Genomic DNA, 69,099 nt, shown 5'->3' on the forward strand with positions numbered 1-69,099 from the left:
GTGATGGCCAGCAGAGACACGGTCCAGTATTTCTCCTGTGTTAGCCTGGAGCAACTCCACGGTGCTCACTGATTTGTCCCACTGCAGAGGGAAACCTCAGTCTGTCAATCTTAAACACCAAATTTTAGCTGTTAAAATCCTGTGACACTAGGTTTAAAATATTCAAGTCCTGATGATGTGGGCAGAGCTGTTCGCCTGCATAATTGTCTCCCTGATACCCGGTTCCCCTATGCTGCTAAGAAAACGCATTCAAATCCCCAGGAAGAAGCACATTAATACAGCTGCATCCCTCTTGATCAAACTTTCCAGACAGCTCAGCGTTTTCTAAGTAAAAACAGGCTTTTGGGAAGGTTTCACGCAAGTGACCTAAAAGCGAGGGCACACTGACCTCTCCTGGGCATTTCCAGAAGTGGCAACAAGGTAGAAAAGAGCCTACGCAGCTTTTTGTGCTTGGTTATACATAGCCATCCAGGGGCAGCAAGGCAATAGTCATATTTTCCTGTATTCAGCGCGTAGTAAAGTCTTCTCATCCAGTTATTTTTATCTTGACGAGAATGTTCCCTTAACCACACACATTTACTGCAAAACTTTCTGTCAAGCTTCTCACCAGCTAACTAGTATTAGGGCTCCTATTCTATCCACCTCTCTTTCTGCCCATGTTTTCTGGAATCCAAGGATTTCTTTTAAGTGTATTGTCATGGCCCACAAACCGACCGGAAAACCCATCAGTTTTCTTTACCACCCTCAAAAAAAGGTCAACTCTCAAGCACATTATCATCTAGCTAGCAATTTGGCTAGGTTCAGAGTTCTGCAGAGGAACAAAAAGATGACTCAAACTCATATCTATATTTTACCTGTTTAAGAACCAAAAGTTTCCACATCTTCCATACATCCTGTTTGCCCTTACACACTCACTTCCTGGAAGCAGAAGCCAACATCTTCCATCAATAGCAATGGCACTCATGGCCTATATAGAGTAGACACACGTGGAAATAATTGAGGTGATTGAGCTCTGTAGGTTCATGCATGTTTGATGTAATACTATGCGTAGCCTGGATCGATACTGCGTAATGGGACTGACCACCAAGTCAAAAAGAGCCATGCTTCTCAAGAGCATGACTTCATACTACTAATATATGCTATTGTTTAAAGCTTTAATTTCTTTTCTTCATTAAGAGAAATTTGCAGATTGGGTTCTCACTGAGAAAGGATTTATCATCAGCTGTGTTTCGAGTGTCAGGGTCCTGAGCATACTTTCATTGCCCCAAGCAGTCTCACCTGGGCACACTTTGCTCATTGACTGTGACCTCCATTTAAGCACAGGCCCAGGAGACTCACTCTTCCTTTGAGGCAGGTGTAGGGCAGTCCTGGCTGTGGTTCTAGGTTTTGGCTTTGCTGGGCAAGCTCTGACTTGTGTTTTAAGTAGAGATGTTTCTTAGTGCTTCTAACTTGGTTTCTTAGGTAGGTTGTGGTCTTGCTTCCTTGCTTTGCCCTGTGATCACCATGGTGGTGGTTGATGAAGCTGGTTACTGTCCCAACTATCTTTAGGCATGGCAGGACTGGGTCCTGTTGGCATCCTTTGCTCCTAACCTGTTTTCTTGTGTGGAGCAGCCCTGCTCTTGCTGCTTTTTAGCACCAGATATGTCATGCTAAGATGCTTAACATGTTTTCCCTACTCCAAGCACTGCATCAGCCAGTTTCTATCATATTTCTGTGAAGGACTGAATGCATGTGGGCCTTAGAAGCCACCCTTAGCTGGGCAGTCAGCTCTGTTTCCATCCCCTAGAGCTGGGTTATAGCCAAAACACAGAGCAGCTAAGTCAGATAAAGCTACATAGAGGCAGATATTAATTAAGAAGAGAAAAAAAAATGAAAGCCCTTCATTTCCTCTTCAGAACTATATGTATGCTAATTGAAGTAAACATTCATTAAGCCCATTAAATGAAATTTAGGCTTGATAAGACATTTAAGGCTGCTGGAAGCAATGGTGTAGCAGTTTATAGCCTGCAGCTTTGGGGAAGGAGGGTTGAGGTTGTGCCACAACTAATACATGGCTTCCACAGGGGCATTAGGAGTTTCCCTGGCTGAATGTTTCTCCATGGAGCTGGCAAATGCCGTAAGGCCTGAGGATAATGTCATATCAATTAGTCTTAGTAGTGGGGGTTTGTTTGAGACAAAGTTGTTATATTTGTACAAACTGTAATGTGAATGCAATTATAGTGGTCTAGCCCATCTCTTGAGCTTAATTTAAATAGGCTATACCACGACAAGCAGTGTAATTATGATTGCACTGCATCCATGCCAGGTGATGTCTTCCTAGCAATGGCTTATGAAGGCCGGGCAACCCTCGACCATGTGAAGGCTCCTGAGCATCTTCTGACAGAGCCTGTGCCCTCAGCTCTGCTGGGGATGTTAAAGCAGACCTGTTTTCCCTGGTTCCTTTTGTACAATGGAAGGTGAAACAACACAAGCAACTAGGATCAAGAGCAAGCGACAACTCGTATGACTGCAAGGGGCTCTTTAAAAGGTAAAGTGTCACCCCACAAGTGCCTAACCATCTTCACAGCCCCACTGTAGAGGCGCTTGCTGACTCCAGTCCCCCTTTGGATGGTATCCATTAGCACAGGCAGCCGACGAAGCTGTCAACCAACCAATGGCCCAGGACTGTTTGCCTTCCCTGCTGTTTATAGCTTTACTTAATAAAACAGTAGACTGGGCTCATGGCCAAGTGCAGCCTTAAGTTTCTCTGTAAGAGAAAGGCAGAGCGTGTGGGTATTTCTGCGATGGAGTCAACACAGCATATGCTGTGGGACAGCAGTCTGGAAAGCACTGAGTATGGTGGCATCTGAGACACTGTTATAGCTGTCACTGTTATAAATTGTAATAGCATCCAGGATGTCTTCTTGTGTGCGTGCCTGCAGAACATGCAAGCATCCCCATCTTAAAAATCTTATAATTGAATCATGCTTGAAATTGGGTGTTTGACTCCTGACTTTTTCATACAGCTGCTTGTTGCTGTCTCCCCTTACAATTTGTTTTCTAAGGCTTGTAGACCACCGCATCTTAGTGGTCTCTTGTTTTAAAGGCACTTTAGGTTAGAGGGATTTTCTCAAACCAGTTCTGCTCCCCTGTTGGTTCTTGGCCTTGTGTGACACATATGTTTATGCAATCAACCCAGGTCCATCCAGAGAGCCCTTGAACTTGCAGAGCAGTACTGATACGCTGTGCTCAGGGCTTTGTAAGTCCTGTCTGGATTGCTAAGCGGTGGAGTGCTGCACATTCCCCTGGTAATACTGACTGTGCACAACAGCATTTCTAATGGTTATGGTAGGTAATGAAGAGCGAAGAACTCTCATTTCTTATGTGAATTGGGATATTTCAGTCTTCCCACCTCAAATAAACACTGCTTACCTATTTCTGGGAGTGTGTGTGTTACCTTCCTTCCTCTCTTTGTGTTAAAAGGACTCCGCTCAAATTATAGAACAAAAGCTTCAGGCTGGCTCTTCCTAGGATCATCCCCAAAACACCACTGTTTCTGCACCAAGGCTACCTCTGACCTATGGAAATGGACATTTCATCCTATACAGCGCTGAGCTGGAGGTAAGGAGCCATTCTTGCTCTAAGCGTCAAAAGTACCCCTACGTCCCTGCAGCGAGTCCTTGTATCTGCAGGTAACTTTGTGATTAAGCTGATATTCATCTGCAGAATGTGAGAATTCTTTACCCTCTTACATGCATATGAAAACTGGTGCTTTAGAAAAGCAAGCACTGGCTTTGGCCTCCACCCTAACCTCAGCTGCGCGCTGCTATGGAGACAGTAGTCTGAGCTACAGCATTGCAACACAGCTCTGACAGCACTTGTGCAACAGTTGAATAACCCCATTTTCCGGGGCTGCCGACTGCAAACTGCTGGTGCTGAGGTATAAAAATGAGCATTCCCTTATGAACTTCCTGAAAACACTGGCATAATCCCCAAGGGCTCAAATTCTGGCCCTCACTTAAATCTGTGGGAGATTGGCTAATGACCTTGTTAGGGCCTCGGTGAATGAGGTGAGGCTATTTCTCCAAAGCTAAAGGCAGGTACCTGCTAATCAAATGATACATTGAAAATCTCTCCTTCCAGCACCAGGTTCCTCTACTCTTTGAGGTGCAAATTTAAAAAGCCAGGTCCTTAGGGCAAAAACATAAATGCTGCCGTTTTCCAAGAGGTTCAGCTCTGTTTTTATTGTGGGACCTAGATTAAATACCTCCTGCTTAACAGGCTAGCTGCTTGAGCATATTTATTTACTTAATGCACACAGCCCTGTCTTTGTGATCTTTGATTGTTATTATGTCTCTTGCAGAGATGGGAGAACAGCAGGATGGAGTGGGAATACAGAGCAGGTATGCAACCAGGTAAAGTCCAGGTATTTGGAGAGCTTTATAATGAGGGGTGTGTTAAAATTATTGATGGGACAAACAGGAAATATCAGTGAAAAGCAATGTACTTTGGCACTTACTACACTGATAGGAACTGTGGGTTTGTCCATTACTGTCCCTCTTTTGATGTGAGGACAGCAAAGCTATGCTAGGTGGTGCCTCAGGCTGGAGATATTAAAGGATAGCCATAGCCTTTCCATCCTTTAAGACATGAAAGCTGAGCAGACCCTAGACAAAAGGCTCCTGGGGAGACAAAGCTTTGTCCCCTGAACTTTACATGGGAAACTTCTCCTACAGCAACAACCCCTTGCCTTCCTGAAGGGAGCAGCCCTTGCAGCACAAGGTACAACAGGGTGCAGTCCACCATTGCCCTAAATCCCTTGTCCTTCCATCCACTTTCCAGAAAAGCTTGGCTAACTCTGAGCACGGTCAGAAGCTTTTGTACCTTGGTGGTATTTTTTTTTCCTTTCTGGTCCAAACAATCGTGATTGTCTGAAATGGATGGCTGCAGAGCCAGCATCCGTAACCAGCCAAGATTATAGGGAACTCAGCTGTGTGTTGGGTCAGGACCTGGCTTCCAAAGGGGCTACACTTCCATAACGAATCCTGGATGGCCAAAAACATCCACACAAACACTTTGCATCTTCAAGTATTCCTCCCTATTTAGAGCCTCTCCCAGGGGGAAAGAAAAGATTAAATTATGTGAATCATGAATGGCAGGATTGGTGCAATATTTAAAGGATAAAAAACTTCCAGAGAAGATGAATAACTTGCAGTCTAGAATAATTACTGTTGCATATATCATTGAGTTCAGTGTCAGAGCCTCTCAGTCCTTGGGGCTGAAGAGGCTTGAAAGCAAGCAGAAGAATGAAGCTTTTGAAAATACACAGGCTAAAAAAAAAATATCAGAGGCAACCTAAGATGGAGAAACACAGCAGTTCTGCTGGTGGATTAAAATGAGCGGGTATGGGCCCAGAGCTGCAGCCAGCTGATGTGAGAGGAAGGGATGAGAATGGAAACTTTAACAGATGTAGGAAAGAGAAGAGATTCTCCTTAGTGACTGTTGATAATACGTACTAGTCCACGCTGGATCCTGGTTGGGGTAAAGTGCCAGATTTTGCAAGGAAAGAGACTCTGCAATGGAAAAGGAGAGTGCTTGTGGCTCGAACCCTGTTTTTCTGTTACCTTCTGTTCACAATGTCCCCCCGCATCAGCAGGGAGCGAGTAGGTGCTGGCTGGGCTCCGTGGGGCTGGTTTTGGGCGGCTGAGCTGCAGCCGGAGCTGTAATAAGCCAGCTGCACAGGCACGCTCACTGAAGCACAGCCTGCATTCATCTGAGCTGCTAAATTTAGGTCTCTTCCAGCAAAAGAGCATGTGCAAAGAGGCACAGGGATGAGATATAACTGTCGTATGAGCTGGAAAAAGGAACCTGAGAGGGTTGATTTACCCGTTATAATAACTGTACTTTTGGCATCAGAGGAGACCAAAGTCCCTGAGGATAAACACAGGGAAGACAAGATATGTATTATTGCAAGATTGATTACCCTCTGTCAGCCTCATGATCTTGTCCAAGAGTGACCCTGCCAGTGTCACATCGGGGTAAAACTGAAATCCTTTTGCCTGAAGTGCTTTGACTTTAGGGTGGTGCCATTTATTGGGGAAAAAATAATCATCGTTATGAAAAAAATTGTTCTTACAGAAATCATGGCTGTTTGTGAGGCAAAGTTCTCAGACAAGGGGGAAGGATGCTGAAGACCTGGAGAGGTGCTGTGGGAGCAAAGGAGACTCAATACAGGTAAGAAATCCCCACAGACAGCACGGGGGGGAGGAACAGGACTTCTTGCTCGAGGCTGTCGCTGACTGTGTACTCCACGCCGTCGTTCGCCTCGCTCCCCCCTTGGTACGCCCTTTTGTACACCAGCTAGAGACCTCGGGCGCTGGCTGCAGTCAGAGAGACCCTCAGAAGCCATCCGAGCCTGCCAGGGCACTTTTACTCCCAAGGGCCTCTGCGTAACCCCAAATGTGTGTTTCCTAAATGTGCATGAGGCTGCCTGGGGAATCTCTCCCTGCTCTGGATTCCACCCAACTGTTTACGGAAGGGCAGAGGAGGGGAGCAGGGCTGGATTGCCTTCCTGTCAGGCATGCAGAAAAGCTGTTTTGCGCCAGCGAGTCCCTCCCTGCTCCAGGGCGGGGACTTTGCCATCCAGGACAAGCTGAGCAAAGCTCTCCCCATTCCTGCCAAGGCACCCCCTTAGGACAGCAGGTGAGTGCCACGCTAACTGGGAGGGGGGTCCCCTTTGGCATGGGGAAGGGGTTGCACGGCTAGAGGTGCCTGGGAAGATGCCAAGCACTGTCCCCCGCTCGCCAGACCGCAGCGGCTGGTAGTGTGGCTGTGCGGGAGCGGGACGGCCCTTGGCTGGGTGGATGCCTCGTTGGGAGCCGCGACGCCAAGGCATTGGGGCACTGGGGCAGCCCTGGAGGGCGCAGGCCTGGGGTGAGGGAGGACGGGGAGGTGGGTTGTGGGAAGGAGGAAGATGGCTGACTCTTCCCAGGCACAGGGAGTGTGGGTTGTAATTCCTGCGTCTGCTGTGCCCCGTGGCCAAGCTGGCACGTCCTCCGCGCTGGGTGCTGGAGTGTGGAGGGCATGGCAGGGGGCTTGTGAAGTGGCTTCGGGTGGGCACGCAGGCTGAAGTGAGGAGTACCCGGCTCTGCTAATTCAGTATTTTTATTCCTTTTGAGGGCAGTAGCCAGATAAATGTCATCGTGTGGGAGGTGCTGGGGTATTTCAGCTGGCTGGGGGCTCACCAGCAGAAGGGAGATCCTTTCCTGAGCTGCAAATCGGGCTGGGAGCAGGGTCAGTCACCTTGCTAGGAGCCCCAGACCTGCACCAGCGCTCTGTGTCTCCTGAAGCACAGCCAGCTGTGGAGGGAGCAGGCTGTATCCAGCGCACTGGAAACAGCTGGCGCTGGCAGAGCCATGGAAAAGCTGATCTGGCGCAGGGTGTGGGTTTGTGTTCGAGTAAACGTGCACCGAATGAAAGAACTAGTCAAACTAGTCCAGTGTTTGCTTTGCAAGGGCATGGGTCGCAAAACACTGGTTTCCCACTCCAGATCCTAGATCCTAGACTGGCAACATGTGTACGAGCTCAAACTTGGGGGGGAAAGACCTGTTTATTTCCTGTTAAGCTGTTGGGAGCTTTGCTTGCCGGGAGCTGCGTGCACTCTGTGCACAGTCAGGGAACCTTGATTCGGAGCAAGTCTGAATTTGAATTGGCCAGCACACACAATAGTTTCAGCTGTTTTCTGATAAATGAAGTTTATTCTGGATTCAGCTTTTAGAGGACATTGATGTGAGCTTATAATGGCCTGATTAGCTGATAAAGCCTGGCAGGAAATGGTCATCTATGGAAAAAAATTTAAATAATGGGAGGGATGCCTCATACACCTGCACTCTGTCATCTGGCCGCAGTATTTTGAGCCTATTCTGAGCCAGGTTTACTGTATCAGCAATCTCAGGCCTTTATTCTGGGGTGAAGCAAATAACATCAGGATGGGGATTAGCCAGGGCACCCTTAGCACTTGTTAGCTGACTCTTTGCATGCAGAGTTTAATTCTTCAAAACATGGAGTTGTTGCTCCTGTCCTGAAGCTGTTTTTCCCCATTTGAGCTGTAGGCCAAGACTTGCATTAAGCTGCTGAGCGCTGGCAAATCTGAGCAATCCCTTTCCCTCTGTAGTAGCAAAGGGAGTGGCTAGGAGAGTTTTATTCATCTAATGCCCCAGCCTGAGCAGTTCATGGAGACACCTTCACCTCTGAAAGGGAGCAAGGTGGTTACAGGGGCAGGGACCATTGCTGGAGAACCTGGCTGAACTGCCGAGCGCTTTCCACCTGTAACTTCAGTGGCTCGGTTCTCATGGCACCGCACACAGAAATATACTGGGACCAAACCAGCACTTGCAGATTGCACAGTGGGGTTAGCACCGCTGCCTTTTGCAGTGCTCTACTCTTTGTATTCCCAGTGACGTTTAAGATGGATGAAGAAATCGGAATCTTAGTCAATATTCAATGTGGCATTTCTGTTATAATTTGATATTGCAGGAGCACTTGCCCTGAATCCAGTGCACACAGCCTTTCCTCGTGTTTTTGTTCCTTTCTGCCAGCTCATTTGCACTCGGTATTTTTCTGCCTCCCACCCCCTTTTCCTTGTTTAGTGACCTTTCTTTTGCCCTCTCATCGACTTGCTAAACCAGCCTGTCTAATATTCCTGCTTCGATGTACAAACCAAAGGAATGGTAAAACTGCATCAGAAAAAAACATCTATGAAATTCGAAGCCATTATTTAGTGTCTGGCTAAAGCAAAATAAAAGTTGGCTTTATATTTCTAGAAAAGATTAAAGAACAAAGATGACTTTTCTGAGGTGTAGGTCATAATTTGACCACTGAACTATATCATCATATGAAAGAAAGCAAACTCCACACTAATAATTTTCCATACGTTTCCTGATTGCCCAGGATGCAATAACGTACAGATGACCTGGAGAGCGCTCAGGAGCGCTGGTGTGTGACACATCTGTGGTGAATGTCACACTGAGAGTTAACTTGCCTGAACAGCATCCTCCGATGATATTCTGGATTTGTAAGGGTCATGTGAAGCATGAGCAAAGACGCTCCTGTTCTTGCACAACTGTCTGGGCTCATTGATAGCAGCTATTAAGCACCATGAGCAGGATTAGGGAGAGATGCCGTCAGCTGCTGGCATCACTGCTTCTACTTAAGGGCTTAATGCGAGAACCTTGGCTCATGCTGTGTTGAACTTGAGCTGCAGGGAAGTGAACCTTGTCCTAGAACTTGACATCCTGTCCACCTACCAGGGATACGGGAAAATACTTTCATGTATAGGCCCTATGCATGAAAACAAAATTATAAGCAGAAAAAAATAAACCCTGAGGAGATGGCAAATAAGTTGTTTGTGTTTTTTTTTTTTTTGAGGGCTTTAACAGTCAGTTAAAACTGCCGTCCTACAAGGAATTACACATTGCACCAAATGGAGATGTTGAATACAGCAGATTTTAAGAAAGAGGGAAAATAATCCTCCTGTCCCAGTCTTCCAGTGAGGTTATCCTTAGCATGCTCATCCACACCTCGATGTTGTCTCTGCCTCCCAGGGAGGCTCCCTGTGAAGGCTGTTAGGACTGTGCAGGCACCCTCAGGCTCTCACCTGGCAAGGTCAAACCCACGTCTTTTGAAGGGCATGGGAATCAAGACTATTTTCTTTGCTCCCAGGGCAACGTTGTCTGCTTCTCCTCGTAGCCTCACCCAGGCTGTCAAGCTAGCCATAGAAAAGAAATTTCTTAAATTACTAGTGCTAATCATCTACTTGTGCACCACATCCCTCTTTCAGACAGGGCGAACGCCCTTGCCCTGTGCTGTTGCAAGCCAGCCTTCGTTCGTTCAGTACGACACAGGACTGGAATCTCCAGGATGCTGCTACGGGCGTTCAGTAGGGCTGTTCAAAAGCTGCTTTTAGGCCTCAGAGAAATTAGATGGTTGCTTAACCAGCCCCAATAATTGGCAAGGGTAGGTATATTCTATTAATTATTTGCTAGAAAACTAACACTTCCTCTGTTTTTCATTACAGTTGTCTAACTGCCTGGGGACTCAGACAATAGCAGATTGACCAAAGACAAGAGCGATGGTGAGTGTGCATGTTTTCTGTACCATGCTGTGCCAAGCATTTGATCAGATAAACATGGGGAGTGTATCTCAGATAAGGACACAGCAGGAAGAGCACCATCACTGTCTGCCCCTTTATGCGGGGTGAGTTTATCGCTTCTCTCTGCATCCTCATGCTAGAGGTGAATAACTCATGCATACGGGCTTTTCCATTTGGGGAGCTAATGGAAAATCCGGTCAGATATTAGTTCAAAGAGCATGAATTTCTCCAGATAAACTTCCTGGGCATATTATTCTTTTCAGGTTCAACCTGCAAGGTAGCCATCTATATGGTAGTTATTCCTGTGCCTAACCTATGTGATTGTTAAGCAGTGTTTTGCTGATGATTTTCATGGGAACAGGAAATTGGAAACCAGATACTCCATGGGCAGCTATACGATGATATTTTCTTCTTTTAGTTATGTCCCTGTGGCTTATATCTTATGTGGCTGGGAAGTCCCTCTAGAATAAACTGTTTCTCTTTAGGGTAGGATGGAAGCCTGATATAAAATCACTCATGTTTGGTGGGGGGACTTTACTTGATTTTTTTTTTTTTTTTAATTCACCTCTACTGTATGTATGCATCACTTCGAGTCTGTCTTTCATAACTCCTCTTCTGTGGGTTTAGGCAACAATCAAGGGGGTCTCGAGTTTCAGTGCTGAGCAAGAAGCACAGGCACTAAGGAAGGCTATGAAGGGATTTGGTAAGTTGGTCTCCTTCCACTGTTAAACCCTCTTTTTTTTCTCCCCCCCGCCCCCGAGCATTGGGAATGTTTTGTCTGGCGGTTTGTTAGAGGGGAAGTCTAGCCATTTGCATTGCTCCCCTGCCCTGTGAGGGCACTGAAAGGAATCAAGCAACTCGATCAGGCTGAGACTTGAACCCAACTTGAAATCCAAGTCTTGGCCACAAAAACATCCTTGGTCAGGCCCTGTTTTCTCTCTCCTGTGGTGTGGTACTGCCATGCCACTGGCTGAGTTGAGGCACTTCTGTATGTTGATCTAGTCCCCAGTGCTGTTGAGAACCAGGTTGTGTAAGGAGCAGAAGATGGCTAATGGCACGCTCTGGACAAGACCAGAGCATGCTTCTGGTGCTTGTGCAAGCAGCCTGACTGATTTCCATTGGTTTCTTCCAGGCACAGATGAAGATGCCATCATCGAGATTTTGACCAAACTAAATGTTTCCCAACGTCAGCAGGTTCTGATCACCTATAAAAGCAGTATTGGCAGGGTAGGTGGTCTTCAGAGATTTAGCGACTGTGGCTTTATCCGGGAGATGCAGACAATTTTGGGGTTCTGTCACTTGGGTGAAATGTGAACAACATCCTAGTCTCCACAACAGTAAGGTTAGCACAAGCTTTCCCTGGCCAAGTTTGTTTTGGTCTTGTTCACTTCTGAGCAACGGTTCATCCAAGGAGAGTTGGAGCATGAAGAAAAGTGGTGAACGAGTTCTTTCTGTTCTCGAAGGCTCTATCTTCTCCCAACGCCTTTCTTCTCTCTCTGTCTTCTAGGATTTGATTGATGACTTGAAGTCTGAACTGAGTGGGAATTTTGAAAGGGTGATCATTGGCATGATGACTCCTACCACCATGTACGATGTACATGAACTGAGGAGGGCTTTGAAGGTTCGGAAATCTTCCTTTTATGTTGCTTAGGTTCTGGTCAATTTAGTATGATATGGCATAATTATAAATTTATTATTTTTTTTATTATTAACTAATAATTTAAAAAATCCTAATTGCACATCAAAACAGTCCTCATTATAATCTTGGATCTTGTCTTTGCAATTCCTTAGGGTGCAGGAACAGATGAAGGTTGCCTGATTGAAATTCTGGCTTCTCGCACAAACGAAGAGATTCGGCGCATTAATGAGAACTACAAACTTCGTATGTAGTGCAAGCTGCAAGCCATACCATACTGAAAAGTGACTTATGTGTATGCATGGACAAGTGAAGAGGAAAGAGAGGGGTCTGTTAGCCTTTAAATGTGACACATCAGCCAATACAACTATTGCCATTCGTCCAGAGAGAACCTCTGAGTTAGAGGTGTCAGGACTGCTAACAGCCTCAAGGGCTAGAATTTCACCCAGAAATTGAATCGGTCTAAATAAAATGGGATGGGGTGGTTATGTCTATCAGTTGCATGTTTGTCCACGTGTGGATCTATTGCCAGTTTTATACTGGCTCTGCTTCTTAATTTTGCCCTGTAGCACTAAATGTGATGGCTGGGTTGCTCCGATGATGTTTAGAGCCCTGAGCACAGTTCTATACTTACCCAGCTAACGGCTGGCAAATGTTGTGGACCAACAGTCCTAACAGATGTTGTGTGTGTGTGTGCTCTTGCTAGAATACGGCTGTACCCTTGAGGAGGACATTGTCTCTGACACATCTTCCATGTTTCGAAGAGTCCTCGTGTCCCTCGCAACGGTAAGTCCAGGCTAAGGGAAATGGGGGTGAGTCCTCCTGTTGCTGATGGACATGCCTCTCACTTCAGCGATGAGGTGTTTCGGGCTGGCTTTTATTTCACTTACCTTGCGTTTCACCTCGCTTGCATTTCACACCCGGCTTCTGCAGGGAGAGGAGTCTGACTCTGGGTATGCGTTAATGCCGTGTGCTCTTTTTAAAATGGCCCAGTTAAAGTGGATTGCTGCTCATTTCAAAAGGAAGTACAAATCCCATCTGAGCCATATTTTGCTGTATTTGTAAGCTACTATTCAATTTGAAGGATTCCATTATGCATCTCCAGTAACTTGTTTTGAATGGGGGATTTGCTGGGCTTGCATTAGTTGCTCTGATGAAAAGCGTTTTTCATCCTTGTATCTCTGCAGGGAAACAGAGATGAGGGAATGTATGTGGATGATGCCCTTGCTCAGCAAGATGCTCAGGTGCGTAGCAGGTTTTTTCCTTTGCAAGAATTGTCTGCTCTTGTACCTGTGATGCGTGGTGAATCCCTGCTTTCTCTAGACCTCATTTTTTTTCCAAGGTAGAACAGTAAGCCTGAAGCTATGCTAGACAGCAGCACCCTAGGTGGAGGCCTGGGCTCTGTACTCAGTTTTGACCCTTAAAGAAGCCTCTTTGCTGTTCTGACTCAGCCGGTGACATGGGGGTAACAGTTCTTTGCAACTCTGTGGTGAGGGGTCTCTAGACAGGCTGGGCATTTGGGAGGGGAGAAGACATTTCAGTTGAGAGTTGCTGTGCTTGGTTAGTATTTGTTGGAAAATATCTGTGATCTAGACAAGCCACAGGCCAGCAGTGCTCAAGCACCAAGAAAGTAAAAATCTCATGTGTAGGTACACCTGGGCTTCTCAATTAGCCTTACTTTGTCTATTGTAATGTCTTCAAGTGCCTGTATGAAGCTGGGGAGAAGAAATGGGGAACAGATGAGGTACAATTTATGGCAATCCTCTGTACACGGAACAGATGCCACCTACTAAGAGGTAGGACCATCCGTGATGCCCTGGACTTTTTCTCTTTTTTTGAGGATGATACTTTTGTAGGAACTTTGTACTTGTTCATTAACTAATTGCAAACTCTTCCTGAGGCAGCAGGTATCCTAGAGCCCAGTCACATTGTATTCTTTAAGACCATTTTATTCCCCCCTGAGACAAAAAGGGACTTGATCAGTACAACTTGTAAATTGGAGATAATGAAGTGTGACTCCTATTGGGGCAGGGATGGAAAGAAGCTAAACATTTAAACTGCCATCATTAACTAGCAGTTCTTGAAAGTGCTAGCAGCAGTGGTGGGCCAATTAGCAAGACAGTTGATAATTGAAATGAATTCTTTCTGTGGGGGAGCCCTGATTTAGCTTACAATGTTCATGCAGAGTATGAGGAGCTTGATCTTGCCAAGCGATCCTTGGTGGTTTACGCACTGTATGCCCTGAAGCATCTCACTCGCTCTTTTTATCGCTGACTCTTCCTCCTAGTTTTTGATGCGTACAGAGGGATTGCTAATAAGGACATAGCAGACAGCATTAAATCTGAGATGTCGGGAGACCTCGAAGATGCTTTGTTAGCTGTGGGTGAGTTCCCTGCTTTTAAACTTTGTAGACAAAGTAATTAAATAATTAGAGATACCGTATCTTGCCCCGGCTGGCTGTTTACACAGCTTCAGGAGGCAGATACTGTTTGTCTTTTTCGCAAGCCACAGTGTTACACTCTTTGCAGATATAATCGGAGGAGAAAGCTCTGTGCTTTATGATAGTTTGCTTTCTCAAGCAATGCTTTGGGAGCTGACATTTGCTGTCAGGAGGTATTAAAGCCTTAAAGAAAATATTACTGGGCACAGAGACATCCGTTTACAGCAGGTGACTGGCTGTGGATGTCTGCTTTGTACCCGCTGTTCGTTGGCCCTGGACTGCATCGTTACGGAATAAACACCTCCACTGCGAAAGTGCCGTAGAGGTTTGGAAGACCTCCTTCGGTTTTTATTGACCTTAATTCTCTTGTTCTTGTCTCCCTTACAGTAAAGTGTATGCGAAACAAACCTGCGTATTTTGCTGAAAGACTCTATAAATCCATGAAGGTAAAGAGCTTTTGGTGTGAGATTGCTTTTTTGGTTTTGTTTTTTTTTTCCCCTTGCCTCTCCATACTCGCGTCAGTAGCATGACAGCAATCATTAGGTAAAGAGAAACTCTGCTATTAACTGAGGAGAAGAAAAAAAGTCTGAGCTTTTATATGGCCCTCTTTTCCCTCAGGAAGCTCAGAGCAATATTCTTGCTGCTAGTGGATCACTCCACTAATGCAAAACTGCTCTGATGAAGGACAGATCCCACAGAAGACCAAGTGCTAAAACCTTTGTGTCCCTCACTGATTTATCCAGAAGGCTTTGTTGTTGTACACGGTTGGTTTATTTCTTTAGGGCTTGGGAACAGATGACAGCACGCTGATCCGAGTGATGGTGTCTCGCTCCGAAATAGATATGCTGGATATCAGAAGGGAATTCCTGACCATGTATGGGAAATCGCTCCACTCCTTCATTAAGGTGAGCTTTTCAGTGTTAGAAACAAAGAGCTGGATTTGTTAAGCAGCTCAAAGGAGACAGAACCGCACTTGACACCTATTGGGTATTTTAGAGGAGCTGAAATTAAGGAGGCTTTACATCTGTGTACTGAAAATGGTCCTGAATGTTCTCGGTTCTTAAATTGTCAAAGAGGATACGAGCCCTACAACAAAGTGTACGCGCTGGAAAGAATCCAGCTTTGTATGGAGCTGTAAAACTAATTGTATTCCTTTTTTCTTTCTAGGGAGACTGCTCAGGAGACTATAGGAAAGTTCTGCTCAGACTCTGTGGTGGGGAGGATTAAAGAGGCCTGGTGTACTGCCTGGGTGATGGGAAGCAGTTGATCATAAGGAATTCTTTCTTTTTAATTTTTCCCAAATACCTTATTAATTGCTAAGAGCATCAACTTAGGTTAGTTAATGCTCTGGTTAGATAATGGCTGTTCTGGTTGACCCTTTTGATATGCTTTTACGTTTGGAACACCCATTTGTCTACTAACTGGGTGAGCAAAGCCTGTCTTAAACAGAATGCTGTAACCAAATATCTAAAAGCTAAATTGTTTCCTGACAAGTTGTCCCTTTGCCATTGCATTCACCAGCCAAACTTATCAACTGAAGCAAACTGGGATGCAGAATAGGAGAGGCTGCGCAGGGAAAAACTAACCTCATCGATACATGGAGGATGCAGAATGCAGGCTTGCTTCAGTTGTTGCAAGATAATTAAAACAGAGCAATCAATCATCTAAAATACGAGTACGTTTAGGTCTTAACTTGCCCTCTGTTAGTGTGGAGCATTAACAGCCTTGCTGCACTTTATGTATATGTTGCCTATAGATCTGTAGGTAGGGAAGATGTCACTGGTGACATCAGAAAAAACCTTTTGCTGCCCTGGTTACAGGTCAGCCCTGTGTTCTTGGTCTGTTTTCCTTGACTTGTGGGAGTATAAATCATCATAAACCATTCCTCTGGATAAAGTGATGTCATTAGAATGGTGCCTTTTAAGGAATGGCCCATCCCCAAAAACACACCTCATCAGCACTCCCTGATGCCTTAGACTGGGGTGCCTCGTACCAGGGCAGCTCACCCAATCTCCGCAGTGCCGGCTGGTCAGAGCCCTGGCTCACACTACCGCTCCAGGGTCCGGATTTTGTGCCTGTGCCTGACTGGGACTTCCACATCGACCGCTGGAAGGGACTTTTCCCCAGACCCTACACAACTGCCTGTTAAGCTGAGTGTTGTTTTCACTACAAAAATGTGGTTCTTATTTGGTTTAGCAATTATTTTTTTTAAAGCTGTTGGTATATAATCCTGCTTTGAAGGCATCAGGCTGAGGTTAGAATTTGAAGGCACAAATACCGATATGGCCTACACCCAATTCTGTCACTCATTTTCTTCTAAATTATGCTACTGTTGGCTTGAATAGGAGATACTTCTGTGGCCTCAAATAAAATGATTTCCTTTCTTGCTCTCTGTGCTGTAGTTGGAGAAACATTCCTAAGTTTTGGTGGGAGAGGAGGCAGAACTTCAGTTCTACTGAAGCCTTCTGCTCAGTGGAAGAAAAATTCTCTTACCCGGTACAACAGGCTAACAGACGCACTCAGGCTTGGTTTTGCGTTTAAATGCCTTGCGTTATGTTGCTGACTTTTTAAAAATGAATAAAGAATTTTATGATCATGTATTCTGGGTGAGGTAATGGTGAAATAACTGCGCCCTTGGTTTTTTTCACCACCTTCTGTGCTCCGCAGGTGCTTTATCTCCTATGCAGGGACCTGCATACACCAGCTGAGCGGGGAGAGGCTGCAGGGGGGTGCCCTTCAGCCCGGGGGGGTGCCCTTCAGCCCGACGGTGCCCTTCAGCCCGGGGGGTGCCCTTCAGCCCGGGCAGGGGGTGGAACACCACTATGGGGGGACACATCTCCTGCTCCTTAGGCGAATCCTGTGGGCCCAGCATGTGGCAATGCTGTAACTCCCTCTCCAGCAGCGCTTCGGGAAATGGTTTATAAAAATCCCGTGTCCGTGCGGTGTCGGGGGGCAGAGCCGGGGGTGCAGCCCTGCGCCCCACTGCAGCTGCATTGCTGTTGCTGCTCCCACTTGCAACTCAACAACCTGGACAGCTCCTCTCGCTCATCCACCGCTAAGCAAGAGCTGTGATGACGCTGGGGCGCTCCATCGCGTGGCGTCACGGCTTTTTGCACCGTTGCTTTTCCCGGGGACACCCCAAGGGTGCGCCCCGAAGCCCACGTGGCGCAGCGCACCGGCGCATGCGCAGAGTGTAGGAGCCGCTGCGCGTGCGCCCTGGCTCCCCTGCCGGCGCAGGCGCAGAGGCGCGGTAGCAATGGCCGCCGCCGGCCGTTACTGAGGCGCCGCGGGCGCCGTCTCCGCTCCGGCCCCGCTCCGCTCCGGGCGGCCCCATGAGGAGACGGCGGCGACGGCGGAGCGGCGATGGGCTCGCTGAGCAGCCGGGTGCTGAGGCGGCGGGTGGGCCTCCCGCGCGGCGATGGGGCGGCCGGGGACGGTGGCGGCCGGGGCGGCAAGAGGAAGCGCGGTGGGGCCGAGGGGCCCGGTGACAGCGACAGCGATGGCGAGGCCGAGCGGGAAGAGCGGCTCCTCAACACCCCCCGCAGGTCCGGGCTGCACCGCGGCCAGCTGAGGGGGAACTGGTGGTTGCCGCCTCTGAGGGGGCTGCGGGCCTCAGTCATGGCTGTGGGTCTGTCAGGGCGGTAGGAAGGGGCTGCAGGGCCGGGGGCTGTGGGGCCGGCGGCCGTCGCGTTGGCCCTGGGGTGGTCGGGCAAGAAGAAGGGGCTGTGTAGGGCTGAGGGGCCCGGCAAGGTCGGGGGTGGGTTATGGGGACAGGGGTTGGGACACTCGAGGACTGAGCCCGGTGTTTAGGGGCCTGTCGTGTGGGAAGGAGCCGGGGGGGGGAGATGGAGGGAAAAGGGATTTGGTGTAAGGTTGGTTGTGGGCTTGGGGCAGGGGTTTAGTGTCTTGTTTGCTTTGGAAAGGTCCCAGCAGCAGCCGCAGTAAACAAGAGCGGGGAAGTCATGGGGACGTGGCAAGGGGGGCAGTCAGTCCCTTATGGGGAGAAAAATAATGCTGTCCAGTGCTTTATACTTGGTGTGGCTTCTGTAACGGAAAAATTTAAAGGAGCGTGCCTCTGTTTGCCTTTTTGTATAGGAAAAAATTGAAAAGCACTTCTAAGTATATTTATCAGACTCTGTTTTTGAATGGGGAGAACAGTGATATCAAAATTTGTGCTCTGGGAGAGGAGTGGAACCTGCATAAGATATATTTGTGTCAGGTAAGTGGCTTCTTTCTTACTTGCAACAGATACTGTATTTTAATAAAAGAGAATCTGGTAAATGTTAAGTGTGAATTCTTTTCTTTTTTTTTTTCTTCCCTTATATTTCTGATTTACCACTCTTTCCGTGGATGCAAACAATTAAACAATTCGTGTTGTGCTTTTGACAGTAACATGAGGAAGTATAGCTCTACTTGAAAAGTTTCTTCACTTGTATCTCTTGCTATTGAATTTTTTTAATCTACTCGTCTTAATCTTGGCACATCCTTTGTGAAAACAGTCCTGAAAACTGTCTTTTGACATCCTGAGAGCACATTCTGTTTGCAAAACAATTGGCTGAGAGTGTCCTATGATGTTAAGACTATTGCAGAGCAAAGAAAGCGCTTCCAGAATGGATTTGTAAAGCACATGTAACCCAGTTCAATTTTGCTGTTTGTTGGGAATCAGGTATAGGGAAACTGCTGGAGCTGGTCTCTCTATTTGTTATGCTTTCTTGCCGCTTTTTTTCTGCGGCATAAGGAGGATACGCACAGAAGCTCTCTAAAAAGGAATAAATCTTAGTCCTTTCCTACAAAAAAGATGCTATTTCTACAAGCATTTTATTGTGGGCTTGTGTTAAGGTAAAGCTCTTTGTGTTACTCTTTGTGTTATGGGAGTGAAGAGGTACTGTTGTCTTTACTGTCTGTTCTCTTTATTACTTTTCCTGTGATAGAAGTGAGGAGGAACCATGGCTTTGTCTTGAAATCTCTAATTCAGTTGTGCCCTTAACTTTAAAGGGGGAGGCTAACCTTGGAAGCAATTTGTTTGACATGAGAAGAGAAAATAACATCAGGTACTATACCTGAAAACGTACATACTTCTTTGTTAGCTGTAGTCAAACACAAAGCAGTTTTATGTGTTAGAAGGTGAAGGTGTCACTGTGAGATGCTCAGCAGGTTGAATGCAGTTTCTCTGGTGTAACAAGTGGTGGTAGAAGCAAATTCTTGATTTATTTTTTCTCATGTTGTGTTAATGCCACGATTCCAGTGCAGGTACAGCAACTACTTGCATCAGCAACAGCGAGGGAAATTTCGTTGCTTTCTTGTAGGAAAGTATCTTTTATTTTACATGCGTTAGAACCTTTTAAAGAGAATAAAATGAGAGCAAGAAAGGTTGTTTGTGTATAGGCAAGGATTGGCCAGTGGCAGCCATCTCTGGATAGAACAGTGGTGTGTTTGACTGGGGAGGACAGTTGGCAGACACAGCTTTAATCGTCCCCTCACTTTTGACTCTGTAACACAGGGAGGATATAAGTGGGTTGTACAGTCAGACTTACGTTGTACAGCATGAACAGGGTGGGCATGTTGTTGGTTCGTCCTTAGACTGTTGTTGGCGGTGATGTTTTTAATTGTCATGATTCTGTTGTGGCTGTGTCTCAAGTTTGTGAAGCTAGTCCTTCAAACTTAGTGTGGATTGGTGACTAAAACTGAATATTAATCGCTTAACAAAATTTGAAAATTGCGATTTTGTTCTGTAGGGGCCTTGTGCAAGTGATGTTCTTGTGAGATGAAATTTTGTGGTTAACCATGCTCATAAGTCAGGTTTCTATTTCAATTCAAACTCTACCATTGGAATTATTTTACTATAGGTAAATTACTTTTGGAGGTTAAAAATAACTCCTTTAATGAAATTATGACTCCTCCTCTGCCTTGTTGAGCGGACTATCTCAGTCAGAATGTTTCTATTTCCCTAGTCTCTCAAGTTATTGCACTTAGTTTGATAAATGACAGTAAGGTGCTGCTCTACTTGCGAATGGCAGATCTGAGAAATGGACAGTTTCCTTTTTCTGATACTGTTTACTAAAATGATAAATTCTCATGAAATTGAGGAGTTGATCTGCATGGCAAAGCTAAGGTAGCCTCATGAAGATTGGTAAAATGAATAAGGTCCTGGCTTTGAGAGTAGTGTGGTGTATGTCATCATAGTTAGGGCATATGCCGAAGGATATTTATGTAATCAAATCAAAATTGGATTTTATGTTATTTGCTGCCCTGGGTTGAAATGCTGAGTTAAGAGGTCAGGGAATACGGTACTGTACAAATAGACTTTATTTTTTTGATCTCTCAGGTAAACTTCAGTGAGTGATAGCATCTCATAATGGGCACATCTGCTGCTGAGAAGGAAAATCATGAATCCTAGTAGAGCAGTATATTTCACTCCATTTGGATGGAAACCTATCAAATTCTAGTTTTATATGCCTTACACTTTATAATAAAAGGTATATTTACATAAATGGTATATGTGTATGTGTCCTTGGTATGAGACTACAACCTTGTACATTAATTTGTATGTCTTGCATGCTCTTATTTGTTCTGTTGATTTTTATTCCCGTCCCCATCCTGTCCCGCCCCAATACCCAAACTGGCATTCCCTAATGCCTGCAGGATTTGTTCTCCACTGGTAACATTAAGGACTTAATTCTTGGACTATTTATATCCCTATTGGTGGTGTGGTTTGTAGGAAAAGAGCTTATATGGCTTTTCTGGCCCTTTAAAGCTCTTTACTTTGATTAGACATGTAGTCCAAATTTTCTATACACGCTTTCACTTGCAGAAATAGAGCAACTACAATTAGCCCTTTCTCAAGTATGTCAGAATGTTTTAGCTTGTGAAGAGTTCCCTTAATACATTTTGTTCTGCATAAAGGTAAATATTAACGATTTTTCATTCCATGTGCTGCTTTTGACAGTTTTCATTTGAATGGAATATCTTACTTGAGTTCTTTTTCTCTCATCTTCCCTTATATAGTCAGGCTACTTTTCCAGTATGTTCAGCGGATCATGGAAAGAATCTAGCATGAGCACTATAGAGTTGGAGATTCCTGACCAAAATATTGATATAGAAGGTAAGTGGAAACCTTTTATTTTAACATAAACTCTGAGGGTAGAGGTTTCGTTGAACCTTACAGAAAATAACTGATTTTTTTAAAAAACAATTTTCAAAGTAGTAAATAAGAAACTTGAGAGAATGAGTTCTGTCCTCATTCAGTTTTGAGCCTAACTTGAGTCACCACTAGAGTTGAATTCATTTTTGTACCTCTGAGTTGGGAAGCTGAAAAGAAACCACATGTCCTGTTGTTTCGGCATTGGGACTCTTGAGATCAGCATATGCAACTCTTGTGGAGACCCAAGTGTCAGATGGTGAATCACGCCTTCATCTGTCTGGTCTTGAAAAGCCACCAAGTGGAGTGCTCGCAGGGGACTGATATGAGTTGACAGAGCGTTTTGCCGTGGTTCCAAGCACCATGGAGAGAAGAAGCAGTGTTTTTCAGAAGAATTGCAGAGAAATTTGTAATATCATGGCAATATCTCAACGTTATGCTAGTGATTGATGGCAGAGAAGGATCGTGAGGTTTAGCTTCTTTTTATTTAGTTATACTGCTCTTCAAAGTTAGTTAGTTATATTGCTCAGTGGTGTGACCTGGTGGCTGTTTTAAGATGAGTATTTTGTTTAAATACTGAAAATAACTGTATTTTGCTGGTTAATGCCATGTTTTGTATTCTGTTTATGTGTGTGTGCTTGGGCTGGTAAATACTAGCTTTTTATCCAGAGCAAATACGATTGTAGAGAATGTGTGCACTCAAGTGGTTTGGTTATATTTCAGGATTCTTTTAGTTATCCGTGCTCAATGTCCTATCTTTTGTTTGACACTTGTACTCTTTTCAGCTCTACAGGTGGCTTTTGGCTCCCTATATAGAGATGATGTGTTAATAAAACCCAGTCGAGTAGTTGCACTTTTAGCAGCAGCCTGCATGCTGCAGCTTGTAAGTAATAAACATGCAATATTTTAATGCTTTCTTTTCAGATAAAGATAACAGTTCATAATACACTCACACGCGTGTACTTTTCACCCAGAGAAATGAATCATCTTTTCAGACTAAGTGGGGAAAAACCCAAGCATGATGCAGTGGTTTTATTTAAAAACGCTATGACTAAGACTCAGTTGTAATATTAAGTGCCGCTTTGAGAATCATATCTAGAAGTAGATTAAAATATGTTTTAACAGCTCATTTGTTCTACCCTGAAGGTATTCATTAAGGTTTTCTTTCATGTGATATATTCTTAAGAAAAATCTATTTTTCTGAGGAGCGTTGGTTTAAATTTTCTAGTTAGCATAGCGTGGATCACTGCAACGTGTGTGACTTTGGTAATTGTTCAGGCATGAAAATTTGTATGAACTGCACAATCTTTGACACTTCCTATTGGGAAATTAAAACTTTGAATATTTGTGGGTTTTTTCCTCCCCACAGGATGGCTTAATCCAGCAATGTGGTGAAACAATGAAGGAAACCATTAATGCAAAAACTGTGTGTGGTTATTATAATTCAGCGGGGACATATGGGTTAGACTCTGTGAAGAAAAAGTAAGACTTACTTTCTCCAAGCTGCTTTGTACATTGCTAATTAAAACTGTGAATTTACAAACAGTAAAATAATGCCCAAGCTAATTATTTTTAAAGCTATCTGACTTGGGCTCTGCTTGTCATATTTAGTTTTCCAGTTTCTACTATAATCAGTTACCTTAAAATTAGAATAGATTATAGTAGACTGATTGTCCTGTGCTGTGAATGAATTAATTACTAAAGTACTTTAATAAAGACAATAGGTTTGGTCTTCAGTATGACAATGAAATAATTCTTGTGCTCATGGACTGTTTTATTGCAAAGCTGCTTTAATATTCTGAACTTAAGCTTAACTTTATCTTAATGTGGAGAGATAATTACACATTTGGGAGCAGAATGCTGAGGTTAGTGCGAACTGCTTCCTCCTGCTGTGAATTAGTGTGTTCTGAGAGCTTTTTGTGGCATTGATGGTACTTTGAATTTAGCTTTCACTGTACCCTGAGAGAAACTAAATGCAAGTTTGAGCTACAGAGAAGTTTGAAAAAAAATTATGGTAAACTTCATGGTTTTGAAATAACTCTTTTTCATATTTTTATGTATTCATGTCTCGGGTTAAAGCAGTATTTCAAAATCATGCGGTACCTAATCAGGCTTTGTGAGCCTGAGCACCTGCTGCAGGAATGTTGACATATATAAGAAAAAAATGAAGGTACTAATTCCTTGCTTTTAATCTAGGTGCCTTGAATGGCTCTTGAATAACCTGATGACTCACCAGAGTGTTGAACTCTTCAAAGAACTCAGGTATTCAGGCTTCAGTTAACTTTGAATGACGAAGTACAATTTCTTCCAAAGTGTATAGCTCACTACAAGTAACTTTCTAGGCTATTGATGTTGCTTGTTACCTAGCTTGCTCTTTTGGTTTTGTCTATGCTCTCTCATAGAACTCCTATGATTTATTTTTTTCCAGCATAAACCTCATGAAACAGCTGATTAGCTCTTCGAACCTATTTGTAATGCAAGTGGAAATGGACGTGTATACTGCTCTCAAAAAGGTACTTAGCCCCAGCCCGACCCTTTGCTTTATGAAGTTGAACTCCTGAGTAGCAGTTGATTTGTAACGCAATCAGAATTTTGGCCTTTTTTGATATTTACTGAAAGTATTTAATAGAGTATCAGACTCTTTGTAGGAATCAATGCATTATGAAAATGTTCCTTTAATAATGCATGTATTACTTGTTTGCAAGCTTCTTCAATTAACTCACTGGTTTGTTTGTTTTACCTAGTGGATGTTCCTTCAGCTAGTGCCTTCTTGGAATGGGTCTTTGAAACAACTCTTAACTGAAGCTGATGCCTGGTTTGCCAAGCGTAGGAAAGGTAGGGTTAATTGGCATGCCCTTGGATTGGGGAAGACGCAGGTTAGAAGTAAAATATGATAGTCTTCCTCTGCTTCCAAACTTTCTCCCATTTTCCCTGGGAAGGCTTGCCTCTGCCAACAGTCCCCAGCATCAGATTCTCAGCACTGATGGCTTTTTCACTGTTTTGTGCATGTGTTTTCAAGTGAGCAGACATGGTCACTGCTTTTGCTTTGTTGCTTTTGCTATTGTTCAATTAGGATAAGCTTCTGTTGCCTTCTCACTAGAAGGCACTAGTGTATTTCAAAAGAGGAACAGTTTGGTCTAATGTTTAGCTGAAAGGATTTGAATGTAAGTAATTTCTTAATTTTAGCTGCAAAAGATGATTTGCCTGTCCATAATAACTTCCTCTAATCAGTAAGTTAAAACTCAATCTCAAATATAGGGTCTAGAAAAAACTTAGGAAAATAAATTGTAATACAGGTGCTCTGTCTTGCAGATTTTGAGGATGACACTGCATTCCTGGAATCAGAACAGGGGAACGCGTTCCTGTCGGTGTTCACACACTTGAGATTACAGTATATCATCAGTGACTTGGCATCAGCCAGAATTATTGAGAGAGATTCCCTAATACCCTCAGGTGAGTGAGTGCTCAGCTTTTTTTTTTTTTTTGGTGTGCCTTTTGTTTTGAGTGCCTTTCCTAGCCTGTCCTACACTAGAGTAATTGGGAAGATCTCAGTGCATTTACTGGTCTTCTCGCTCATGTGTTTATCTCCAGCGTCTGAATTGTGGCTGAAGGTCCAGCAAAAGTTGAATATTCAATTTACATGCATATAAGTCTTAATAGGCACACGCATAGGTGTGTTAAGCATTTCGTTGATCAGTCAGTTTATCAAAATACTCTATAATCAATGCATAGTACATAATTAGTGTTTAAGTGACCCCAGAGCCCCAGGCATGCAAAAAACCTTTTCCTTTTAGGAGAGCAAAACTTGCTGTGGCTCATCTGTTTTCTAGCCATTGTCTTCCTAAAAAGAGCTGGGTAGTTTTTAATAGGATTTGGAATAATCCCTGAAAATGAAAACCAAAAGTGCAAGATGCTGTGAACTCTTCTCCCATCTTCAGAGACAAGTATGTTATTTACAGACATTTAGGATGTTTTTGGAGGAGATAGGATATTTACCTATTCTACTCTTTTTTTTATTTGCATTTTGACTTGTATAAAATACATCTTCATTCTAGGTCCTGGTGCTTTTTGAAGCCCAGAGAGTGAAATGCCATTTGATGTTGTTATAGATTACTGCTATTCATATTACGTTATCACTGAAAAATAAAAAGCTCCATTCTCATCTTGCTGCTGAAGTTTGAGTTCACAGACAGACTTTGTTCTTTGCTTGGAAACTGTAAACCTGGTTGCTGATAGATGTGTAAGACTGGAAGTGAGTTATCAAGCTGGACTCTCACTTGAAAATGTTTTTCCACTCTTATTCATATCTTTTATCACATGAAACACCTGCCCCTCCTTCCTCCTCTTTTTTTTTAAATGTGTTTTTATTTTCCCCTCCCCAGAGTTAGTTGTGCTCCTTCTAACAGTGTTTGGACTTCTCATGCTCTGCCTTTGAATTTGGCTCCTGGTATCCTTGCTCCATATTTCACTCTGTTCAGTGTCCTTTATCATAGTTGAATCTTAGCATTGAATTTTGCATCTTAACTCTGACAGGTTTTTTTTCCCTAGCTCTCATGTGCACAGCTTTGATTTTTATTTTTAATATCCGTCCACAGTATAACTATCCATTTGTCTGTGCATCTGTGATGTCTAATTGTGATTTGTAATTCCAAATGTCAGTTAAGACTGCTTTTATTGAGCTGTTTATTACTCTTATTTGTAAGTTTTTGACATCTGTGTTCTTGTCATCTGCCCATACTTGTAGCCTTGGGGGTTGTTTTGGACTCTTGCCATACATAAATATTTAACCTGTCCTTGAGTTACACCGATACCTTCCTCTAAAATTAAAATTATTTTTTTCATCTCATATTGGCTTTTTCTTTCACGCCACCATAGATGTCAATAATGCAAAAACACACTCATCAGGGTATTTCTTCTGAAGCCTACTAGCCTGATCAAATTGTTAGATTTTAGCTTTTAAAACACTTTCCTTGCCATTAAGATTAAGATGATGCAGTTAGCATCACTTTACTCAATTTGTCTGTCTTGTACTGCTGTATCCTGTCTCTGCCAGAAATAATGGTTTAGTTGCTCTTTGTAGCTGAATGTCTGAATAACTTTGAGCACCTCTTTCTCCCACTTTGAAATGTTCAAAGCATGCAGCTGTCAGAAGCAGAATTATGAGACTCTATGATAGGGAGTACCTGTGGGGAGGGGGTAGGGTCCTTTCCTCCTGAGAAATCTTTTGGTCTCGAGTGAAAGTGGACAACTACTACTGCTTAAATGTACTGGCTTTCCCTACACCCAGTTCTAGTTTAAATTAATGCCTTAATAGGTGGAGAAGAGACTGTCTTCTACACTAGTTCTGACAAAGTGAAATACAAATGAAGTCTGTTACCGTGTGCTCAAAATGTCTATTTAAAAGGGCTCTGCGAACAGCAGGTGGAGGCAGTGCGTTATAGACACTGTGTGGAGCCGAGCTGCGGTTTGGGTGAACGGTCTGGTCGGTTATGTCCAGTAGATGGGGCAGTTTTTGACCTTGAGCAAGTGATAAAACTTTATATTATGTATAAAAATCCCGGAAGAACATACCTGATGTTTGGTATGTGATATTTTATATACTCAAGTGATGTACAAAGTAAATATAATCCATCTTAATTAAGATTGATATTGGTGCAGATTATCATCAAAGTGCAAAGGCATCTTCATTTTGTAATAAAAAATAAGGTAACTTTGGGTGAATGACCCTTTAGCTCGTTAATTTAACAATGACACAGGAGAAATGTGAATTATTTCCTTGTGAAGTGGCTTTGTCAGCATGTGGATAAGATGTTGCAAACCACTACACTTGATTTCCTTCTCTTAATGTTGCTGTTGTTACCACTTACCAGAACTGTGATGGACAGCCTTGTCTTAGTGTTCTTCACTGGATAAATTTTGTGCCTATACTCAAACCCAGAAGCCTTCTATCTACGTTCGTCAGAGAAAGAACGTTTCTTAAATTGTTACAAGATTAATTGTAACTTTGAGGCTGATTTGCTTGTGCTTATTGAAAAAGAATGTGTAATTTTCGCATAGTTCACGAGGTTTTAGAGAGCAAAGTGTTTACTCTTTCGTAGTTAACCAGTTCATAAGCTGTGATAAATACTGAAATAAGCTTGATCGCTTTGTAGTCGTACAGTGGGAAAGGTAGGGTGATGACAATGACTGTGTGGTTAGTGCAGGAAGTTTATGCTCTACCACTGATTATTAATTACAATTCTTTAAAAAAGCTTGAATTCCAAGAGAACTGGGAGGAAAGAAGAGCATAAAGTGGAGACCTTAGTGTGTGTAATGAGGTGGTGTTAGAGTTTAATGTTTGATAGCCCTTGTAATCTGTTGATACCAGTTTCTAGCTAAAAGCTGCATTAAGATCAGGAACTTTTGCTCATCATTTAAAAGGAGGCTTAGATAAATATTAGTGGTGCACTTTTGAACAGATTATTGGCTGCCAGCATCCAATATTTGAGGTGATTGCATCGTACCTGAGAGAGTCTACAACTGTGGAAATTGCTGGGTAGTTTGTATTACAGTGTAAGACCTTGAGAGTAGTCTAGAGGAAATTGTTCTCAAGGAAGTAAAGAAGGAAATAGTCTCAAATAGTTGAAAGAAATGGTGTAACTTTTTTTTTTGTACCCTGTGTATGCGTAGGACCTGCAAGAGAAAACTGAAATACTGTGGTAGGAGTTCACAACAGAGAGTCTGTTCTTGTTTGCATTGAAAAGATCTAAGAGACAGAAATACATGTGTCTGTGTGTAAGCAAAGTGTTCGTTGTTCTGTTTTACCTGTTAACTTCTGAACGTTTCCTAAGTAGTATTTTCCCTCCTAGTGTTTACAAATTTTCCCTCCTAGTGTTTACAAATTAACAGATGAACTACAGTTTAAATATGGTGTGTGAACTAGAGCATCTTCTCAATTTTTGTATGTGTATGTGTCTACCTCCTGATTTTTTTAAAATTCTTTTTTTTCTTCTAGCACATCCATTTTCTGTTTCTCACCTGTGTAGTTTTCCTTAATTAGTTTTTATACTTTCTGTTGTACTTTGGTTAATCTGAATCTCAACTCTACAGTTAGTAGGGCAAGGGCTCGTTTTAATTTTTGCATCTGGCACTTCTGAGGCGATCTCAGCACTATGATCTCACTTTTCCCTTCTATCATATTCATCAACTACCTGTTCTGTTTTCGTAGTAACAGTGGTTCTCACTGTTCCTGTCGTCCCAGTCCATTCCTCCGTAGAGTTTGTTCTTGTACATGACCTTGCATACTTGCCTCAGTTATCTTGACTAAGACCTTACATATTGTGCTTTTGCGTGCCTGTGATGCCTTTTATGTAACTGACTTACCAGCTATTAGTTTTTGTTCTGTTTTCTCTCTTGGTTGCAACTGTTAAATTAATACAGCCGATAAAATCTTTATGGTATTCTCAGAGGAAGACATGATTTATGATTATTCTTAGTAGGGAACAATTTCTGTTTGTTTTTGCCATATCCGTGATAAGTTACTGTTTCCTTTATCCTTTGATTCTGTTTTCTTCTTGTTTAACTTGTGTAGAATCCCATAGGGGATTCAGAAAACAGCATCTTCTCCCAAGAGCTTGTTAACAAGTTCCTTGGCTTAACAGAACTTGCACACCGAAAAAACGTGTTGAGTTGCATCACTTCTGGCAATTGCGAATGCTTGCTAAGATGAATATAGTTCTGAGTTACTTAGTGTTAGCTGTTGATTTTTATCTGTACTGCTGCTTCTGTAGTTGAGACATGGAAATGAATAACACAAGTACATTACCAGGTGGTGGGTTTGCATAGGCCGTCCAGTTAATAAGTGTAACCTTACTATTTCAATGTCATTTAATTTCTATATTTCAAATGTTTATGAACATCCCCATTCCCAGCTCCAAAGACAACACCAAGCTTTTTTTTTTTTTTTTTTTAATTTTAGAATGGCTGTCCTCTGTTTACAAACAGCAGTGGTTTGCCATGCTCAGAGCAGAACAAGACAATGATATTGGGTAGGTATATTACAGGCTTTCCTTTATTTCTTTCTTAAATTAGAACCCTTCCTCTCATATAAATTCTGACATGATTAACCTTTGGAGTTTACATTAAGAGCAGCAAGGGGGGAAGCATACTTCAGTGGTTTTAAACTCTGTTATTCTCTGTGGAGCTGTCTGTTCCCTTGAGCTGGCCAATCTCTTATCCTTTAAGTAGTAGAACTCTAGAAAACTTGTATAATGCCACCAGAGGTAAATGCTGGGGAGGGATGTTCTGTATTTCCTTTTACATTGCTTAATGCTTCTCACCGGTACTTTGCCTTGAAAGATGTGCTAAGGCTGCGAAAGAGTAACTTACTAGCCTTCCATTTTAAGGATGACTTTACAAAAAGTACTGCAGATGGAGAAGAAGCCTTTTGTGTCCTGCTTCCATCCTCCCTGGGCTAGGTGGGCAAGAGGTCGTGGTGCAATGTAACCAACTGTATTGGTGTAGAAGGCAATTTGTCATTTTTTGTTTATGCAGGGATAACTCCACGCTAACCTTTGTCCCTGCCTCTCCCATCCTAGCCTCCCAGGCAGCAAGCGAGGGCCCAGCACCCAGCAGGGCTTGGCATCCTGTGACCTGTTTGCCTCATTCCCTTCTAATTTCACAGCCTTTTCCCCATCCAGTGTTTATGTTTGATAACTCTCTCCACTGCCAGCACCCCCAGCTTTTCACAGGCAGTGCATCCTTCTCCACTGCTAAGACCCTGTTCTTTCCGTAATTCTCCTATTTTATATCCTATCTTTTCTCCTTCCTAGACCACGTGCTGCACTGTGTTGGCACTGCATTGCCACTGAGGAAATCCCATGACAGCTACCGGCATGCATGTGTTGTTTCTGTGCCCTTTCAAAGATTCGCATGTAGCTGTACTTTGTGTAACACCCCGACTGGTGTCTGTGTGTGTGAAATGCATAGCTGGGTTTATTGAGCCTGCGCCTAAAAAAGGTTGTCGGTGGTGATGGCTTGGGCAGCGAGGCATGTTGATTTAATGTATGTTACATGTATGCATGTGATTGCAAACTATTTCCCTTCCTTCTGCTTGCTTTTTGCGATATTGCATTGAGCCAGGTCCCGTGATCTCTTTCTAAATACCAAAACCATGGCAAAGTGCAAGTGGGGGAGTGGTTCCTGCCTTTGTCTTCTCCCCTAGTGCACTTTGTGGAGAATAAATGTCAGGTCAGGAAGCTGCAAATTGTTTGTTACCTTTCAAAAACCAGCAAACCAACTTTATTTTCTTCCATCAGTTCTGTTAGCCCAGCATTTGCCGTTCTGAAGATGAGCGTGTTCAATTGCAATGGTAGGCTTCACTTATTAATTGCAGTCTGAAAAGCCTGAGGACCACTGTCCTGATGTGAACCAAAGCCATGCAGTCTGTGGCAGCATTCAGCAGTACAGTTACAAATCTCCCACCTTCCTTTAAAGTGAAGACTAAGTGTTCTCTGGGTGTACTTCTCTGGCAGTGAGTAGTTAAGGGTTTTCCAGGTGGAGGTTTTGGCTGGATCGTTACTGAATGACCAACCACCAACAGATCAGTTCTTAAATATGTACAGTTCTGTTCTGAAACAGCTTCTGCTTTAGGCCCAACATCCCCTGGGCAGTAGCTTCCATGGTTTAATTGCATATTATATAGGAAATATTTCCTTAATTACTTCCTTTTGATGTTAACATGTAATAGCGTAAAAATCCCCAAAACTCAGACTTTGGCCTTAAGAATAATCAAGACCTTTAAGAAGTGGTTCTCTTTGTCAACAGCAGTGCTTTACAAAATGGTAAAGTACATAATTGTGAATCTCATCATCTCAGCTCCTAAAGATTAATGTTGTGTGGTCATAGCTTGTTTCTAATACTGTTGTTTTCTTGGGAAGACTTTTCTTGTAATGCTGTCATTGATGTGTCTAATAGTAGACGATCATGCTTTGTGCGTTACTTTCTAGCTCGTATGGGAACCATAGTTAATATGAAAGTGAGTATTCACATAGTCATTAAAATTCTGTCATAAGATAAGACTGTATATTTGCTTATTTTTGATGTCTTTTGGTGGTTCACTGTAATGTAGTGAGAGTAATTGTCAGCCATCAGATATACATGCTTCTGAAAAAGTAAGCTCTCATACAAAACTGAAGATGATGGGATACATACGAGCTTTTAAAAAGAGCAACTTTCATGTTCAGCTACAGTGCTGATCATTTCAATGACTCTTGGAATGAACAGAGTATTTTTCCACATTTTTCTTGCTTGTCTAGTTTTCTATTTTGCAATGTGGGATTTTTTTTTAATTTATCTGTTTTTTATAAGACAGCTAAAACTGAAAATCTCAGGCAGAGAAAGTTTTACTTAACAATAGACTTCTGTTTGCCTGGACCTCTTATTCTGGTGTTTGTTGCCAAAGTCTTTCATTAATGGCAATGGTGAGAGGTGGGTGACATGTAGCATTTCTTCTCAATGTGTCTTAGCTTCTGACTTTAGTAGTTTACAAACTTAATGGTTCAAGGTGGCATCCAGGTTACCGTTTGTTTAATAATCAATAATGGACTAATTGTCTTTGAACAGGCTGTTCTCTGGAGTTGTGGGAGGGAGGTGGTGAGGAGGTGTGCGCACGTGTGCATGGAGTGCTTCCCTGTAGTTATACACAGCTCAGTTGTAATGTCACTAGTCCATAGCATGCAATTTCTGAGAAGGTAAATGTTATTTGAAGTCCTGAGACCACTTTTCTGTCTTCTACTGGCAAGCTGTAGCGTCACCCTGCACCAAGATGCCTGTGGTTTGTAACTCCTGTCTTAGAAGGGAAGACATGCAACTGTTCCTTTGTATTAAAACCAATATTTTGGACATATGACCAACCTGTAGCTGAAAGAAGAGAATTCCGGTTTCATAAGACCATCCTTTTATGCAGATCTGCTGCCCTTCCTCTCATGCTTCCTGCCTGTATAAGTATCTTAATACATTTTTTCCCTCAGAGATAAGGATGCAAACTTAGTAAGCTGAGCAAAACGTGGTCTGAGTCCCAGTGAGCTGAAGTAAGGCTCTATTTTCATATCCCACCTGGTGCATAGCATAATTGCACCTGCTCATTCTAAGACTACCAACATGGAAATAACATTGCTTTGAAATGTGTGATGTGGTTTGCTGTGTTGATGACTTTAGAGAGGAAAAAATGTTTCTCTTCTACTTTAGGTAGTTTGCATTTAAAAGGACTAAACATTTTACTCACTCTTTGGAATCTTTTTAGTGTAATACTGAAGTTTGTGACTTTGAACTGTAGTTGCTCAAGGTTTACTTGTTGTGCTAAAGTGGATCACTTTTTTTCCCTTCATTAAACATTTGTTCTGTGGCAGATGAGACAGATCTTTCAAGTCCATGTCTGGAATCGTTTCTACTCTAATAGTCTCTTCGGCAGTGTTTAAGAATGAAATAGAATAACTTGACTGTTCACTAAGTGTATGGTAGGCCAGTGTAAGTGGTTAAAGCTGGAAGTTTTGCATTTTCTGAGGCTGCTCGAGGAATTGGGGGGGGGAATACTAATGTCTGTCTGAACATTATGTACTAATGTTTGTGAAATTTGTCACTAATTAAACAGAAATAAATCTTTTATCACCATTACTGAATTCAGGTCAGCTACATAACCAGTTCAGCTAGAAGATGTGGAAAAAGCACACGGGAGGTTCTTGGGTGAATTTGGTTAAGCATGATTAGCTTATTTGCTTAACTCATTCATAAAATACTTCATCTTCTAGGATTGGTTTTTGCAGAAACGGGGGGGAAGGAAGACCACAGGCTGAGTTTGTTTGTAAAAGCTGTAGCCACGAGTTCTTGTGGTGTCTGTACAGTAGGAAGAGAACAGATGCTGCGTTGTTTCTTGCTTGTATAGCAGGAAGTATATTGTTTGATATTACAGGTTTATAATTTAACTTGCGTGTGGGGGTTGCCTTTCATTGTGATTCATAATACTCACTTTAAGCGTTTGTCCTCAGTGTAACTTGAAGACTTTCTGGCAATGGTTGCTTATTTGGTTAATGATGTAATCATGTCTAAAGTTAAGTCAGTAACATACCTCTGGAACACTGGGACTGATTTTACTTAATGCTGGCTCTGCAAGATTTTTCTCCGTGTTGAAGTGCCAGTGGAAACTGTTGGGTGAAACAAGTTCATGTTGGTATAGGATGACAGAATCAAGCAACTTGTTGCAGTTCACGATCGCTGTGGGTAAACTTTTTTTAGCTAAGTTGTGTAACCAGACCCTTGAGAAATCTTTCACAATGTCTCTGTGGGCGCTTCTTCATAGCCCTGCTATTCTGCAGAGTTCTGCAGCTGTTCCTTAGTAGTAGCACTCATTTATCTTTGTGCCTGGTAAGTCAGGACTACTGCTTTTTAAAAAGGACTTTGTTTTTTTTAGGAGGATTGAGGAACGTATTTCATTGCAACAACTATTATTTTCTTATCTGCAAAGGTTCTTTTATAAAAGTCCTACCTAACTGAGGTTTATATTGCAGTTTTGTAGAGTAGTTGGATGTTCATGGGATAATTTGGGTTGGAAGGGATCTGAGGAGGTCATCTCGTCCAATCTCTGCTCAGAGAAGGGTCAGTTGTATGGTCAGACCAGTTTACTCAGGTCTGTTCACCTTTCCCACGTTAAAGTACCATACAAAGCTGTTTAAGTGTCCTTAAAGGTGCACTTTCCTTGTAGGCCTCAAGAAATAAATAAAGAGGAACTGGAAGGAAACAGCATGAGGTGTGGTCGAAAACTTGCAAAGGATGGTGATGTAAGTATGGCACGTGGCTAAGTCTGTGCATAGCCGACATGTCTAAGCCATGTTAGGTATTTTCAAAACACTTAGGTCTTAATTGTCAAACTGCATCAAAAAGATGTAATGGAGATGGTACGTTAAGGAAATTATTTTGTTCTCCCTAGAAGGATGAAAACGCTTGCTGTCTTTGCAATGAATAAGGAATTAGTGTTTTAATTGTGCTTTTGTGCTGCAAGCAAGCCCGTATTTGGAAAAACTTTTAGTGTGGGAAAGGAGGGAATGTAGCCATCACTTGTCATTTGAGACTTGTAAAACACATGTGGTTAAAATACAGCTCGATCATGGATGTCTTTTTTTTTTAACTGGAAAAGGAAGCTTTCTAGATAAAATGTGTAATAGTTACAGCCAGAAGCCCTGTGTGTTCCATAGACATATATTTGTTTTTAGGTAACGGGTCCTGTGAGAAAACAGGAAACATGAGGTTTTTCCCACTGAAGTCACTTAACATAACGATGTTGTATTCCATGGAGTGCTTAAAGCATGAATGGGACCTGTAGTTAAGTGCTAGTTAGAAATACAGCACCAGTTACCAGAATACAGAAGTATTTTAGATCGACTTGTGTTAAATGTATTTTTGTATGCTTGGAAGGCGGCTGATACTAAGCTTGTCTCGTGTAGTCATCTGTCTGCAAGGGCTGGCCGCTAAAGTGAGGGGTTGCCTACCAAGATGCCTTATGTTTCAAATAGGTGTTGGCAAGGATCCTTGAATCCACCACACATCTCTGTGGCTGAGAATCCCATTCCCAAGCTTGATTTGTTGGAGAAGTGGCACTTAGCATTCATGTTGTAGCAAATACTCAGACTGTTTTGGTGTGTTGTTTTTTTTTTTTTTTCCACTTACCTTCTTCAGTACTGCTGGCGGTGGACTGGGTTCAACTTTGGCTTTGACCTTCTTGTTACTTATACAAATCGTTACATCATTTTCAAACGGAATACGCTGAATCAGCCATGCAGTGGATCAGTCAGTCTGCAGCCTCGGAGAAACATAGCCTTCAGGTAAACAGTAACCAAGAAGGCAGACCCTGTGGTCTATGCTAAAATGTCTTACCCTAAGTCTCTCCATCTGTGCTTGCATTAAATTTTGTTGCCACCAAGTTAGTTATGTTTGAAAATGTTATTCTGTCTCCTTGGGAGAAACTCTTTGTGCTGGAAAAACTAAGTTACGGGATACTACGTAATTTAACTCTTGTTATATCCCTAGGTTACGTCTAGCCTCCTTTGATAGCAGTGGGAAAATTATTTGCAGTAGAACGACAGGGTATCAGATCCTAACCCTTGAGAAGGACCAGGTATGTTTGTGGATTTTTGAGCTGTTGAGCTTGAGTTGTGGAGTCTAAGGCATGAAAAAAAAAATGCTGAGAAGTCAACAGTGCTTTTGAAGAGGAGTAGTTGTTGTCATTGCTTATGTGGAATTTCAAGTATTCCTTTTATAGGTAGTGGAAGATGAAGCTAATTTGTGAAGCATAACTAGAGCAGGATAGAGTAGATTTCATTAATGGTGAAATTAGTTCCCATGGTGCTGCTGAAGCTCTCTGCTGGTAGTGTAGTGTTCTGCTGGATGACTGCTTGCTTTCCCAGACTTGGAGCACTGGTGAGACTACCCGTCTGAATAATATGTCCATCAGGCTCCTGCTTATTTACAGGCAAATTCGGAGTTTGTTTGAAGATTCTCTTCTATTGTAAGCTGAAGAGTTAAAAGAATGTCTGCATATTATTCAAGGGTGGTATTAATACTGTTAAAAAACTACATAAAGGCCTCAGAAGAGTGGTGTTTTCTTAAGAGAATGTGCCCATTTCCACCCATCTCTGACAGCAGAACTTAGTAAGGAATGCAAGAGACTAGATCATCAAGTTTCTTAAATCCTAATCAGCAGTGATACATAGATGATGAGTACATAGAAAACTGTTCCTTGTAAATGCCATCCTTACTGTAGGATAAAATTTCAATTTTGCTACCCCAAAAGCAGTTCCTAGAGTAAAACCGAAAAAGTCCTACCAACAAACAGTGATTTGCTTTAAAGTATTGTGGTGGGTTGAGCCTGGCTGGAGGCCAGGTGCCCACCAGAGCCGCTCTCTCACTCCCCTCCTTCACTAGACAGGGGAGAAAAGGCATAACGATATACTTGTAGGTCGAGATAAGGACAGGGAGAGATCACTCACTAATTATCGTCACGAGCAAAACAGACCGAACTTAGAGAGGGAATTCATCTCATTTATTACTAGGCAAAACAGAGTAGAGGAATGAGAAAATAAAATCAACTCTTAAAACACCTCCCCCCACCCCTCCCATCTTCCCGGGCTCAACTTCACTCCCGGCTTCAACCTTCCCCCCCTCAGCGGCACAGGGGGACGGGGAATGGGGGTTACGGTCAGTTCATCTCACAGTGTTTCTGCCGCTTCTTCATCCTCAGGGGGAGGACTCCTCTCATCGTTCCCCTGCTCCAGCATGGAGTCCCTCTCACGGGGTGCAGACCTTCAGGAGCAAACTGCTCCAGCGTGGGGTCCCCCACGGGGTCACAAGTCCTGCCAGCAAACCTGCCCTGGCGTGGGCTCCCCTCTTCACGGGTCCGCCGGTCTGGCCAGGAACTTGCTCCAGCGTGGGCTTCCCACGGGCCACAGCCTCCTTCAGGTGCCTCCACCTGCTCCGGCGTGGGGTCCTCCACGGGCTGCAGGTGGAATCGCTACACCCCCTCATCCTTCCTCCATGGGCTGCAGGGGGACAGCCTGCTTCACCATGGCCTTCACCACGGGCTGCAGGGGGATCTCTGCTCCGGCGCCTGGAGCTCCTCCTGCCCCTCCTTCTGCACTGACCTCGGTGTCTGCAGAGTTTCTTACATCTTCTCACTCCTCTCTCCGGCTGCAAAAGCTCTCTCTAAGTGTTTTTCTTCTTAAATATGTTATCACAGAGGCGCTGATTGGCTTGGCCTTGGCCAGCGGCGGGCCCGTCTTAGAGCCGGCTGGCATTGGCTCTATCAGACACAGGGGGAGCTTCTAGCAGCTTCTCACAGAAGCCACCCCTGTAGCCCCCCCACTACCAAAACCTTGCCACGCAAACGCAACACAAGTATAGACTGTTCTGGATTGCCTGGTTGGTTAAATCTCCCTAAACTGATAGTGGCAGCAAAGTCTGCCTTTCTCTCCAGTGTGCTTGAAGGTAAAGTTTGCTCAGCTGTTTCTTACAGATCGGTTAGCTTTGTTGCAGAAGGGTTGGCAGCACTGGGTCAAAGAGTTATAAGCATTTTGAGAATATCTTATCAGTGTTAATGTTATAAGCCATTTGCTTAAGGGGAAGGTGAATTACTATCTTGGAGGGGTTTTTTTATCTTCTGCTTTTTATTGCATAGGAATTAAAATGTATAGAATGACTGTTACTATCAGTCTTGTGTGCTTTGTGGTGTTACTTCCCTCTAACAGCATCACTTACTACGCAAATATCCACCGTGTTTTGCTTTGCAGGAGGAGATTGTAATGAATTTGGACAGCAGACTCCTGATCTTCCCGCTCTATATCTGCTGTAACTTCTTGTACACATCACCAGAGAAGAAGGCTGACAGCGGGGCACTGCCAGATAATTCAGAAACCTGAGACCTCTTCAGTGGAATATAGTAGCACTTCTAGAACTCCGTATGCCTGGTTTAAGTTAAATGCCCTGCTGACGCACAGAGCTTTGACAACAAAAAAGGCCTTACACTGTAGCAAATATATATGGCCTTAGTATACTCCTATGCATATCTGAAGAGAAGATCAGAAATTATATAGGCCAAAACTAGTTATCCCATTTCTTGTTTTTTATTTCTGTTCTGCATCTTCAGACAGTAGCCATTCCATGTTTGAGAAATGTTATGCTTTTATTTTTCTGGGCGAAAACTGAGCCAAACTGGAAATAGGGAATTTGCGTGAATGACATCTTACGAACTTACCTGTCAGATTCTGAGCACACATTGTAGGACATGTGGCTTTTGTTAGTGTGTTTTGGGGGTTTTTTAATAACTGATCTGTAAATACCAGATCCGTGTTCTGCTTACTTTTGTGGTCCTTTTCCATTAGGGCCAAATACATCTGTGCAAGTGTTGCCTGTCAACTTTTGTTAGTTGTTTAACTGTACGGACTTTTGAACCTCCTTGGTTTTAAGCCTTTATTGTATCTCATATACATACAATTCTTTCTTGTTCTTGGGCTTTTTTAACGTTGTGGCAAATAATATTTTTTTTTAGCATGTGAATTTGCTAATAAGGATGCTCATAAGTGAATTATTTTTTTCCATGTACTGCAAATACTCTAATGTACTCACCATCATTTGAGTCTATTACACAGCAGCGGCTTTCAGCTAGGATTCTACTGAATGCTTAATGTACTCATATGAACCAAATGCCAGTTTTTAAACATTGTTGTTTTTTGTGATTTGTTTTAACCGTTCCATTGGGAATATATCCCATTTTAGCTCAGGAACTTGTGACCTTTGAGTGCCTTTTGAGTTGTATGTGTTAACACAAACTTCACATCACTTCAGCAAGGTCACAGGATCCAAAGTAAGAGCTGGGAACAAGGGATTCCTTTTCAGTTGGTTTGACGAGTGAGTCAAGTGTAAGAGGTACCCTGCATTCATTCTTTGTATGTGTTGGGTTTTATGTTTGTCTATGGCAATTTTGAATTCTTACAGCAGGATTTTTGAATTCAAAGTGGGAATTTTGCCTCTTTAGTAGCCTATTTTTTTAATGTTGTCAGAAAAGTATAAAACCATTTGTACTTTATAACAAGGATAAAAATGTGTTAGGCAAGATGGAAAAACATGGTGACTTGTCAATAAAAGATTTCAAGCGGATTGCTCACCGGTGTCTATCCTTTTCTGCCACGAATAGCTTTTTCTGTTGGATTCGGCCCATGGATACACCCCTGTATAATCTTGCATTGTTTCATATATGTCTTTGAAAGCAGAACAATTTTAAGGTGTTTAGCTGCTACAGCGTCACACTTGGTATTTAGATACTTAAGCAAGCAGTTTTTCTTTTTTTTGAACTAGAAGTACCAAGACTTTAAAACCGTCATTGACTAAGTGGAAAGAAATACGGGCTGCTTGTTAATGGCAGAAGAGAACAGGTGCATAAAAACCAGGTAGTTCTTATGTAATGCCAGGGTTAAAATCTGAGCTTTGGTGGTGAGTTGAGCTGTCACAGGGCTCCTGCTTTGTGCTGAGGGCTTAGCACCTCCTGTTCCAGTCCAGATCCTGCTCTGCCCCTGCACTCTGCTGGTTCCCAGGACCTCTGCTCGCCCCCGGCAAGCCATTGCGATGTGCCAGCGCAGCCCTGGCCGGCAGACCCCCATGGTGGCCGTTGCGGCGTGCCAGCGCAGCCCCATGCGTGCCCGCCCTTGCTGCTGGGGAACCACCACCCTGCAGCATGAGGAGGATGTGGGCTATGGAGCAAGAGCTGACATGAGACTTATCTCAGTGGTTTTTTTCAGACATTAACACCCCCTTCCCCTGATCTCTGGTTGTCCTCGTCCTACCTGTGCCCTCCCTCGTCCTCCTGGTTGTGGAGGGACTGCGGGTGCAAGGAAACAAATCCCTTCCTAGCTTTAGTCCTTCCCAGTGGACAGGATTGGGGATTTGGGATGGGGCAGTGGTGCAGGTGCCCTTCCTAACGGATTGCTGAGGAGTGGCTCGGGGCAGGGGTGAGAGGAGCACAGAAACCCAAACACATCACAACTTACCCCAGAAAATGGGTGGTTGGTTTTGGTTTTTTTTCTCTCTTTTATTTGTCACTGACTAGGAGCAGCAATCGTGGCAAAGGGGAGCTGAGAAGTACAACACCACACTCAGGGAAAACGGTATGAAAAGTACAAAAATAAGGAAGCCTATATATAACTGCAGTCAATTACTAAAAATAAATACTGTAAACACAAAATGACAACATCAGGTGAATCTACAGACACTCATTTCTGCTAGCAGCTGAACAGTCTTTGGCTTTATTTAACTCCCCCTGCCCCGCACGGAGCTAACACCCCCATGAAGATGCATTTTCTTTGCTTCAGGCCAGAAAGTCTTGATTTATCAGGGACATCACAAAGTAAGTAATTTGACTCTTTCTTACTCCAAATTACCTTGTGATCAAGAATTGCCTCTCTTGCCTTCAGTGACTGCTTTTTTACCAGAGCAAGAAAAATGATCTGTCAAAAGAAGGTGTTTTCCTCTCTGTCTGCTGGAGGGGACGAGATTGTGGCGAGGTGGGGAACCAAGGCTCCTCCATTTCAGTTTATTTTGTTGCTGTCTTGTACCTTGTCGCCCGTCGCATGGGGACTTGTGGTTTTGTCATTGTTTATGCCTGTCCTCGCTCCCCTCCCATGCACTGAACCTTTCCACTCTCTTATCTCTTGTCAGATAGCCTGGGCACATTTGGATTGCCTGATAAGAGACAGCACAGAGACACCGAGGTCAAACTACCTCCGAGCAGCTTCAAGGCCAGAGATCGACGCATCCAAGGTGCTCTCGGATGCTCCTCGTACATCTTGGGTGACTGAATATAACGCTGCTCCCTACACGGCCTTTGACTCCAAGAAGGGAAGAGGCAAATTCCTCTTGCAAGGCTCAATTTGCTGCTTGTATATATACTTCAGAAAAAGCAGTAACAATAAACTCCTGTCCAAAGTACCAAGGAGGAGAGAAGTGTGGGGGAGGGAAGGTCAGTGTCTCCAGCACAGCAGCTGACACAGTGGAAGACCCTGTTCTGCTGCTGGCGTGGCCAAAGAACGTGCCGGCACGACACCAGGAGTGCAAAGAAAATGCATCCTCATGGGAACAACCAAGCAAAACAAAAGCCATCCTAAATCCAGAAAGCAGCGCTTCTTACTGGGGAAGAGAGACAGACTGGGCAAGCCAAAGTTGATCAGTCTGTCCATCTCTCCCTGCATATAATAGATTTCATCTTCCCTTCATATCAATAGTTACGATTTAATCTTCCCTTCTTCATTTTAAACACATTCACGTAACATCCCATGGCAACATTTAGGTGGGAGGTTACAACCCCACCGAAGTTACAATCAGACCGTACAGCAAACATCGCTGGTGCTAGTCCCCTTTGAGACAGAAAGGAGCACAAACTTCTCACAGTGTTAAATCAAAACCTTTCTTACAGCCATGGGCATATCTGCGGTCACAGGTTAACACGGGTGTCTTGTAACGCTTCAAGTATTTTTAACTGGGAACGTTTCCGACCCTGCTTCATTCTGCGTCAAAGCAAAGGGGAAGCAAAAGCTTTCGAGAGCCTCGAGGATACCCAGGTGGGTATCCATCCGACCCGGCCCAGCCAAAAATCCTCCCTGACCTCACAGAAAGTTTAGATCCACGTCCCTGAGCTTTGTCAGCCCCAGGGAGCTGCTGCTGCCGCCACCCCCCAGACCAGATGCTGCGGGACAGACTAAAAGCAGCTGCAGCCCGGACAACGTGCGCTGCTTTTGCCTCCTCTGTCGCGGGAGAGGAGAAACCGCTTGGCAATTCCCCACCACCCTGCGAGCTCGGGGCAAATCCTGCCACTGTAAAGTTACAGCCCATCCTTTGCTGCAAAGAAGGACCAGGGCAGCGAGGTCACCCGCTCCGCTTCCCTGCTAACCGGGTACTAACCACCCACGGCGTCTTCTCGCCCTTTCAGTCACCCACTCCAACAACTGGCTGAACTGGAGCCTGAACCGGCTACAAACGCAGAGCTGCCCATAGTCCCAATCTTTCCCGCTCTCCCCCCAAAACTAGAGCTGTATAAACTTTAGCTCGCTAACTGATGCAAACACTGCATAATTCAAAAAGGGTACAGCTGGGTAAGAGTTTAAAAATACAGCCGCTAATGCAACCTTCTGCGCGGTGCAGCAGGTAAAACCATTTCTGTTTCAATTTTTAAGCAGGCAAAATGCTGATCTTCTGAGGAAAGAATCACACACAACTGCTTGGTACCGTATTAGAGGATTTCTGTATCATCTTTCAAAAATTTATTTAACATCATCTAAAACTTCCACTAAACTTGGTTTCTTACATTATTTCTATACACAGTCAGATTTTATTTGTTATAATTGTCTTGAGGCTTATAAAAAAAATAAGCATTTAAAATGCCCAGAGTAATTTTGCTTTAAAATTGTGCTACTGAACTTGACCCCCAACATAGAAGAGATACTTTTGGTAATGAGGTTACCCCAAGCAGTATAAAAATATACATAAAAATAGACAAGAACTCTATCCTCCAAACTGAAGGTCTGCTCGTGGGAATTATTAATTAATTTTTTTTTTTTGTACATCAGTGGAATTTCATTCTCTTCTGCTAAATATTTACAGAAACATACCCACCCCTCTCTGTACACCTCTGCTCGCTCAGGCAGAGAACTGCAGCGGTTAGCTCATCCGTACGCTTTTCTGTTGGCAAAAAATTAATCGCTGCTTTTCACCATGGGTGCACGAAGTGATGCTACGGGCGCGCGCGTCCCGGGGAACGCTCCCCGCCAGCCCTGAGGATGCCAAATGGAAATGAGGCGACACTGATTATTGCCGCTGACCTCATCGAATGGGTTGAGATCGCCTTGCTGCGAGCCCACGCATACCGTCGGCACTCGAGCCCGTGCCGAGCGTTTGCTGGCCCGAGAGCGTTTGCATGAGGGGTGCGGGCTCAGGCACGGGTCCCTGCAGAGCCCTGGGTTATTTCACCGCACGCTGCAATAGGAAGCAACGCTTCCAGAGCAAAGCAGGCTGGGCAGGGCAAGGGGACAAAATTCAACCTCTCCTTAGGTTAAAACCAGCCTAATCCCGAAAGCTTCGCTGCAGGGCCCCGCTGCTCCTGCGCATCGCATCCCTGACTTCCTGGTTTCCCTTTTGTTCTGGTGATAAATTCAGAATGCCTGAACTTCTTGTACAACCATCCTCAGGAATCTGGGTCTCTCTCTCTCCAGTCTACCCCAAGAAAATTTTAAATTAAAAAAATAACACAAGAAAAAAAGAAAATAAGTATTCAGTACTGTTCTTAAATGACATTAAAAGGTGAAGTCAAAACTAAGCAATATAATCCCCCCCCCGAAACTATGTACATAAAAAGACGTAAGATCTCTTGAAACATAAATATACAGTGTATAAATCCAGGTGTCACCTAAAAGGCTGAAGACGCAGAACTATTTCACAGACAAAAAGCAAACCAACTCACCGTGCCAAGCGAGGACACACGGCCACGACGTTTGGGGGGTGGTGGGGGGGTGTATTTGCAGGGAAGAGACCGACCCATCTCGGTGGTGGTTCCTTGTGTTCACACGTGCACCAGGGAAGGGTGCCAGTGGTTTCCGGGGTGTAACACAACCATACGTACATGCCACATTACTACACTCTATTTAGGGTGCGGGTGAGAGGTCAGGAAATGGGATTAAAACCCTGAGTCCCCAATTATTTCCAGGCACGTGCTCTGCTGGAGCAGTTAAAGGGGCACCTCTAACTGGGATCCAGCAGGTTCTTTAATATTGCTCACCAACAGAGATACTTGGTATCTCTCAGTGCAGACTCGGAACATGCCGGTTGAAATTCTGCACCCTGTGCTTTAAGAGTTACCATGACTTTCATGGAAATAATACAGCCTTGATCAGGGTAAAAGACTAATGGAGGTCTTTAGCCCAATCTTAAAGAGGTTTGCTTTCTACAGCACGGACACGCTATGACTCCGACGTACATAAATAGGTACCAGTTACCGTAAAGTGACAATGCAGCGTCTTAATTATTCTAGCATTATCCTTTCTGCTGCTAGGGAAGACGTGAGTGGTTAGGAGACGTGGGGAGGAGAGCTGGTGTTTGACAGAGGCTGCGAGCGGAACAGGTCCGGCTCTGACTGGAAGCGTAGGTAGACAGCCAAAAGACACTTTTAGCTTTACTTGATACGCGGTTTTATGGCATGCAGTAAAACTCCTAAGACAACTCTTTATACAAAGCACACAGCATCTCCAGTCCCACTGGTGGTATCTCAAGAGAACAAGTAAAGCTAAGAGTCTGCTTGCAAGGGGAGGCCACGTGTGTGTGTGTGTGTGTACGGAGGGAGGGATGGGGCGGGGAAACGTCCTGCTTTGCTGAAACCAAGCTCTTCGGCAAACCTCCTTCCTTCTATCGCTGGCCAGCCTCCCGGATCCGGCAGGCCACCGCCGTGATGAGCGCTGCGCCCTTGCCGCTGCCATCTTCCGACTGGAGGAAGGTCACTTCGCACTTTGGAGACAACTGCTTCACCGTTTCGTGCATGACAGTGGAGAAGCTGCAGGGCACAGGAGGGGAAGGAAGAGGTGCTGATTGAACGTGCCTTGGGCTGGCGGTGCCAGCCCCGCGGGGAACAAACCACTTCACGCCTATTGGCGTAGCTGCCTCCCACAGCACCCTGACCAGTGCTACAGACACAGAGGAGAAAGCTGGGTGGAGAGAGACATTCCAGGGACAAGGCTCTGGAAAGCACGAGGCTCCATGCTGCACCTTCACGCCCATGCACTCCCTCCGCTCAGAGCCAAGCCTGACCCCTTCTCTAGTCCCACCAAGACCTGAGAGCACTAATAAACCTGACTAGGCCTGACCAGCCTCACCTGGGGGAGCTTCAGAGCCCTCCCCACACCCATGGGCCCCCAAGCCCTATTTAAGCTCAGCCTTGTGCTTTTGGTCCCTGCCTGAGCAGTGTTGCCTCAGGAGCAGCAGCCCTTGGGCCAGGTATAGTTACATCTGCTTGGCTATGGGCCTTCTTGATCCCAAGCGCGGTCTGACTTCTTGGTTTAGACCTGCCTTGTCCCCATGACTTTGCCTGATGAGCTGGACTCTGGTTGAACCTCGTCTCCATCTCTGGGACACCCTGGTCTCAGGGATTGGGCCGTGGCTGGTGCAAGGTCCCTGCTGTGTCATCTGTCTTGATGCCCCATCCCTTAGGGAGCAGCTGGTTCTTGCTGTGCCTTGACAGAGTTTAGATCAATCTGTGATCTACGGGCAGCCCTTGAGACCCTAAAATATCTCCTTTCCTCTCCAAAACTGCCCTGTGAAGCTTTCCACACTGGCTCTTGCTTAGCACCCCACCTGCCCAAGGTGGGCCAATGCATCAGCATGAGCCTCTTTGGAGGACAACCACACACCACTGAGCAACTCACTGAGGGTGCAGCTTGTAGAGCGTCCCATCCACGCCAACCGTGACCTTGAGGAAGTCCAGCCCGCGGTTCTCCCGGATCTTGTCCACCACTGCTGCCATGCCGGCCCCGCAGAGCTGAGCTGCCCGCCGGGCCACCACCGTGCACACCTCCTTCACGATGATGCTGTCGTCACACGTGGACTCCAGGCCGAGATGCTGGAGGATGGAGCGGACCTGGAGCAGCGCCAGGCAGTCACTGGGGAGGACACGAGGGCCAAGCAGCGTTAGGAGCTGGAGCAACTTGGATGTGTGGCTTCCTCTTTCTTATCTATGTCCTGCAGAGCCCAGGGACTCGCGGCTTGGCTGACACTGACTGGAGGGACTCTGCCGCTCCCCTCTAACCTCAGCTTTCAGAGCCGGACATGGCTCTGATGTCACAGCCTAATCGGTGAGGCTATTCCGGGACAAAGCCACTGACTTGGAGCATGGCAGCAGTTTACGCTGTGGCCCCTCTCTGTCCAGGGCAGAGGATAAAGAGGTGTCTGTGTTGCCAGCTCCAGACGGTTTCCTTATCTCTCAACGCTGGCACTGTCAGAACCATGTGGATTTTGCTGACTTATCTGCATTGCACCACCCTGTGTCGTCCTGGCTCCAAAGTGAGTGCTCGGGACTTCTTCCACAAGCCCCGGGAACGCTGTCCCCAAACTACATCTCTGGGAACGCTTTCCCCAAACTACCTCTCTGCTCTGATCTGCAGCTGTAAGGCTCCTCGCCCCGCCTGTTGGACCTCACCTTTCTATCTGGGACAGGAACTTGGTCTCAAAGATCCCTCTGGTCTTCAGCCTCTCCGAGATCCGTCCCCGGAAGAGCAGCCCTCGCTTGGTGAAATCCATCAGGATGTTTCGGACGATCTCGCCCAGGTACATCCCGCTGATCATCTTCTCAAACCTGGGAAGGAGAGGGCAAGGCTGGCCATCAGGACAAGAAGGGACACTGGGTCTGGATCGGGGTCCCAGCTCTGCCAGATGCCTTTGACACAACCCGCTGGCCTGAGGCTCTGCAGAAAGTCCAGCAGCACAGTCCCCACCCTGCGGGCAGGGGACAAGGGACACATCGGTGTGTCACAAAGCCAGACTCTGCCCTGCTCATCATCTCCTGATGCTCCGCCGAGAGGCGGGGGGGGGGGGGGCACCACTGAACTGTTCCTGGACACCCAGCCCCATCGGGGGGCCCTTCCCAGCCCCCCAAAGCCACCACGCACCTTTGCTTCCCAGGGTTGAGAGACAGCTCATCCACCGCCAAGTCAAACTCTGTCCGAATGTCATCCAAGCACCCATTGTCACCAAATGCCCCCCACTCCATGTTGACGCACATCCTGCCCTCCTCCCCTTCCACCAGCTCCACGTTCCTCATCTCCTCCATGTAACAGGCGTTGCTGCCTGTGCCTGCAGAGAGAAGCATCTTTCAATGGGGCTGTTGGAGAATTGGGGCACGTACGCAAGGTAAAAGCCCTCGGACACCTTCTGCAGCCAGGAGCACCCCACAGGTCAGGTTTGGGACCGCGGGCAGAGCGATTCCGTAAGAAAGTTTCAGTCCTCACCAACTATCAGTCCAACTTCGCAATATGGATCTTCGTACCCACAGGTCATCATGGTGCCAACTGTGTCATTTACCACCGCGACCACATCCAGGTCGAATTCCTGCAGAGGGATGGGATTGCATGGGTTACCGCTGGAGGACACAGCTTGCTACGCTGCTGGCTGCTCCCACGACTGGGAAAGGACCTCTGCTGAGCACGGGAGTCCTCCAGGCACCCACAGACCTCCTGCAGCCCCATGTGTCTGCAGGTGGATGCCTGGACCTCAGGACACAAGCGCAGAGGAGCTGGCATGCTGGGACAACCCTGCCAGAAACCGCCCCTGGGGCAGGAGCTGCGGGTGGGCTGCACTGAGGAAACAGGCACGGTGTCTTCCTAACTCACGGCAAGACAAGTCTGCTCCAGCCCTGGCCAGAAGCCAACTCTTAGCTCCGGGGTCTAAAAATCCAACCTCTAGACATGACTAAAGGTGGTTGTTAAAATTCAGACACTCATTAGCCCTGGGCTCCGCCTATTAATTTGCTTTACAGGCCAATTAAAGATGCCAAAGACAGGCGGGATGTGGGAGCAAGCAGCTGGCTTCTCACAGCTACGTGGACACTCACCTCTCTCCTATGAATTGCTTCCTTCAGCAGGTTCACCACGTCTTCTCCTTCACAGCCGGTCGCCTTGAAACCTTTTGTCCACTTCAGGAGAATCCCCTGTTGTGGAAAGACCCCACGGTACATCATGCAGGCTGCTGGGCAGGAGGGACAGCAACCCCACACCCACCCGCTCTCGGCGAGCACTGCCTGGCACGTGGAGGTCAGATCCTCACGCGTGGAGGATGCCTCAGCTGGGTTGTCTCTGGAGCTCAAGGGATCTGTACTTGCTTTGCTGCAACCAAGGAGCTTTTCAGAAGCACCGGCAGCTCTGAGCTCCTGCCTTCCCCCTCTCGTGGGTCTCCATCTGACCTGCCATGTGGTCATTGATGCTGGTACGTAGAGTTTCCAGCGTGCTTTGGCTTTCCAGCTGGTGCTGGCTACCGAATGTGTATGCTACCAGATGGGTTGGGGTTACCTCATCCAGGTTGTTCTGCTGGCAAGGGAAGGAGAACGTGAATCCGAGCGGGAGCGATACGCCCTTCATTCCCATGTATTCCAGGAAGTCAGAGATGCAGTGGACGATGTGGTCAAAGAGCTGGGTGCACAAAGCCAAAAGGAGAAGTTACCATCACAGCAGGAAACTCAGCCGGATGCCAGCCTGACCTACTGGGGATGTGGACCCATCCCCCAGCCAACGGGGCTTTGAACAGCCCGGGATGCTGCTCAGCTGCACTGTGTGAGGTGAGCAAGCCAAAACAGCTCCTCTTTCATCATCTTCCCTACCGACAATGTGGTCATATCGCTGTGATACCTCCGCCTTGCAGGTCCTGTACTGCACCCAGAAGGGATGGAGGGGCTAGTGGGGAGGTAACCAGCTTCCCGGGGTGACGCGGGAATCCAGTCCCTCTGCAAGGTATCTCCAGAACCCGTCTGCTAGAAATACTCTCAGTCCCTGAGCACCGCCCGGAGTACTTTGCAAAACTCTTTCCGTCTGCAAATAAAACTCTGGAGACATCTCTTACTGCTTGTGTTGTGGTTTCTTTATCTGGGAAACAGGCATGATGCTTATCTGCACTTGTGGAGTGTGTGGGATTCAGGGAGGGGTTCAGCGATGTCTGGGAATAACACAATTTCTAACCTAAAACGCAGTTTCAAGCTTCCTAAAGCACATTTCAAACTCCAGACCCTTGGGCAGAACTCACTCTAAAGACAGAGGAGCACCAGCCTCCTCCACCCTCCTGGTTTTGCACCCTGGAAAGCAGAGCAAGGCAAAACCAGCTCCTGTGGTCAGCCAGCACTACCGCCGGCCACTTCTGCTGCCACCCCAGGGAAAATGCCCCAGTTTTCCATCTCCAGCTGCCCGTCCTCACCTCCTCTCCCGTCCCTTGCATGATCTCCACTGGGATGGAGTAGATCTTGTTGTGCATCTCGACGCCGCGCCTCATCCCGTTCCTCACGCGCACCAGCAGCACACGGAAATTGGTGCCTCCCAGGTCCAGGGCGAGGAAATCTCCTTTTTCTGAAACCCAAGAGAGAATCATTAGGAGAGAGATCCTGTCAAGCAGGTGCAAGTAGGAAGGTGATGGAGAACTTTGCTCCAAACTCAGGGAGATCGTGGGGCTTCAAGCCAAGGGGCAGGTGCACACCCAAGCCACTGACAGAACTGGGAGCGCAACCCAGGACAATGGTGGTGAGAAACCTGCGGCGGCAAAAACCACGGTGAAAGCCAGGCTTTGTGTTAAGTCAAGTGCAGAACGTCCTGGAGGCTCAACCACTTTTCCCAGTACCATACTGGAGGTGAAAAAGCTTTGTGCCACTCCCAGCACACAGAGGGAACTGGCCACGGCCAAGGTCCCAGCCCTTCCCTACGTGGTGCAGACGTTGGGAGCAGCGATGCTGGCTCTGCCCTACACGGGACACACGTGGGCTCATACACACGGTACATCACCTGTCCCATCTGGAGTTGAGCACACGTAGGTGGGCAGCATCTTCACCGCTGCCTCCGCGTGCGTCTCCTTGCCCAGCCCCTTCTCCATCTCTATCCTCATCCTTTGCTTCACCTCCAGGAGCTGCTCGTGGCTCAGCTTAAGCGCCTCCAGAATCTTCTGCCGTGCCTTGTGCTGGGCGGCCAGTCTGTAGGCCACCGCTGTCACCATGGCTGCCCCTTTGCCGCTTCCATCTTCTGATCTCACAAAACGGATCTCGCAGTCTGGCAGCAGCTTCCGCACCGTCTTATGGAGGCGCCGGGCAAAGCTACAGAGGAGGAAAAGAGAACCTGACTATGCCACCATGGGGGATGTGACCCTCTGGGGTTGTAAATGACTGGAGCCCCTTTGGGATCCAAACAGAGGTGCTCAGGGGAACATTTGGAGATGCTCTGCTTGTGCCAAGCTCTATCCACTGCTGGCAGGCACAGATCTGTGCACTCTCGCCCTCTCTCCCCACCAGCCTTGCCTATCCTCATGGACTCACTGAGGATGCTTCTTGTAGACGGAGCCATCCACGCCGACCGTAGACCGCAGCCGGTCCACCCCCTTGTTCTCCTTGATGCGTCGCAGCACGGCTGCCAGGGTGGCCCCACACAGGTTGGCTGAGCGGGTGGAGACGATCTGGCAGATGCGGTGGGTGGCCACACAGTCTTCGTGAGATGGCTCCAGGCCCAGCTTGGTGAGGATCTCATGGGCTTTCTGCAGCCCTTCTTTCTCCCTGCACATTAAAGAACAAAAAAGGATTCATTCCTGGAAATCCGACTTTTGCCATCTGAAGTGTCCTGGTTTGCTCAGTGGATAGTCCTGTGATGGGTCTTATTTTCCCCCAGCACAGATGTCAGGAGATGGGCTGGGACCCCATGAAACCATGCAGATCCTACTTACTTCTCAATAGCAGAGACGTATCTGGTCTCAAAGTGGCCGGTAGTGAGCAGATCTGGTGTGAGCTTTCCTCCAAACAAGAGCCCCTCCTTGGCCATCTTCACCAGGATGAGTCTGACCAGCTCTCCCATGTACATCCCGCTGATCATCTTCTCAAACCTGCCGATGGCGAAAGCACGAGATATGTGTGTTTGGCTGCGTGTGCCATGAGGCGGCCAAAGGCTGACCTCAAAAACCTTTGGCAGCCTTCCAGGCCCAAATGCAATCTAGGTAATCTCTTTCCTAGTAGTCTATCCCATCACCGAGAAAATAAAGCCATGTTGACATAACCATCAATCTGCAAGGAGAACTTATGGCTACCTGAGCTGGGGGGGAGGGCTATCAGTTGGCAGAGATCCCCCAAATCCCACCCGTGCTGCCAGAAGCCACCTGGGGAATGGGAGATCCCTAGGACTTGGATGTGGACATTCGGTGGTGGTGTTCACCTTGGCTGGCAGGTAACTTCACTGGCCAGGGAAACAAACAGAAATCAACACTTTCAAGTGAAAGGCTGATGGGGGGAAGTGGGTGTCGAATGGTTGAGTTGGGCATACCAACCCAAATTTGTGATACAGCCCCTGTTTGCGTTGGTGCAGCTGGCACAGCGGAGGACGCAGTGACCTAGTTAACTAGGATGACCTCTTCAGTCCCACTAACGCCAGCGCAATGGCAGGACGGACAATGCATAGCAAACCTCGAGCCTGAGCCAAAGCCAAGAATCCGCTTACAATTGTTTGCCAGGGTTGAGCGAGCCCATGTCTATCTCGCGGTCGAACTCCGTCCGGATGTCATTGAGCACACCATCATCACCGAAGGCCCCCCACTCCATGTTGATGCACATCCGACCTTCGTCCCCTTCCACCAGGTCAATGTGCCTCATCTCCTCCATGTAACAGGCGTTGGTACCGGTACCTGAACCAAGCACGGGGATGCGGTGAGAGGACGCTGCCTTTCCCTTATTCCCCATAATTAGCAACAACCAAATGCAGCGTAGAAAGCAAAGGTGGAAGAAAACAAACAATGGGCAGTGTTGGTTCTCTAACATTGCTATCCCCTTTTTTCCCCAAAAAGACCCTGAAACCTGCAAGAAACACGATCTCCTCCTGGAGTTCATGGAGAGACGGACCCCAATTCTCCCCCCTTGCTGCAGCTCACCAACAATGAGGCCAACTTCACAGTTATGATCGTCATAGCCACAGGTCATCATGGTCCCAACGGTGTCATTCACCACAGCCACGATGTCAATGTCAAAGTCCTGAGATGGTGGAGAGGAGAAAGATTGAGTCAGCCTGGCCAAAACAGACCGAAACCTCTCTGCTGTCACAGGGGAGCCAAGGTGCAGAGCCACAAGTATCCTGCTGCAGGGAACCCTGTGCCCCTGTCCCACCACCCCAGGAGGTGACAGACCTGCCCAAACTCTTACCCCTCTTTTCTTGATCGACTTGCGCAGCATCGACACCACGTCTTTCCCCTCCACGCTGCTGCATTTGAATCCCTTCGTCCACGTAACGAGGATGCTCTACAGAGAAACAGCGAGAAGGAATGCTCAGAGGATGGCCCCACCAAACCCTGCGTTTCAAGGGCTCTCTTCTCCCAACCCGCTTCCCGCTGCCAGGCAAGGGCCGGATGGACACACAGCGCTGCAGGCACGTCCCTCCTGTTATCAGCTTATGGGCTGCGGTATCAGCAATGATTTCCACGTCTCTGCGCAGATAAAGTTTATGGCTGCGAAATAGCACGCGAGTCACTCATCGGTCCCGCCGGCAGGAGGGAACATGATTCCCGTGACGGGGTTTTATGGGCCCCTGGAGCAAAACCTGTTCCCGAGCCTGCAGGGCACTCCTCGACCCATCCATGTGGGATGAGGGTCTCGCCATCCCCCGCAGCCAGAGGCACCGGGTGTGTCCCCAGCCAGCAGAGCCATCGCAGGCACCGGGCTGGAGGCTGAGCTGAGCCTTGGGGGAAGGGAGCGGACTGGATCGCATTCAAAATCTCCAACCCGAGAGCCCAGATGCCTTAGTGAGCCAAACTCCCATCCTGCCTTACAGATGGGGAAACTGAGGCACAGAGAGAAGCAAACTGGACAAGGTTACCGGGGACAGATACTTCCTCTCCCAGCTTTTTTTTTTTTTTCCACAGCCCAGCCCCCACTTCTACCACGAGGAAAGCGTTAATCTTCTTCCTCATTACTTTTGCTGAATCGCTCAGGCACGAGAGCATGACTTGCCCCATCCCTGGTACAAAATGCCGCCGCGTTCCCGCCCAGGGAGGACGTGCTGGATCGCCAGCGCGCCATGGAGCCGCCCTCCTTTCCGATCCTGCCTGGGAAGCCGGGTGAGATAAGGGCAAGGAAAGCAGCAGACCCCCCCCCCGTTATACCAAGAGCCAGAGCCGGGCAGAGGCCGTGGGTGGCAGGAGAGGGGCCACGTGCCTCGGCTGGGCTCCGCTTGCCGAGATGTTTAGTCTCCCAGTGAGGTCACCGGCTCCCGGCGGAGACCCAGCGCGGCTGAGCGGAGCTGACAGCCATCGATTCCCGGCTTGCCCGGGGCACGGCGAGCAGCCGAGGCGGGTGACATCCCCCCCTCCCCGCGCCCGGCTGCATGACGGGGGATGTGATGCTCGGCACGTCTGGGCTGCCTTTGGCTGCGGGCGGCTGGAGCTGCTCCCCCGACCGCAGCCACTGCTCCTTGAGCTCCGTCTGCAGAGGGCAAAAAGCCGCTTTCCGTGGAGGCATCCGTGCAGAGTGGAAGCACGGAGCAACTGGCACGTTGAACATCTCCTCCTAGAGCCCTGCACGCCCCAGGACTCGTCCTCTGCTCCCATCAGCACCAAGACCTTACCCGCTACCCAAACCCAATGAGCCCAATTAAAAGCACAAGGTAAATTGGCGTGGGACAACTATTTGCCCCCAGCGAGAGCTCGCCCTCATCCCACTGCATCCCAGGCTCAGCCACAACCCTCGCGAGGAGGCGAGACCTTCGCTCACCTCATCCAGCTTGGTCTGGTGACATGGGAAGGAGAAGGTGAACCCAAGGGGGAGTTTCTTGTCTTTGATTTTCAGCTTCTCCATAAAGTTGGCCAAGCACTCAGCGATGTGGTCGAAGAGCTGAAAAAAAAGGCCGAGAGTGAGCACCCGGCTGCTCCGACCGAGACGATGCACCAGAGCAGCGCCCGTGTCCCTCCCTGCCTGAGGGACCGATGGTCTGCCACCCGCGTCACACACCCACGGTCCTCGCCCATCACACCCGTGGTGTCAGGAGTTGAGAGCTCTGGGTAAAGGAAGGCAGGATTTACCCGCATCCTGCTGGGCAAGGCAGCAACGGGACGCACGGTCCTGCTTCAGCCCTGTTACGCGGCTTGGGGTGACGCCAGCAGCAGAACTGCCCCAAGACGGGTGGTTCCTCCGTGGGGGCAAGCCCTGCAGTCGGGGGGGTGCCCAGGATTGTGGGGATGGGGGGGAGAGAGAGGGGTTGAACTCACCTGCACCCCACTGCCCCGCATGAGCTCCTCGGGGATGGCGTAGATCTGATTCTCCATTTCAACTTTCTGCAGGCCGTTGTCAGACACCTTCACTCTCAGCACGCGGAAATTGGTGCCACCGAGATCCAGCGCCAAGAAGTCCCCATCCTCTGCGGGAGCCCAGACAAGAACAACCATTTAACTCGGCGGGTCCCTTTCAGCAGCATCAGTGCCCACGCCAGACAGCCCCGGAGCAGGCGAGGAAGTAACCAGCCACCTCACAACTATGAGGGTAAGGCATGATTTTAAAATATTTTTCTGTTTTTTTTTTTTATGTACATATTTTTACAGCTATGGCTGTATTTTCTTCCCTTCCTCTGCACCCCTGGCACCTCCATAGGTGATGGGGGATCAAAGCAACATCTTTGAGACGTATCCTGATGCCCTGGGTAGGGTGCGTGGAGGCAGTGGCTGAGCTCGGAGCGAGGACAGATCCCACCAGCCCCATCCAGGCAAGTCTGTGCCCAAAGCGACGGTGCTCCCAGGGAAGAAGAGCTCCAGCCTCAGGCTCCAGAAAGGCGGCGGCAGCGGCGGCAGAGCCGTTCCTGACCCTGTTGATGCAGGACGGTTGTGAAAGCTCCTAAATCTACTGCTCGAGTGGTTAAACCCCTGCTAGCCGGCTGTCGAAACCCTAGAGTTTGGCTAAATATTTGATATATGGGAAAAAGTCCTCATGTGGAGGCTGCAGTCCAGGACAACCTCCCCTGCCCTGCCCCAGGAATCCCGCGCACTCCTGGCATGCGGCTTCTCACCAAGGGCAAGACTGAACGATGTAAGCAGGAAACCAGGGAGGGAAAAAAAAAAAAAAAGAACCCAAAAGACCTTTGGGAACTTCCCCGGGCGGTGTTGGCCAAGAGGAGCCCCGGGTCCTGCTGCGTCCAAGACCCGGGGGCTGAGCCCTCCCGTTTGCTTTTATTGTACCAGGCACCCAGGCAGCTCGCTGAATTTTGGACCAACTGAGACCTGGGGTGCGGGAAAAGCGCCAAGCTGGCTGTTTTATGTACCTAGCGGTGCGGGGAGAGGGCTGGGGGAAAGCCCTCTATCAGCACTGTTTGATTTCTGAATGCATTAAATGTGCTGCGCTGGCTCCCCCCGGCAGATTACAGCACCCGGGGGCCGCATTGTGCCCGCCGATGCTTTTACAAAGGGGCTACAGTTGAAACAAAAAGTGTGGTTTATTAGTATTCAAATGCCACCAGGCCAGCCGGCATCTCCAGTGACTCCAGCTGAAAAGGCAGCTCGCGGTCCAAGCCCGTGGGGCGTCCGTCTGTCCTGGCGTCTTTCCTGGGGCTGACCCTCCGAGGACTCGGGGCGAGGGAACTACGGAGGGTGTCGGACTTGGAGCTGCGAGCAGCTTCACAAAGTCCCTCTGTGGCTGAAAAGGTCTGTTAAAAGCAGCGCTCGCACGCCGAGGAATGAGAGAGGGGTCCTGAGCAGCGTTGGACAGCCTTGCCGCTGGGGATGGGGAACGGGGCGGGGGGGCACTGGGGGGGCGATGCATTGCCGCGGGAGGGTCGGCACATCATCCCAAGGGGGGTGCAGGGCAGCTCTCGGTGGTACCAGCCCACACCAAGCCCCCCCGTGCAGGCTGCCCCTGCAAAGGCCATTAACCCAGAGCCACGGCGGGCTCCGAACCCCAGCAAAGCTCCACCACTCATCCCTCCTCGAGCAACGCCCCCGGCATAGCTCTGAGCGAGGCAGCGTGGCCGAGAGCCGTCCTGTTCACGACGTACGGGGCTGGAGAACGGTGCGGGAGCTGGCGGAGCACCAGAGTGCCCGAGCCCGTGGGTCGGGCCAGTCAAACCCCAGATATTCCTTTCTCCTCTTCGCCCCACCCCAGCATTGACCCTTTGCAGGGATGAGGTTTAAACTGGGTTTAAACCAGTTTGGCAACTCGTTTCACAGACTGCCAGCCACAGGGCATGCCTTGGCCACGTCCCCTTCCGTGGATGCTGAAAATGCACCAGGAAAACCCTCAGCAAAGCCCCTCGCTGTCCTGACGTCACCAGGAAGCCCACCGCGGGGATTCGGCCGCAGCCACGGCCCGGCAGATCCGGGTGCAACGCCTGGCTGGGCACTGCTGGCGCCGTGTTCCGCCCCAAACAGGGGTCAAGCTGTCCTCCTGCTCCCCTTGCCATTGGCACGGATGCCGTTCTGCTTGCTAGCGGAGCATGAAAAATACCCCAGGGGGCTGGTAAATGTACCGGGGCTAAGGGTGCTGGAGCTAAGAGGGTTCCAGGTGGTTCAGCTCCTTGGAGATAACGTGGGGAACCCAGGAGGCACAGATATCCAAAACAAAAAAGGTCCTCCCATCCTGCCCAGCCCTGCGCATACCCGGTATTTTGGCTTTCCCCTGACCGGCCACGCACCGACCCTCGCCGCGAAGCAGCGGCGGGACCCAACCTAACAGCCAAAAATCCCCCTCGCAAGCTGCCCAGCAGCCACGGGAGAGGTACGAGCGGTTCGAGTGGCGACTGCCAAAGTCAAGGGGGGGGGATTCCTGGGCGGATCGGCTTTGCAGGAGGAAAAAAGCAGCAAAATCTCACTTGGAAAATTCCCAGGTGGAGGCAATGCAGCCGCATTGATGGGCTCCACTGGCCGGTATCAGGTCTGGGTCCTCCCTTTGATTAGGGCTCCTTCGTTACACGATAAGAGAGAGGCTGCGATGCTGAGCTCACAAACCAAACAGTGCAGGCAAACACAGAGCTCTGAGTCAAGGGTCTGTTTGCTCTCAGCAAACCACCTAAGGGTGAGTGTTTAATGCCTTTAAAAGTGTCTGCGCTCCCGGGAATAAAGCATGGGGCAAAGCGGGCAGAGCTCTGCCGTCCTTAAAAATACAGCTGGGGCCAGGTCGGGGTTGGAGAACCATGTGCAGGATCATGCCCCAGCATCTCCACCTTAAACCCCAAGGTGTCCAGCCGACTGCCGTCTCATTTCGCATGAATCCTTGGTCGAATTGGCTTAATAAAAAAAAATAAATAAATAAAAGAAGAGAAAACAACTGGAGCAGGTCCAGGCTCTGCCCCCACAAGGGAGATGCAGGAGAAGGTGGAGGCGCAGACCCCAGCGGTTCCCGCTCCATCCCTGCCTGCGGACACCCTTGCCAGCCCGACGCTGCCTCCTTCCAGCAAGTTGAGAGGATTTGAGCAGAAGAGGGAATGTAAAAGCCCCGGTGCTCCCATCAGCGTCTCCGCCGCATTAGCACTGGAGAGCAGCAAAGGGGCTTAAGATGTACCCGGTGTGAAATACTGGGCTTGCAGCAACAAAAGATCCAGGATTGACCTGGTGACTTGTTTTGGACAGAATTGGATCCAGCAAAGAGCAGCTCACACCGACCACTGCAAGAGTCATCCAGCAGCGATTCCCCTACGCAATTCCTTGCTGGGGAGTGCAGTAAATCATCAGGCGAGGGGCTCTGGGCATGAAAACCGTTTTTTCTTTAAAGCCTTTCAAGACCACAGGCCATGTGGGATGGTTTTCTTGCAGAAGCAGCTGGTTATCAGCATGAACCGAGCCCACCAGCCAATGGAAGGGTGTTGCAAAGAACCGTCCTTTGAATTTCCAGGGATTTGACCACCAAAGTCTTCCAGCAGCATCCTGAAAACCCCAGGGCACGGATATCAGCTGCCAGGGCTTAACGGAGGACGCACCAGAAAATCCTTGTGTCAACATCAGCAGGGAGGAGGAAATAAACCCTGGAAAAACCCAGAAAGGAGCAGGGAGGGTGGTGGTGGTTGCACCAAGCAAGGAGAGCCCTCACTTAGTCACTGGGGCTCCAAGGAAAAGCTCAGTTGGGGTCTGGTGTCCCCCCAGGGGCTCCAAGGAAAAGCTCAGTTGGGGTCTGGTGTCCCCCAGGGGCTCCAAGGCAAAGCTCAGTTGGGGTCTGGTGTCCCCCACCAGCCTGCAGCAGGATGCCCATCGCCTCGCCGCAAGCGCGGCACAGCGGGCGTTCCGGTGGGCGCCGGAGCCGAGCGAAGCAAGAAAAGTCACTTTTAGGAGAGATCCCGCTGCAGGAGCAGAAATCCCCTTCTGCTCACGCTGCATCAGGACCAGCGAAGCCACCAGGACCGCCGAGGAGGGTGGCGTGGTCGGGAGCTGGGTCTGTGTTTTGACTTCAACCCGCAGATGTGACCTTGTATTTCTATAAGCGCCTCTCATCCGCCCGGATCCCGGGGAGCCGCCGGCTGCGCATTAGACAGGGCGTAATCCAAAAGCAGAGACAACTCGTGCTGTAGCCAGGAGGAGCAGGAAGGGCAGGGATGCTCTGGAGGAGCCCCAAAGCCAGAGTGGCACCCCGTCTTTCAGACAGGAGGCAGCTGCTGGCACCCGAAGCGGGTGGGAGCAGGACGTGGTGCCCAGCCAAAGTCACACTTTGCCCAGAAGCTTCAAAACAAAAAAGTGGAAGAAGGAAGGATGCACCCCTGGACGTGGAGCTCCTCCCGAGCCGTTGTCCCGCTGTCTCTTTGCTGGGGGGTGGCACTGAGCCCTGCCTCAGGCTGGCCTCGGCTCACCCCTGCGGCACCCCCCCAGAACCCGACGGCAGAGATGCCGATGCCCCACTCCAGCTGGAGCCGTACAGGGAATCCCAGCGCTTGGCTCCCTGGGACTTGCTCGAAAACCTCCCGGGCAGCTGCAGCCCCGTGACCGCCCCAGCATCCCTTTCACGTAACATTTTCCGTGCTGCTGTGCCCCTTTTCCGTCTGCGCTGAGCTTGCTTTGGGCGAGAAGTGCCAGCTGGGACGCTGGAGAAGCTGCAGACGGGGGAGGATATGGTGGAGGCAGCCAAGGCTCGCCCTTCGAAGGGCGAGGAGAAGGATTGCACCTTCTGCCCAACACGGGTCAGGGTGCCGAGAGCTCTGCTCCCGCCTCTCAGGAGCTCTGACACAGACTGCCGGCACCCAGCACCTTTGGCTGCAATAGTTCCTATGCCCAGGGGCAGCATCCTGGCTATCCCTGTAATTAAAAATATTTACTTAAACATTTAAATAGATTGAAATCTCGATCCTGGGGCAGGCAGCCAGGTCCAGCTTTTGGGTGTACGTGCGCTGGGGGTGCTGAGCACGTGGGATGCAGCAGGCAGGATGGCTCTGGGTGCAGGGGTGCTTCGATACTTAAAGGGGGCTTATAAGAAAGATGGGGACAGACTTTTTAGTAGGGCCTGCGGTGATGGGACAAGGGCTCAGGGTTTTAAACTAAAAGAGGGGAGATTGAGACTAGAAGTAAGGAATAAATTTGTACGCTGAGGGTGGGGAGGCTCTGGCACAGGTTGCCCAGAGAGGCAGTAGGTGCCCCAGTGTCAGGTCGGACGGGGCGCTGAGCAGACCGATCGGGTTGAAGATGTCCCTGCCCATGGCAGGGGGTTGGACTAGATGAGCTTTAAATGTCCCTTCCAACCCAAACCCTCCCGTGGTGCCTGTGACTTCCCAGGGACGCGTCCCCTCGGCCCTCACCAAGGTGCTCCCAGCAAACCCCCCCCCAGAGCTGGCTGGTGACGCAGACCTTCAGCTCATCGCAGAGCGGACAGCCAGCAGCGATGGGGGGTTTTTTTTTGGCCGTTTGAGCACGGCGACCTCGCGGGTACACCCTGTTTAACACTGTCACCCAACCGGCAGGCTCGCGCCGGCTTTTCGGGAGAGGAAACTCCAGTCTGCCCAGTCGCTGCCCGCTGAGGTGACCTGGCCGTATTTCCATACCCACACTCTGCTGGGAGCCGCTCGCCTCCAGAAGCCGGGTGTGGAAATACGGCGGTGGAAAAAAAAGCTGGGGACGAGGAGGGAAGGGCAGATGGGGCATCCCATCAGCTGCCTTCCTCTTCATCCACCTTTCCCGCCGGCCGTCAGCAATCTCTGCTGCCGAGGTTTTGCATGGACCCCCACGAAGGTGCCGAAGCTAGAGCAACCCCAACTCCCAGCAACTCCGGCCAACGGGACCGACCGGCCTGGGAAAATCCCTGGGAACGCTGCCGGCCCAGACGCGGAGCCAGGGGCAGCTCCGGCTGCTCGGGGCTCTCCGTCCCTCCCTGCCCTTCAGCAGCCAGCACCGCTCCACCGGCTTTGAGCACCAGCAGACTCGGCAGGTCCTGGGTGGCATCCACACCCTGCCGCGTGCCGCAGGGACCGCGACAAAGCTCCTTCCCAAAATACCAAGCTAGGAGAGGGAAGCACAAGGAAATTTCCCATACGGATGCTCGAGGAAGCAGGATTTGGGGTTGAGAGGAGCAAGATGGGAAGCAGGCAGGAAGGCCGTATTGCGAGGAGCCGAGCCTGCAGAGCCCCCCCCTCCTCCCGCGGCCCTTGCGGCGTTCAGCGAGCGGCTGGCACCGCCGCCCGCTTCAGTGCTAATGCAACCTGATGAGCCGGACCCGTGACTGTCTCCGTCCTGCCAGGAAAGGCACGCGAGGGCTGCTTCCCACCCTCCCTCCCACCATCGGGAACTGGGAGCCCCCCCAGTCCCAGCGCAGAGAGGGGAATGAGACCTGTCCCCGCACTGAGCCTTGCTCAGCAGAAGCAGGATGAAGCCCCGAGGAGCAGGGGTGAAGGTGACCATGGGGTCAATCCCCGTTTTGGCAGTGCCGTGAGGACGGGTGGCCCCAGCCCTCCCTCCTGGCACGTGTTGGCACCTACCAAGACCCCCCCCGCTGCGTTCTCCCTCTGCTCTGCCAGGAGCGTCTCCTGTCTCACCGTACCTGTCCCATCCGGGGTGGATCTCACGAAGGTGGGCAGCATCTTCACCGAGGCGGTGGGGTTGGTGTCTGCTCCCAGCCCCTTCTCCATCTCCTTCCCGAAACGCTGGGACACCTCCTGGAGGGTCTCCTCGGAGAGCCGCATGTGGTAGAGGTACTTGTCAATCTGAAAGGTGGAGATAAAGCCAAAAAGTCAGCTGGAGGGTTAGGGACACGGGCATGACCCCCCTGGTACACCTTCAGAACAGCATTCAGCCCCCCCCTCACATCTGCTGGGGCTGGTGCAAGAAGCCGGAGCAGGTCGTGACCCACCCCAAAGGGCAGGACACGGCTGTGCCAGCACGTTGCCGAGACAGCACCGCCGGCAGTGCTGCAACAGCTTATCTCCAGGCACACCGATAACGCCCGCCGCTGCTCTTGCACCTCTTCCTGAGCACTGGGGCTGCTCTCCAAAGAGCTCGCCAAACGCCACCCCGCGCGCCCCTCGGCAGCATCCCCTTGCCCAGGCAGCGTGTGCCAACCTGGGAACACCAAGCCCCGAGGAGCTCCCGCTGCTCCGCAGCATCCTCCCTGCTCGTCCACCTACGGGCACCCAAATGGGTTGCGACAGAAGTAGGACCCAAACTCAACAACCTTCCCTGCCCAGGCCGTGAGTCAGGAGGTCGGTGCGGAGGTTTTGCAGCTGCGGAGCCCTTCCTACGCCACAGCGGCAACGTGCCTCGACCTTGACCCCCGGGGCCTCTTCCTACATGGAGGATGCTCGGCAGGAGTCCACTGCCCGTTCATGTCTTTGCTGCTAAGATCACCCCTACAAAGGGTTACAGTGCCGAGAGCTACTCAGCTCCCTTGAGCAAACAACGCTGGGTGACACAAGCGGGTGCTGTGGCTGGAAAGCAAAGAAATCCACCCCCTGCTCCTGGCAGTCGTTTATACCCTTACGCTGAGGCTACGAAGATGCCCGGCTCCTTCTATAAACGACATCAAAGCACCTCGTCTTCCCCAAGAAATGGAAAAACTCCTCGACCCATCCATTAGCACTGTGCGTGTCTCCGCAGCCCGGCCGGAGCAGGGAAGGGAAACAGAGAGGTGGACAGACTGCCAGCTCCCAAACTATGCCCTGTTTCAATTAACTTAACTTAAAATTAATTAAAGGGCAGCTGCAAGCCCTGCAAAGTCAAGAGGAAAACTCCACCCAGTTAGCTCACCTGTCTGTAGGCACGTAACATAAGGTCATCAGAAATTAAGCACGAATTTTTTTTTTATAGGGTTATGCTATAGGAAATGGGCATTTTGTGGGCGAGTAATAGCCAGCCGCCCCAGCGTGACCTCGCTCACGGATGCAGCCGCTCGGACCCTGGGCTGAACGAAACAGCTCTGCTGTGGTTTTGGCTGCCTGTGTTTCAGGCTTGGGATGCTCCGGCGTATCCTTCCCTCCCCACCGGCTGTGCTGGAAGTTTGGAAGCCAAGTGCCCAGTCGCTCTGCGGCGAGGTTGGAGCATGGAGGGAGGGAAGCCCGGCCGAGCACGCTGCGGGAGAGACGCTTTATTCCCTGGGGAGCGGCATCCTCGCCGCTGTGATGGGATCCTCCTGATTTCTTTCTCTTGGTGCTTTCAGCTCCTTCCCATTAGTCGGGAGCAGAGAGCGAGCACCCACCAGCTGGGAGACCAGGCGGCTGCGAGGGAAGGATAAGGATAAGGATAAGGATAAGGATAAAAGGAAACCTGGAGGTTTCCCAGCGCCAGCTGTTTACCAGCCTCTCCTTATCCACGCCAGCAGCAGTAAGTCAAACACTCCTCTCCCTTCCCTCCTATTTGCTTTCACTTGCTGAAAATTGCCACCCCGGTTACCGGCAGCGAAGGTGGACGTTGCCCCAACTCACCTCCACCCTCTCCTTCCTCTTCCAGCTCCAGGATTGGGCCCGGGTCCAGCGCCCACCTCCACCCCAGCCCCAGGGGAGGAAATCTCCGGTTTAGCTGCCCCAACGGTTATCGGCCGATGCCATCGACCCACGACAGACGGCCCAAGCCCATTTCTTAGCTGTGAGCCAGAGACGGTGTTGTCCCGGCTCACAGGGGCCTTTCACAACCTCCTCGAGAGCCACCGACCTGCCCCTTGGCACGGGGAGGACCTCAGCCAGACCTTGTCTCCTCTCCAGCAGCATCTGACCTGGGGTGTCGGTGATAATTAGAGACAAACCCGGCTGACGCCGGGTGCTCTGCCTCCCAGCAGCCTCTCACCCCCGTCAGACCTTTCTTCGCTGGACTTCTCTGGCAGCCTACGGTGGTCGGGAGGTCCTGGTGAGACCATCGTGAGTGGGGATGGGGTCCCAACGAGGTGTCCCCATCCCAGTGGATCTCGGGGCAGAGCTTCACCCTTGCACGAACTGCACGTTGCTGATGTTTCTGTCCTGTCCACCACCCTGACTTTGTTTGCTTCTCCTGCTAGACTCACAAGGTGCTGCCAGGGGGAAGATCTCATCCCATAGACCCCGGGTGCTTTGGAAGCTGGGATGCACAAGAAGCCATCACTGTTTGTTCCTCGACTCCTGCCCAGGGCACGGGGCAGTGAAGAAGCTGCGTGCACGACCCGCCAGGCCCCAAAATCCCAGCACGGGGAAACGACGCAGAGGCTTCACCTCCTTTCTCCAGGACAGGCACCGCTCGGCACGTTCCCCATGTCCTCCAGGCTTCACCGTACCAGGAATAATCAGCAGCGCTGAGAAACAGGGTGACCTTCTTCTAATCTCCAAAGCCCTTTAAAACCTGGATCATCTTCTCCTACGAACGTAGATGTCGTCCCACTTGGCAGCTAAGGCAGGTCAGGGCGTCCTGCAGAACGGCTCCGGGGCAGGAGCAGCTCAGCTCCTTCCCAAGCGAGAGCTCCTCCAAGGAAGAGCCATGGCCACCTTCCCGCCCAAGGCTTCCCAGCCCCGTGGCCCTGCTCGTTACTCCAATCCCACCCCCCACACCCAAGCACACCTCAAATTGTAGCAGAGACCGGGTAAGACAGGGGAATTTAGTCTGCAGCGCCGAAGCATGAGTATCTTTCAAGACAAACAACCTTCTCGGTTGTTTAAACCTTTTTTAAGATCACTGCCAATTCCAAACAAACAAAGTCACTAGGTTAGGATCCAGAACAGGACAATTTAACTTCTGGAAAGCTTCCATCATGAATAATAGTGTTTCCCCAAGGAAATCTAAATAAACTGAATGGAGGAGGAACAGATTCAAGCCAGGAAGTGCCAGGCGTGCTCCCAGCCCTGGTCAGCTGCGCACAGGGCAGGACAGTTTGTTAAAGAACCGGCTCGTTAGAGCCGCTGTGCGTGAAATGAGCTTGATGCAATTTTTTTGGAAATAAAACCCAGCAAATTCTCATCTCCTAGCTCAGGGCTTTCTCCAAAGGCTCTGCTAATTTCTCCGCCGGGTGCTGGGGCAGTGCCTAGCATCGCCCTGCCCAGCTGCAAGGCCACCGTTGGGCAAGGTCCGTCTGCCCTAAGGCTGAAGAAACCTCAACTTGCCCAATTTTTGCCACCAGCTGGAAGCCGGGTGAGCTGTGCCGCACTGAGCCGAGCTTAAAGTACCCCAAAAGCCAGGTTTGCCTTTGCAATAACTCACGGCTCCAGTACCAGCACCACGGCTGGATGATGCTCTTTTGCCTGAAGACTTCTCTTAATCCTCCCATCAGGGCTAGACCCTAAGGGGTCAGTGCTGCAAATACACACACATATATATATAAAAATATATATATATAGCCAGCAAATAACTTCATTCCAATTCAAGGCTACTATCTATGGAGAAAAAAAATGAATTCCTTGGCTTATATATTTGCAAGGTGGTCCCATCAACGCAGCTACTTGCAAGAGTAGAAAAACTCCGCTAGCTCTATCCCGTGCCGCCGTCCCTGTCGGCAGGGCGATGCACGCGCGGTGGTACGGCTCGAGCGGTCCCAGCAGGGAGGATGAAGGATGCTGTTCCCCTCACAGTGGTAGTGGGGACCCTTCTCCCCATCGCTCGGTGGGGCACGATTGCTGTCGGTGATGGAAATTACAGCATGACGGTGGTTTCCGGCAAAGCGCAACCATTTCCTGCACAGCAAATGACGGCAGGGAAGGGCAAGGACTCGGGGCAGTTTATTCTCGTGCAATAAGACTTCGGCCACGTTCTGCCCGTTAATGATCCCAAGCCCTGGGAAGGGGAAGCAGCTCCTCTTTAGTTTTGGTTTTGCTCCGAGTCTTTTTCCAAAGCCACGTGTTTGGTGAGAACCAGATTGGGAGTGAATGTTTCTGCTCCCCCAGTATCCCCTCGCTGCAGTTTTCAGCTGAATGTGAGTAATTTCAGCAGCGTTCCGGGAAAAAGCATAACGCTGGGAGAGGTTAGCTGGTTTCTGGGCTGGATTCTTTTCCTTCTTGGCAATAGTCAAATATTTGTTGTGTATGAGAACAACAGAGATGTTTGAGTTTGAGGAAGGCTCGAGCACCCCCCACCCACGAGCGTGCACGATCAATCCTCTCCCCAGGGTAATCTCTGTCCCTGGCCTGCCTGGATCTGCGCTGGGACACGACGGATTTGGGGAAACTGAGGCAGAGGGAGCGGCAGCAGCTCACGGAGGTTGCAGGGGGAATCCAGGAAAGCATCCAGCACGGAGAGCATTTTATTTTCTTGCTTGGGACCGTAACCTGGCACACACTTTGCAACTTTTATTGTTGGATCGGGGACGGGCACCGCGGCACGGGACAAACCCCAGGCAGCGTCCTCAGCCCCTGCAAACTGAAAACCAGTGCTCCCCAGCCCCGCGTCACCGCGCCGTTACCCAGCCTGGGCTGACTCAGCGCGGGGAACCGGCTCGTCCCCTTCCCCGACCTCCCCACCTTCGGTGACACAGGACTGATGCTGGTCTGCACCCACCCTTCTCCAGCCCTGACCCCGGCAGCACCCACGTCCTTGGCTGCTGTTGAGGGCTCCGCGCTGAATTAAACCCCACGTGCCCTCCCTGCTGCAGCCAAGCCTCTGATGACACACGCCCGGAGTCATCTTGAACCCGAGTGAGTCAGATGGTTTCCTGCTCGGCCGGTTCCTCCCCATCTTCACCTACCCAAGACGGAAGCTGAACCCCACGCCGGAGGAGGAGCAGGGCACATGGCAAAGAAATCACACTGAAGAGCATCAGCGGTGGCCGGGGACCCGTCCTTGGGTGACCCTGCTGTTCTGCAGCTCCACAAAAAGCCCAGTTTAACCAGGAAAACATTCTGGTTTCTAGCTTGGGAGTCTGAGATGGCAAACTGCTCCCATCTCCCACCGGCCCTGAGCAGCCCCAGCCGGCCTTTGAGACACCTCCCTGCCCACGTGTCCTTGCTCTCTCCCATTTTTAAACCCAGAAGGTCTCTGGGGCTGGAGAGCCCCTCCTATAAGAGGGAGCATCCCCCTCAGATGCTGCTGGATCAGAAAGCCTCGCTGGCACCGAGACACCCCCCCCCAGATGCTGGGAGCATCCCACCGTGGCTGGGGAAACTGAGGCTGCGCCCTGCCCGGGCTCCCGCGGTAGCTCAAACGAGAAGCTGAGGAGCGAGGGGATATGCGATGGCTCCCCGAAGGAGCCAAGGATGGGAAAGGCCGTCCTGCCGCTGACCTTGGCGGGCTTAAGAGAAGGTGTTTGTTGTTTTCCAGGAATTTGCAATCAGGCACCCCTCCCACAGCCGCGGAGGAGCCTGCAAGAGGCAGCCAGGGAGACATCAGCTAGACAAAAACTAATCTCCCTAGCAAAGGAAAAATAAAAAAAACCCAGTGGAAATCCTGCCCCTGCCTGGGAACAGCCACAAATATAGGAAAATTAACTCCATCTCCAGTTTTTCCTTCTTTCAAAGGAGCGATGGGGAAGAAGAGCCACCAGCCCGGTTATTTGGCTCATTCGCCTCCCGCTCCTCCCGTCGCATGACAAGGCTGAGGTTCGGGGACCAGGAAACCCAACGTGAGCCGGCACATCCGAAGGGAACGTGGTTCATCCGCGGCAAACTTTCAAGCCGGGCTCTCAAAGGACGCTGCTGAGGTTAATTAAAGTTTGCACAATCCCTTGGGGGTTAGATAAGTGAGTACTGCAACCCACTTTCCAGCTGGGCAAAGCGAAGGGCAGGAGGAGTTTGGGGACGTATGTGACATCCCCCCCAGGCAGGCAGCAGAGCAGGTAAAGCTGCTCTGTGTCAAGAACAGGAAGGAAAATCCTATTTTAGGGGCTATTTTCAAGGCCCTGATGTGGACGCAAACCGCGGCTGTTGGAAAGGGCGCTTTCTTCCCACGGCTGAGCCCTTTTTCTGCCCGATCCAAAGCAAAAAGCCACATGACTCGAACACACCCCAGGCTACTGCCCTAAAATCTTTTCCGATGGATAGTCTCAAATTCCGGGTAAAGCCTTTGGGTTTGATAAAAAAGATAGATCCCAGCTTTCCAAGAATTTCAGCCCCTACATCTCCCTGTGCTGGGGACTCTCCCCCATCCTTGCCTGGGAAGATTTATAAGCCAGGAATAATTTTTGCATGCATGGTGGAAGCATCCAGCTCGAAAACCCAGCTGCTTCCCCCCTTCTCCCCCTTCCCCCGCAGCGAAGCCGAGCTCTGTGCTCTCGCTGGCATCGGGAGGATTCACAGGCATTTGTTTAAAAATAACCCGGAGAAAATCCAGTTGTAGAGGTGACTGTTCGGGGCCGGGAGGGCAAAGCCATCTCCCACGGCAGCCCGAGCTCCACCTGACAGCTCCTGGATATTTCCCCCCCACACACACACATCTCAGCAACCCATTTGGTTTGGCCTTCAGAGCCAGGAGGAAAACGCAGCCGGTTCCTGAGGCTTCGCACGCCCTTTTCCCGGTAGGTAACAAAGCTGAAAACCTGAAACCAAAACCGTCCCTCTCCATTATTTCCAGCTCCCGATAAGGAACTCGTAAGCTGTCCGGAACCGAGAGGCAGAAGTCGGGCCGCGCCACTGGCCTATTTCTGCCGTGGGGTTACACAACCCTTTCCAGTGGATTTGGCTGTTGCACAACCCCAGGACACTCGCGAGCGGAGGGAGAAGCTGAGCCCGTATTTCCTTACGGATCACTTTGCATCGGGAAGTTATTTCTATACGCTTTGGTTTGTTGCCTTTTTTTACATTCTCTCTTGTTTTACTTCCTATTTAAAGCAGGCAAAGGGCCGACGTGGCAAGTTTTGTTTCTCTATCAGCATCGCTAGCCCACGGAGCGAGCCGGGGCTCTCTGCAGCCACGCATTTTGCGTTTTGCCTTTTTTTTTTTTTTTTTTTTTGAAGAGGGCATCTGCAAATCTCGACCCCCCCACTGCAACCCTGGTAATAGGAACTGCTACACAACCGCGGGACTCAGAGCCAAAACCCTCTCTGCCATATCCTTAGATGCCCCAAACGCTGGTGGAGGGCTTGGGGAAGAGCCTGACTCTTCATGCACAGTCTCCCAGCCAGCGTTTTTCTTCCAGGAATCATTTCTTTAACACTGGCTGTTCGGAGCCTGAGCGCTGTCCTGGCCAAACAAAGGCCAGCTGCTTTGCACCAGCCATGGGAGAGCAGAAACACTTGCATTTTTCAAGTGCCTGAACTCCTGAATTACTGGTGACAAACGCTCCGTGCATCCCAACGGGACGCGTCGACTCGCATTTGCGGTCCAGGAACAGGCTCTGGTCGTTCAGGACCCTTAAATTAAGGGAGGGGGAAGGCAAGAAGATGTTTTCCGTCGCAGTCGGTGCAGGGGGAGGGGGGGTACAGCCCGGGGGAAGGGGAGCCCGAGGTGCTGTATCTGCATCCGAGCTCGGAGCAACCCCCTCCGGCATCCCCCGCCGTGCCCCGGGCTAACCCGGCCGCGGGGGGCACGGCCGCAGCCAGGAGGGCCCCCCGCTCCCCGCAGGGGCCTCGCCTCGTCGCCCGGAGCGCGGGTGGGGGGGGTGGGGGGAGGCGGATCCCGCCGAAGGGCTGAAGGTCCCGGCTCCGGGGGATGCTCCGCGCCCGCGGATGCTCCGCGCCGGCGGCGGGAAGCGGCGACACGTGCTGCGCGGGGCGGCCCGGCTGCCCGGGGGACCGAATCCTGCGGGGGCGGCCGGGGAGGGGAGCGGAGACAAACCCCCCCCTTTCCTCCTGCTCCTGCTCCTGCTGCGCGCCGCCGGCCCGTGGGGGGCGCCCGGCCACGCGGGGTCCCGCAGCCGCCCGCCGCGGCACGTACCGCACGGCGGCCCCGGCCGGGCAGCGCACGGGCCCGCGGGGAGACAACGGCGCCTCCCGCCCGCCCCCTCCCAGCCCGCTGCTTCCCCCCATTGCCCCCTTTTTCCTGGGTTTTTTTCCCTTTCTTTTTTTCTCCCCTTCCTTTTTTTCTTTTTTCATTTTTTCTTCTTTCCTATTTTTCTTTTTCCCTCCTTTCCTTTTTTCTCTTTTCCTATTTTTATTTCCCCCTCCTTTCCTTTTTTTTCTTTTTTTCTTTTTTCCTTGTTCTTTTTTTTCCTAACTTTTCCCCTTGCCTTTT

The 69,099-nt window shown here is 48.7% G+C and overlaps 3 protein-coding genes across 4 annotated transcripts in view; 2 read left to right on the top strand and 1 right to left on the bottom strand.

Moving 5' to 3' along the window:
• Positions 1–5,862: 5,862 nt before the first annotated feature.
• On the top strand, positions 5,863–16,805 carry ANXA4 (annexin A4). Of its 2 annotated transcripts, XM_054804676.1 has the most exons (14): positions 5,863–6,017; positions 6,118–6,213; positions 10,055–10,111; positions 10,757–10,832; positions 11,262–11,356; positions 11,637–11,750; positions 11,921–12,011; positions 12,472–12,551; positions 12,953–13,009; positions 13,468–13,561; positions 14,053–14,148; positions 14,593–14,651; positions 14,988–15,110; positions 15,373–16,805. In XM_054804676.1, the coding sequence occupies exons 3-14, from the start codon at positions 10,109–10,111 to the stop codon at positions 15,430–15,432; spliced, it is 948 nt and encodes a 315-aa protein (XP_054660651.1). In that variant the 5' UTR covers positions 5,863–6,017; positions 6,118–6,213; positions 10,055–10,108; the 3' UTR covers positions 15,433–16,805. The 2 variants fall into 2 exon arrangements, with proteins under 2 accessions (XP_054660651.1, XP_054660650.1); XM_054804675.1 differs by lacking the exons at positions 5,863–6,017; positions 6,118–6,213 and adding an exon at positions 6,416–6,681.
• Positions 16,806–17,445: 640 nt separating this feature from the next.
• On the top strand, positions 17,446–39,022 carry GMCL1 (germ cell-less 1, spermatogenesis associated). Its single transcript, XM_054804394.1, has 14 exons — positions 17,446–17,750; positions 18,301–18,424; positions 21,211–21,307; positions 22,129–22,226; positions 22,713–22,825; positions 23,540–23,605; positions 23,772–23,856; positions 24,088–24,178; positions 24,656–24,796; positions 29,301–29,370; positions 34,080–34,155; positions 35,051–35,196; positions 35,402–35,489; positions 37,657–39,022. Exons 1-14 carry the CDS (start codon positions 17,569–17,571, stop codon positions 37,783–37,785), a joined length of 1,506 nt encoding a protein of 501 aa, XP_054660369.1. The 5' UTR covers positions 17,446–17,568; the 3' UTR covers positions 37,786–39,022.
• A 907-nt stretch (positions 39,023–39,929) lies between these two features.
• The window catches only part of HK2 (hexokinase 2), a 29,494-nt gene continuing 324 nt past the window's right edge, over positions 39,930–69,099 (bottom strand). Inside the window, exons 2-18 of the mRNA XM_054804397.1 lie at positions 60,594–60,756; positions 53,870–54,018; positions 53,376–53,495; positions 51,813–51,908; positions 51,545–51,644; positions 51,118–51,301; positions 50,354–50,509; positions 49,953–50,186; positions 49,429–49,733; positions 48,851–48,999; positions 47,956–48,075; positions 47,502–47,597; positions 46,900–46,999; positions 46,561–46,744; positions 46,092–46,247; positions 45,322–45,555; positions 39,930–44,453 (exon numbers count right to left, since the gene is read on the bottom strand). Coding sequence (XP_054660372.1) covers positions 44,309–44,453; positions 45,322–45,555; positions 46,092–46,247; positions 46,561–46,744; positions 46,900–46,999; positions 47,502–47,597; positions 47,956–48,075; positions 48,851–48,999; positions 49,429–49,733; positions 49,953–50,186; positions 50,354–50,509; positions 51,118–51,301; positions 51,545–51,644; positions 51,813–51,908; positions 53,376–53,495; positions 53,870–54,018; positions 60,594–60,756 — 2,691 coding nt within the window. The 3' untranslated portion in view covers positions 39,930–44,308. The remainder of the gene's footprint in view (positions 44,454–45,321; positions 45,556–46,091; positions 46,248–46,560; positions 46,745–46,899; positions 47,000–47,501; positions 47,598–47,955; positions 48,076–48,850; positions 49,000–49,428; positions 49,734–49,952; positions 50,187–50,353; positions 50,510–51,117; positions 51,302–51,544; positions 51,645–51,812; positions 51,909–53,375; positions 53,496–53,869; positions 54,019–60,593; positions 60,757–69,099) is intronic.

The sequence above is a fragment of the Grus americana genome, chromosome 26 (assembly GCF_028858705.1).
Source record: "Grus americana isolate bGruAme1 chromosome 26, bGruAme1.mat, whole genome shotgun sequence".
In the NCBI taxonomy this organism is placed as follows: domain Eukaryota; kingdom Metazoa; phylum Chordata; class Aves; order Gruiformes; family Gruidae; genus Grus; species Grus americana.

Excerpts from the sequence above, each read along its gene's own strand:
- ANXA4 (XM_054804676.1), top strand. Across the intron at positions 10,833-11,261 it reads GAAGGCTATGAAGGGATTTG|GCACAGATGAAGATGCCATC; the intron begins GTAAGTTGGTCT and ends GGTTTCTTCCAG. Across the intron at positions 13,010-13,467 it reads TTGCTCAGCAAGATGCTCAG|TGCCTGTATGAAGCTGGGGA; the intron begins GTGCGTAGCAGG and ends AATGTCTTCAAG.
- GMCL1 (XM_054804394.1), top strand. The coding sequence starts at position 17,569 with ATGGGCTCGCTGAGCAGCCGGGTGCTGAGGCGGCGGGTGGGCCTCCCG. Across the intron at positions 18,425-21,210 it reads ATAAGATATATTTGTGTCAG|TCAGGCTACTTTTCCAGTAT; the intron begins GTAAGTGGCTTC and ends TCCCTTATATAG. Across the intron at positions 21,308-22,128 it reads CCAAAATATTGATATAGAAG|CTCTACAGGTGGCTTTTGGC; the intron begins GTAAGTGGAAAC and ends TACTCTTTTCAG.